This window comes from Daucus carota, chromosome 7 (genome assembly GCF_001625215.2).
Source record: "Daucus carota subsp. sativus chromosome 7, DH1 v3.0, whole genome shotgun sequence".
Taxonomy (NCBI): domain Eukaryota; kingdom Viridiplantae; phylum Streptophyta; class Magnoliopsida; order Apiales; family Apiaceae; genus Daucus; species Daucus carota.
Window position 1 is genome coordinate 20,631,418 of NC_030387.2, and position 72,089 is coordinate 20,703,506.

Here is a 72,089-nt window from a genome sequence, read left to right on the forward strand (position 1 = left end):
GAATTTTGTTCCCTTTAGTTTCAACTTCAGTCTTGACTTTCTTCTGAGGGCAATCCCTTGCTAAATGACCTTGTCGTCCACAGCTAAAACAAGAGGTTACTTTAGGGTTTGGGCATTGAGTTGCTATATGCCCCTTTTCTCCACAATTATAACATAATCCCTCACCTCGATAGCAAAATTCACCACCATGCCTCTTTCCACATTTCTTACACTCAGGTGCTACCGTTCTCCTATCATTTTCCCGGAAATTCTCTTTCTTCATCCCTTGAAATTTCTTATTATCTCTCTTATACCCTGATTTAGGACTTAGTTCTGTCTCCCTTCCCCTTTTCTTATTGTGGAAAAATTGAGTGCGAGCTTCATATTCCCTTTCTGCAATCCTAGCTTTTCCAACCAACTTATCAAATTGCTCTAGTTCCAACAAAGAGACCCTTTCTCTAATTTGAGGTTTCAGTCCCTCCTGAAACCTCTGACATTTCCTAGCTTCAATATTAACCTGATGAGGGGCAAACCTAGAAAGCTCCAAAAACTTTGACAAGTATTCTGACACAGACATTCCTTCTTGCTTCAATCCTAAAAACTTCATCTCCATCTCATTTTCCATACACGTAGGGAAATATTTATCAAAGAACAACTCCTTAAACCTCGTCCAAGTCATCGTTGAACAATCTTCTGTTTGTTTAATAGTGTCCCACCAAAATACTGCTTCCCCCCTTAAAGAGTGTGTTGCGAATTTCACTTTTTGTTCATCCAAGCATTCAGAAATTTCTATCACTTTCTCCATTTCCTTAATCCACATATTCGCAACATGCGGATCCAAATCTCCTTTAAATATCGGAGGATCAGCATCCTTAAAAGTCTTGTAAGTACACCTTCGCTTATTCTCACCTTCTCGCTCCGGATTATTTATACGATCTTGTTCTTCCACACGATCAGTGTTTACCTTAATTGTATTCGTATTTTCTTGATCTCCCCTAATAGTCTTCAACATATTTCTCATTTCCTCCAAAACCAACATCATCTCAGGACTAATTCGAATGCTAGGCCCAGCTCCACTACTATTTTCTTCATTCATCGTTACCTAAAAATCATATAATATATATTAGAACTCTGTTCTAATCCACATATCATACTAGCACTATAGTAAGTACTAAACATATAGTTTATTCCACACATTTACAACTAAGGTCCACATATCCCTTAGACATATTCTCCTAACTTAAAAACACACCAGTCTAGAATCTTAATTCTACTTTCGCCGATACTCCAACCTATAGCTCTGATACCACCTGTGGCACCCCCAGCCTGGGATGACCTCAGCAACCCGACCCGGGGATGTCATTCTACTAAACAAACCAAAATATATCTTCATAATCTCAACTTATCATTTCAGCATAACTTAAAAGTACATTTAACCTTACATCAACAGTCTCACACCATACGCCTCTAATAGTTCAGGTCTATACAAAATACATATTAAAACACTTCTTCCGATTACATATACTTCTGCTAAAGTTTTATTGCTAATTCAACCAAGTCTAGCACTTCAGCTCACCACATTTTTACCCTTTCCGGAATAACCTTCTCCGGAATCCTTTCCTGTAGAGTCAGTACATGAAAAGAAAAGATGAGCTCATAAAGCTCAGCAAGCATATATAGTACAATTCAACTGAGTTTTATTCACAAAACTTTAATTGATCAAATCAATAATTCAACAGAGTCATCAAAACAGTTTCACACATTGATATGAGTATGAGTATTCAAACATGTTCACAAGTTCACACGTTCTACTGTTGGGGATCCCGGCCAGCTAAACAATTGGTTTAGCTTTTCTTCCCGAAGGAAGTATCACACTACTTCACAAAGGAAGCATCACACACAGAACAAATGTAAGAATACTCATTTCCCATCAGAAAATCAACAGTAAAAATATTCACCAAAACATCATAAAATATCACAGTGAAGGGTACAGTATATACTTACCTTAATCACTTCTAAAATTTAGAGCCTTTCTTGATCTCTAACCTCGATATTATTAACCCCGTCCTAATCAATATAAATCACAATTCTCGATTAACAAGTTTTAATTTTAAACCCCAAAACTAAAATTATACTGATTAGAGTCTTCTAAGTTAACTAACTAATGACTACTAAATAACCAATAAACACAATAAAGTAATAATTTTAAATAAATAAACAAATAATAGAAGGACTTACAAATTTAAAGCCTTGAGTTTCCTAATTAGGAAAGCTAATATAGCATAGTGTATTTATACAAGGAAAGTGGGAGAGTTTCCTTATCTTTCTCGGTGTGGTACAAAGTTAAATAGAAAGAAAAATGTTGAAAATAAAAATCCTTTGCATAGGCATGTCACTAGAGCCAATATCAATGAAGTAGCATCTCACTAGCTTAAGTTGTTACAAACAGTAATCTTTTCTTTTTCTATATATACCTAGCAAGTTTCATTCCTGTTATCAATGTGGTAGTGAGTTAATTCTATTTCTCTCTTATGCTTTTACTTGTACCACATTGATAAGGATTGGAGATGAACCTTCCCCCAAAGTCTATATAAGACCACTTGGTTACAAGCTTTAAAGAAATGTGTGAACCCCCCTTGCTCCCACATCGAAGTGGTTTGGAGAGTTCACCTCTCTCGTGCTCTATATAATTGAAGTAGAGTGATGAATATAAGAAAATTTTAATATAAAAGCTGTTGCTTTGGCTCTACTCGGAGCTAGTCACAAATAAAAATTTTGAAGGCATTGCATGTGCAAAACAATCAGTTTAAAATTTTAAAAACGAAGTGCTGAGGCGTTCACCAGCATTTTGGTTGTAAAAACATATAAGTGTTGTCCCACATCGAATTGTTTTTGAGAGTAAACCTCTTCCATGCTCTATAATAGAGGTTTGTGACTAACTAAAACAATCAGAACTCACTAGACTTCTATTAGCTTTTAGTCTATATCCCACATCGAGGAGATTTTGAAGGAATTTCCTTCTCAAGTCTATATAAAGCCAACAAGTACATTTGCTTATGGGATTAAAGGGAACTCACCCCTTACATTATAGAAGTTGAGCATAGAACTCACCAAGTTCTATATAATCAAAATAAGTATATTCCTTCACTAGGCTTTCCTCATAGCCTAATTAAAATAAGAACTTTAAATTTCTAAATAGGACACGGAAGTCTTAAAAATTATTCTTTACAAGAACAGAAGTATAGATGAAAATAAACAAAGTCCCACATTGATAACTTATAAAAGTGTCTATCTCACTTCCTCTATAAAACCTTAAGAGGCTTATTTGCTTGTAAAAACAACTTATCCCACATCGAGAGGATGTGAGTATAGGTCTCATGTCTCAACTATATATTAAGGTTGAGTATGAGCTTATTAACTATAAATTGGGCTTGGTAACTTGACTGAGCCTAATTAATATTTGGCCCGTATAATTATTGGGTTGAATATTGTCCAAAATCTTATTTTGGGATGGAACATAATTTAAGAAGGAAGAAAATATAATAATATTTTTTCAAAATACATATAATTTATGTATTTTTAAATAAAATAATGTCAGGATATTACATCTGGTTATGTATTTTTAAATAAAATAATGTCAGGATATTACATCCTTCCCCCCTTAAAAGAATTTCGTCCTCGAAATTTAAATCATACCTGTCTTATCGAATAAATGAGGATACTTTGTCCTCATCATATCCTCGGGTTCCCAAGTTGCTTCCTCCACATTATGATTCCTCCAAATAACTTCCACTAAAGGTATGATCTTAGTTCTCAACTTTTGCTCGCGACGATCTGCTATTTCAATTGGGAGTTCTTCGTACTGCATATTTTCTTGAATTTCTATTGGTTCGTAATCTATAATATGCGATGGATCCGAGACATACTTTCTCAAATATGACACGTGAAATACGTTATGAATATGTCCAAGACTTGGTGGTAGTGCTAGCTCATATGCGACTTCTCCAATTCTTCTAAGGACCTCAAATGGTCCAATATAACGAGGACTTAATTTTCCTTTCTTCCCGAATCTCATAACACCCTTCCATGGGGAAATTTTAAGAAACACAAAATCTCCTTCCCTAAACACCACATCTCGCCGATCCTTGTCTGCATAACTCTTTTGCCTACTTTGAGCCGTTAAAATCCTTTGTTGTATCAACTTCACCTTCTCTGTAGTTACACGAATTAACTCTGGCCCCAACAACCTTCTTTCTCCAACTTCATCCCAACATAATGGTGTTCTACACCGACGTCCATAAAGTGCTTCATATGGGGCCATCCTAATTGTTGCTTGATAACTATTATTATATGCAAATTCTGCTAAAGGTAAATGTTCTTCCCAACTTCCTTTAAAATCCAACACACAAGCTCTTAACATATCTTCTAAAATTTGAATTGTACGTTCCGATTGACCATCCGTCTGAGGGTGAAATGCCGTGCTCATACTTAGTTTTGTACCCATCTCTTCTTGAAAACTATTCCAAAATCTCGAAGTAAATCTGGGATCTCTGTCAGATACAATTGAAACAGGTACTCCATGTAACCTAACTATTTCTCGTATATACAACTTGGCTAACTTCTCCAAAGGTGATGATTCCGATATAGCTAGAAAATGTGCACTCTTTGTTAGTCTGTCCACGATAACCCAGATGACATCATTTCCTCTTTGTGTCCTTGGCAACCCTAATACAAAATCCATGGTGATGTGTTCCCATTTCCATTCAGGGACAGGTAGTGATTGTAGTAAACCTCCTGGCCTTTGATGCTCCGCTTTTACTTGTTGACAAACTAAACATCTTGCCACCCATTCTGCAATTTCTCTCCTCATCTTAGGCCACCAAAAATGTTGCTTTAAGTCCTTATACATCTTTGTAGATCCAGGATGTACCGAAAAAGATGATGAATGTGCGTCCGACAATATTTCCTTCTTAATCTCTATATCAGATGGTACACATATTCGATCGCGGAACCTCACGATGTCGTCATTTCCTTTCCTAAAATCCTTCTTTCCCGATTCTGAAATAGAATTATTCAAAATTTCCTTTAATCGTTGATCTTGAATCTGACTTGCCTTTATCTTTTCTAATAACATCGGTTTGACCTTAATTTGACACAATAAGCTCTCATCCTTCTTTTGTATACCAAATTCCATTCCAAGTCTTTCTTCTTGAACATCCAATGATTCTACCATGACACTCGCACAATTCCCGACTTCCTTCCTACTTAACGCATCAGCTACAACATTCGCCTTACCAGGGTGATATAAAATTTCACAATCATAATCCTTTAACAACTCCAGCCATCTTCTCTGTCTCATATTTAAATCTTTCTGTGAAAAGAGGTACTTCAAACTTTGATGATCTGTAAAAATTTTACACTTTCCTCCATACAAGTAATGCCTCCAGATTTTAAGCGCAAAAACTACTGCGGCCAATTCTAAATCATGGGTGGGGTAATTCTTCTCATGATTTCTCAATTGTCGAGATGCATAAGCAATTACCTTATCACGTTGCATTAATACACATCCTAATCCTTTTCTTGACGCATCACTATAAATAACAAAATCTTCAGTTCCATCTGGTAATCCGAGTACTGGAGCAGACGTTAGTCTATTCTTTAATTCAATAAAACTTTTCTCACATTCCTCCGACCAAACAAACTTAACGTCTTTCCTTGTGAGATTTGTCAATGGTCCAGCTATCTTAGAGAAATCTTGAACAAACTTCCTATAATACCCGGCCAAACCTAAGAAACTTCGAATCTCTGTCACCGTCTTTGGTCTTTCCCAATTCATGATCACCTCAATCTTCGAAGGATCGACTGAAATTCCTTCTTCTGACACTACATGTCCAAGAAAACTTACTCTCCTTAACCAAAACTCACATTTTGAAAACTTTGCATACAACTGCTCTTTCCTCAAAGTTTTTAAGACTATCCTTAAATGCTCCTCATGTTCCTTCTCAGTCCTCGAGTAAATCAGAATATCATCGATAAACACAATTACAAACTTATCCAGATAATCCCTAAATACTCGATTCATCAAATCCATAAATACCGCAGGTGCATTTGTCACCCCAAACGGCATTACTACAAACTCATAATGACCATATCGAGTCCTAAAAGCCGTCAATGGAATGCTTTCTTTCTTCACTCTCAATTGATGATAACCTGAGCGCAAATCTATCTTTGAAAAGTAAGTGGCTCCTTGTAATTGGTCGAAAAGATCGTCTATTCGTGGAAGTGGGTATTTATTCTTTACAGTCAACTTATTCAGTTCTCTATAATCAATACATAATCGTAGAGAACCATCCTTCTTTTTCACAAATAACACTGGCGCTCCCCAAGAAGAAACACTTGGTCTAATATACTTTTTATCCAACAATTCTTGTAATTGTACCTTGAGTTCCGCTAACTCGGTTGGTGCCATCCTATATGGTGTTTTTGATACTGGTTGAGCCTCAGGAACCAATTCAATACCAAACTCAACCTCTCTTTCAGGTGGTAATCCTGGCAAATCCTCAGGAAAAACATCTAAAAACTCTCTAACCACATGTGTATTCTCAACCTTACTTTTAACTTCCTCCTCACCAATCACATAAGCTAGAAAACCTTCACATCCTTTTCTTAACATCTTATAGGCTTTCAAAACTGATATCATGACACTAGGTTTTTCTAACCTGTCTCCTTTAAAATAAGCTTTCTTTTTATCTGGGCCCCTTAAACATATTCTCTTTTTACTACAATCCAAATTGGCCTTATACTTTGTCAACCAATCCATTCCCAAAATTACTCCGAAATCCTTCAATTCTAAAGGTAACAAGTCTACTAGAAAAGTATGTCCGCTAACAATAAGAGTGCAATCTTTATAAACTTTGTTTACAAACAAATTCCTACCATTAGGGAGTTTTACCAGTAGAACATTATCTAAACTTTGCGCAGAAATATTCAACTTATCCACATACTTCAAATCCACAAAAGAATGAGTTGATCCAGAATCAAATAGAACATGCACGTCTTGAGAACAGAGTTGGAGCGTACCTGACACCACATCATTTGATATTTCAGCATCCTGAGTTGTCATGGCGTAGGTCCTAGCTATTGCCTTAGGTGCCGATTGGTGGGAAGTTCCTGCTGCCGGAATTTTGTTCCCTTTAGTTTCAACTTCAGTCTTGACTTTCTTCTGAGGGCAATCCCTTGCTAAATGACCTTGTCGTCCACAGCTAAAACAAGAGGTTACTTTAGGGTTTGGGCATTGAGTTGCTATATGCCCCTTTTCTCCACAATTATAACATAATCCCTCACCTCGATAGCAAAATTCACCACCATGCCTCTTTCCACATTTCTTACACTTAGGTGCTACCGTTCTCCTATCATTTTCCCGGAAATTCTCTTTCTTCATCCCTTGAAATTTCTTATTATCTCTCTTATACCCTGATTTAGGACTTAGTTCTGTCTCCCTTCCCCTTTTCTTATTGTGGAAAAATTGAGTGCGAGCTTCATATTCCCTTTCTGCAATCCTAGCTTTTCCAACCAACTTATCAAATTGCTCTAGTTCCAACAAAGAGACCCTTTCTCTAATTTGAGGTTTCAGTCCCTCCTGAAATCTCTGACATTTCCTAGCTTCAGTATTAACCTGATGAGGGGCAAACCTAGAAAGCTCCAAAAACTTTGACAAGTATTCTGACACAGACATTCCTTCTTGCTTCAATCCTAAAAACTTCATCTCCATCTCATTTTCCATACACGTAGGGAAATATTTATCAAAGAACAACTCCTTAAACCTCGTCCAAGTCATCGTTGAACAATCTTCTGTTTGTTTAATAGTGTCCCACCAAAATACTGCTTCCCCCCTTAAAGAGTGTGTTGCGAATTTCACTTTTTGTTCATCCAAGCATTCAGAAATTTCTATCACTTTCTCCATTTCCTTAATCCACATATTCGCAACATGCGGATCCAAATCTCCTTTAAATATCGGGGGATCAGCATCCTTAAAAGTCTTGTAAGTACACCTTCGCTTATTCTCACCTTCTCGCTCCGGATTATTTATACGATCTTGTTCTTCCACACGATCAGTGTTTACCTTAATTGTATTCGTATTTTCTTGATCTCCCCTAATAGTCTTCAACATATTTCTCATTTCCTCCAAAACCAACATCATCTCAGGACTAATTTGAATGCTAGGCCCAGCTCCACTACTATTTTCTTCATTCATCGTTACCTAAAAATCATATAATATATATTAGAACTCTGTTCTAATCCACATATCATACTAGCACTATAGTAAGTACTAAACATATAGTTTATTCCACACATTTACAACTAAAGTCCACATATCCCTTAGACATATTCTCCTAACTTAAAAACACACCAGTCTAGAATCTTAATTCTACTTTCGCCGATACTCCAACCTATAGCTCTGATACCACCTGTGGCACCCCCAGCCTGGGATGACCTCAGCAACCCGACCCGGGGATGTCATTCTACTAAACAAACCAAAATATATCTTCATAATCTCAACTTATCATTTCAGCATAACTTAAAAGTACATTTAACCTTACATCAACAGTCTCACACCATACGCCTCTAATAGTTCAGGTCTATACAAAATACATATTAACACACTTCTTCCGATTACATATACTTCTGCTAAAGTTTTATTGCTAATTCAACCAAGTCTAGCACTTCAGCTCACCACATTTTTACCCTTTCCAGAATAACCTTCTCCGGAATCCTTTCCTGTAGAGTCAGTACATGAAAAGAAAAGATGAGCTCATAAAGCTCAGCAAGCATATATAGTACAATTCAACTGAGTTTTATTCACAAAACTTTAATTGATCAAATCAATAATTCAACAGAGTCATCAAAACAGTTTCACACATTGATATGAGTATGAGTATTCAAACATGTTCACAAGTTCACACGTTCTATTGTTGGGGATCCCGGCCAGCTAAACAATTGGTTTAGCTTTTCTTCCCGAAGGAAGTATCACACTACTTCACAAAGGAAGCATCACACACAGAACAAATGTAAGAATACTCATTTCCCATCAGAAAATCAACAGTAAATATATTCACCAAAACATCATAAAATATCACAGTGAAGGGTACAGTATATACTTACCTTAATCACTTCTAAAATTTAGAGCCTTTCTTGATCTCTAACCTCGATATTATTAACCCCGTCCTAATCAATATAAATCACAATTCTCGATTAACAAGTTTTAATTTTAAACCCCAAAACTAAAACTATACTGATTAGAGTCTTCTAAGTTAACTAACTAATGACTACTAAATAACCAATAAACACAATAAAGTAATAATTTTAAATAAATAAACAAATAATAGAAGGACTTACAAATTTAAAGCCTTGAGTTTCCTAATTAGGAAAGCTAATATAGCATAGTGTATTTATACAAGGAAAGTGGGAGAGTTTCCTTATCTTTCTCGGTGTGGTACAAAGTTAAATAGAAAGAAAAATGTTGAAAATAAAAATCCTTTGCATAGGCATGTCACTAGAGCCAATATCAATGAAGTAGCATCTCACTAGCTTAAGTTGTTACAAACAGTAATCTTTTCTTTTTCTATATATACCTAGCAAGTTTCATTCTTGTTATCAATGTGGTAGTGAGTTAATTCTATTTCTCTCTTATGCTTTTACTTGTACCACATTGATAAGGATTGGAGATGAACCTTCCCCCAAAGTCTATATAAGACCACTTGGTTACAAGCTTTAAAGAAATGTGTGAACCCCCCTTGCTCCCACATCGAAGTGGTTTGGAGAGTTCACCTCTCTCGTGCTCTATATAATTGAAGTAGAGTGATGAATATAAGAAAATTTTAATATAAAAGCTGTTGCTTTGGCTCTACTCGGAGCTAGTCACAAATAAAAATTTTGAAGGCATTGCATGTGCAAAACAATCAGTTTAAAATTTTAAAAACGAAGTGCTGAGGCGTTCACCAGCATTTTGGTTGTAAAAACATATAAGTGTTGTCCCACATCGAATTGTTTTTGAGAGTAAACCTCTTCCATGCTCTATAATAGAGGTTTGTGACTAACTAAAACAATCAGAACTCACTAGACTTCTATTAGCTTTTAGTCTATATCCCACATCGAGGAGATTTTGAAGGAATTTCCTTCTCAAGTCTATATAAAGCCAACAAGTACATTTGCTTATGGGATTAAAGGGAACTCACCCCTTACATTATAGAAGTTGAGCATAGAACTCACCAAGTTCTATATAATCAAAATAAGTATATTCCTTCACTAGGCTTTCCTCATAGCCTAATTAAAATAAGAACTTTAAATTTCTAAATAGGACACGGAATTCTTAAAAATTATTCTTTACAAGAACAGAAGTATAGATGAAAATAAACAAAGTCCCACATTGATAACTTATAAAAGTGTCTATCTCACTTCCTCTATAAAACCTTAAGAGGCTTATTTGCTTGTAAAAACAACTTATCCCACGTCGAGAGGATGTGAGTATAGGTCTCATGTCTCAACTATATATTAAGGTTGAGAATGAGCTTATTAACTATAAATTGGGCTTGGTAACTTGACTGAGCATAATTAATATTTGGCCCGTATAATTATTGGGTTGAATATTGTCCAAAATCTTATTTTGGGATGGAACATAATTTAAGAAGGAAGAAAATATAATAATATTTTTTCAAAATACATATAATTTATGTATTTTTAAATAAAATAATGTCAGGATATTACAGCTGTGGTAACCATACATATTTGAGATATAATTTTACTATGCTAACCATACATATTTGAGAAGTGTAAGGCAATTTGTGGAAATGGTAGGGACAAGTCTTCTCTCGACAATTGGTACGTTTTATATTTCCTATTATTGGAAGTTTGGGTACAAGTAATAGGCTTTGAGTTTTTTCAAGCAGTGAAGGTGATGACTTTAAGAGAGAGTTACCACAAATCACAATTAATGTGAACTAGCCATAGAGTAGTTGAGTTGGTTTCAACCAAATTAGATAAGGACTCAGTTTTTGTAGATGGCAAAGATAGGCATTCAGATTTCAACATGGTAATGATGCCTCTGTAAAGTATCAGTAATATCACCCAACTATCTTTCAGACGTCAACCTTCAGTAATATCTATTAATTATCATCTGACTCCTATCAAGACACTCTACGCCATATAATTTCCAGGGTGAAGATACGAACAGATTAGGATTTAGGACGGTATCCAAATCCTACTGTAACCATGTGATAAAAAATTAGACGCAATTTAACAATATTTCTTTATAATTATTGTTAAATAATAATCTAAGTAATGTTGTAATTGACGACATATGGTTGCTCTTACCAGAATTTAATTTGTATTATACTTGAGGACGTTAATATTCAGCGAGTCTACCTACTAAACTCTGAATATTAATTACTATAATGTGTAAAGTGAAAACAAAGTAAACTGCGCGATGGTTTCATATAGGGAAATAAAAAATGTTCACCTCCTTCACAGGAAGGAAATGGCAACTTTTAGTAATCATGTCTAAACGTCTGCATCAGTCATCCATCTTTCACATATCCGTCTGCGTATTTATCTTCAGTAGATGCACTACTACACTACCATGTAGGCATAAATGAACAATCTGAATAAGGCCATGGACAGGATCGAAGTGGAAATCTCCGACTGGCCTATGTTACCCGCCACATTGAGTATATGATCCAGAATTTGATCAGTGAATAATTTTGGATAAACAATAATATCATTTTTTAATTTTGTTAATAGATTGTTAATGTTAATAAGATTGAATTACATGCATGCAAAAACCGTGCAACATGAGCAAACGTAATAAAGAAATTGAAAACTAAGCTGTAGAGCATAAGAACTCTATCTTAAATTCCGTGCAACTAATGAGAAAAAAGTTTGTAACATTAGACGTGAAATATAATTTCCCACCTTCTGTTTCACGTAAAAATTTATTTCAAATTCTAATCAAAGAGGAAAGCAAATATTATAGTTGTGGTGAAGATGATTCTGGTCTATGAGCACTGTTAGTTGCCTATAAATACTCTTCTCATGCAGACTATAAAACACAGTTTTTCTTTCCTCTCATGTCATGGCTTTCATTGAAATTAATAACTTTGCCAACTTACATATCAGCCAGCAATGTGATTGGAAAATCCAAGCTAGGGTATCACGTAAATGGAATCAGATCAACCGGCATACGAGTGAAACATTTGCCATGAATCTTTTACTGGTTGACGAATTTGTAAGGAGTTTTCGTTATCTGTATTAAATTATATCTTTGAGTATTAGTTCATTACCGCTTGAATGAAGTTTGCATTATGCTGCAGGGTGATCGTTGTCATGCATGGATAGCTTCCACAGCTCTGGACAATCTAAAAGACAAGTTCTTTGAGGGATTCGTTTATCAGATAGAGAACTTCTTTGTTCTCCCTTACAAAGATAAGCATAAGAATCGATGTTTTAACAATACTTTCCACCTTTCCTTCACATACTTTACGTATGTTTTTGTTAGGGTTATACTGAAATATTCATTTGAAGTATATAACAATTATTTTAGAATCTTGAATGCATGTTTTCACATTGTCTGTATATTATATATTGTAGACAATCTAGTATCAAATGGGATAGCAGAAGATTAGATTGTCAGACTCCTTATATAATGTAATAAGGGTTCACAGTCGAGGTGGTGTTAGACAAACCACTGGAACGGCTGAAGTATTATTTGGAAATAGTTTATCTTGACTATTGAATAATACTTATATACTTTGTGTATATTGAACGGGATCAAAATAGTAGAATAATTGTTTCTTTAATTCTGACAATAAAGAACTAAGATTCTATGATGTTATTAATGCTTAAGTTCTTAATCCGGATATAGTGATTGACACTTGTATTTAATGCACATGCCTTGACTCATAAATTAAGTAATTTATTTTAAATTACAAATTTATGTATTGGGCAATGACATTATATACAGAGTGGGATATTGACTATAAAAGGAAACCGTGTCCGAAAAATATATTCGGGTGATGATGTCCTCTTGAAAGCTCATAAAGATAATTATGCATTAGTCCTGCAGGCAGATTTGTTCTTGCATAATTATAAGGTTGAGTGGATGATCAAGGATAAAAGATATTAATTAAATTAATTGTCAGAAATTAATTTAATTAATGGACATGCGATATCTTAAACATGGGGAATTTATAAGCAATTAATATGGGAACCGAATTAAATAATTAATTTACGGATTTAGGAAAGGGAGTGCAAATATTAGTTCTTTAGTGGATAGAATTAATATTTAATGACATTGGGCCTGGCCCGGAATGTCATTGGAAGGCCTGACCTAATGGTCCATGATCCCTACTGTAGCCTATATATATTCTCGTTCTCCTAAAGCTGAAAGACACACCAAAAACGAATTGATCCTAGAGTTTGAGAGAGGCAGACGTTTTTCTCAAGGAGACAGCTAGGGTTTTGGTTTTCGGAGCTTTAAGGAGAGGCACACCTTGGGAAATCGAAGGCCACACTTCGTCCAAGGAGAATCAAGGAATACAGTAGAAGACGTGGATTTGAATCGCTTGCGCCGTAGCGATTAAGGTTAATATTCTGTTCGAACTTTTGATTAGTATCATAAAACGCAGGACCAAGGTCCGATTGTTCCTACAATGGTATCAGAGCGAGGTTGCAGTTCTGCGATTTATGATATGTAGTCCATGTCATGATTATATATGCATGTATATAGTGATTCTGTGATGCAGGTCGTTGTCCACTATTATGGCCGTGTTTTAATTATTCTGTTATTTTTGGATTCCACGTGGTTTATCGTGGCTGTTGTAAATCACGAGGGTTGATCGTGATAGTTTTGATCTTGTAATTCAATTTGTAATTGTTTTAGATGATGATCTGATGTAATAGAATAGGCTGGTTCGTCTGTGCAATTAGTATGTAATTGTTTGATCAACGGGGCTGCAAGAAACAAGGATCTTCCGCTGCTGCGATTAGGGTTTCGGGGGGTGCTGCACTGTTTTGGCCGTAACTTTTGCATACGGTGTCCGATTTGGGCGAATGAGCACTTTTCGGAGACGGCAGAACGAGACGAAGCTAGTCACAACCGGGGAAATCTCGGTTGAGGTGATTTCGAAGGTGTTTTTCGGGATTTTTCGAGGCATTCTGAGGCCGTTTAGGCCTCCAAACGGGCTCTCGAAGTTTTCTGGAAGCTGATTTCGAAGCTGATTTTTCCGGGGCCATAATAGTGGATGTGTTTTATTATGATTATTAATTATTGTTATTATGTGTTTCTTGTTTGTGTTGTTATGCCATGTGATACTAACCATTCGCATGGTAGAATGACATGGACATAGTGATGTTTTTAATTAATGCTTTAATCATGCTAGTATGCTGCCATGTTATGTGTTCTTTATGTTGCTATTACCATGATAGTATGCATGTGGACTTCGAAGAAATAACATAGGGCGATGCATCTAGATTAAAATCCTCAAAGTAAATTCTAAGTGGGAGAGGGAGTTAATATGATATTAAATCCCATGGTCTCCATCATTGTTTGTATGTAATTTTACATAAAGACGAATATAAATTATGTATACGTCACCCATCGTGGCATGTAATATATGGTGTCTAGAATGTTATAGATATTACTGGAACAAACTTCTTAAATTAATACGAATAGATACGAATTTTCTTTATCTCTGATTTGGGGCGATTTCTAAGGCTTATGGGTATTAAGTGAGACCGATGTGACTCCTCCACTGCCTAGAAGTCAAACCAGACACGAATATTGAATTGAAGTATTCTATTCAAGAAATATTGGAAGGTATACATGCCGCCCATCGTGGCATACCGAGTTCCATAGGTTTCGGGTAATTTAAGATTTGATGATGGTATACACTTAGCTATGAAAAATAATATAGACCACCCTAACGTGGCTTATTGTTTAGTAATAGGACCGAAGTAACGTTTAAACAAATTTAGGTGGCATACATGTCACCCATCGTGACGTACCAGAAACTTATGGTGTTTAAACGTTAGTGCATTTAATTTTAATAATTGTTAGAGGAACCAATAGGTCTTAATGTTTTATGCACCCTTCTTTATGTGTAATGTGATTTTTTCATGCATGATTCTCAGGATAAAATGGGCTTTAATCCACTGTTCACCATACTTAAGGATAACAAACTTACCGGACCTAACTATATTGAATGGAAACGTAATTTGGACATTGTGTTGACTGCTGAGGAGTACAAGTTTTGCACTTATGAACCCAAGCCTGAGCAGCCTGCTGCTGATGCTCCTGATGAGGAGAAAATGTATTATAAGCGGTGGACAAAGGCTGATGAGATGTCGCGATGTTACATTCTGGCAGAAATGTCGGGTGTTTTGCAGCATCAGCATCAGGCTATGGCCACTGCTTCGGATATGCTCTTTAATCTCAAGGAACTTTTTGGAGATCAGAATAGGGCTGCTAGGCAAGTAGCCATGAAGGATTTAATGAACACTCAGATGGCTGAAGGTACACCTGTAAGGGATCATGTTCTCAAGATGATGTCACATCTGAATGAGATAGAGATCCTTGGTGCAGAGCTTGACGGTGAAACCCAGATTGACATTATCCTTATGAGCTTGCCCAAGAGTTTTGAGCAGTTCCGCTTGAATTACAACATGAACAAGAGGCAGTATAGTCTTGCGGAACTGCTGACAGAACTTCAGGCAGCTGAAGGATTATTTCGCCAGAGTGTTCAAGTGAATGTGGCTGAGAAAGGTTCTTCCACTAAGCCGAAAGGCAATAAGAAGAAGAAAAAGGCTCAGACACAGAAAGCTGTGAAGGCAGTGGGAGTTCAAGGTGGTGTGAAAAAGCCTAAGGGGAAGTGCTACCGGTGCAAGCAGTCGGGTCACTAGAAAAAGGATTGTCCTCTTCCTAAGAAGACAAACGATACTGATATGTCTCTTTCTCTAGTTACAGAAACATTTGTAGCGGCTATATCTACGAGCACTTGGTGTGTAGATACTGGAGCCACTGATCATGTTTGTAACTCTATGCAGGGGTTCCAGCAATCCAGAATGCTTAGAGATGGTGAGATCTACGTGTTCATGGGAGATGCTACGAAAGTAGCAGTAGTTGCAGTAGGAGTTATTCATTTATCTTTTGGTTCTGATAGGATTTTGGTTTTGAACAATTGTCTTTATGTACCTTCTTTTAGAAGGAATTTGATTTCGGTTTCTAAACTTGCTATGGATGGTTATAATGTTTGTTTGGATCGTAATGTTTCTATTATGATGAATAAACGGGTTATATGTTCTGGTACATTGCAAGACAATTTGTATATAATTAATCCTAGTCAGCCCGCACTGCAACTACAACATAGGGTATTGAACAACACATCTTCTACCTCTAATAAAAGAAAGGAACCTTCTAGTTTGAACCAAACATATCTTTGGCACTTGAGATTAGGTCATATTAACTTGAGGAGGATTCAAAGACTGGTAGTAGACGGGCCTTTAGGCTCATTGGCAGTGGATCCATTTCCAGTTTGTGAATCCTGCTTGGAAGGTAAAATGACCAATAGGCCTTTTAAGGCAAAGGGGAATAGAGCCAAAGAAGTGTTAGGATTGGTTCACTCTGATTTATGTGGACCTATGAATATCCAAGCAAGAGGTGGTTATGAGTATTTCGTCACTTTTATTGACGATTATTCTAGATATGGATACGTTTATTTGTTGCACCGTAAGTCTGAGTGCTTTGAGAAATTCAAAGAGTACAAAGCTAAAACGGAAAAGCGGCATAATAAAAGTATAAAGTCACTACGATCTGATCGTGGTGGCGAATACTTGCTTGGGGAATTCAGGGAATATTTATCAGAGAATGGGATAGAATCCCAGTTGACTGCACCAGGCACACCCCAGCAGAACGGTGTAGCAGAGAGAAGGAACCGGACTCTTTTAGAGAGTGTTAGATCGATGATGAGTTATTCGGATTTACCCAAGTCTTTTTGGGGACATGCCTTAGAGACAGCAGCTTATCTTCTGAACTTAGTACCTTCTAAGTCGGTTCCTAAAACCCTTTTAGAATTATGGACCGGGGACAAACCGAGTCTGAGACACATTCGGAGATGGGGTTGTCCAGCACATGTGCTGAACAAGAACGCGACTAAGCTAGAATCTCGTACAGAAGTAAAGCTGTTTGTAGGCTACCCCATGGGAACAAAAGGTTATTTATTTTATAATCCTAAGGATCAGGATGTCACTGTTAGCACAAATGCAAGATTCTTAGAGGAAGACTATATAATGAATCACAAACCCAAGAGTAGTATTGTTTTAGAGGAACTAGTGGGAGGGACGAATAATGAACCTGTAGTACAAGTAGAACAACCACAACAGACTGTGCAACCGGTCACTAATACCGCACCAGTTCCTCGTCGTAGTGGGACGGTTGTTCGACAGCCCGACGGATTCATGTTTTTGGGAGAGTCTTCGGACTTGGTCTCTGGTGAACATGATGATGATCCCCGGACATATGAAGAGGCAATACAGGACAAAGATGCAAGTCTTTGGCAAAAGGCAATGGATTCTGAGATGGAATCAATGTATTCTAATCAGGTCTGGGAGCTCGTGGAACCACCCAAAGGTGTAAAACCTATTGGATGTAAGTGGGTCTACAAGAAAAAGAGGGGATCAGACAAAAAGGTGAAAGCCTGGAAAGCAAGACTTGTTGCGAAAGGGTATACTCAGAAAGAAGGTATCGATTATGAGGAAACCTTTTCGCCAGTAGCCATGCTTAAGTCAATCCGTATTCTTTTATCTATAGCAGCTCATCTCGATTATGAGATTTGGCAAATGGATGTCAAGACAGCTTTCCTTAATGGAAATCTTGAGGAAACCATCTATATGCAGCAACCAGAGGGATTCATTAAAGAAGACCAAGAGCATCTTGTGTGTAAGCTGAAGAGGTCTATTTATGGACTTAAACAAGCTTCTAGGTATTGGAACATTCGCTTTGATCAGGCAGTCCAGTCGTATGGATTTGATCAATGTCCAAGCGAAGCATGCGTGTATAAGAAATGTGAGGGAAATGCAGTGGTTTTTCTAGTGCTTTATGTTGATGACATTTTACTCATTGGAAACAATGTTAAGATGTTGTCTTCAATAAAGGCATGGCTGTTCAAACAATTTGAAATGAAGGACTTAGGTGAAGCAGCATACATCCTTGGGATCAAACTTATAAGGGATCGCAAGAAAAGGATGTTGGCTTTATCTCAGGAGCCCTACATAGATGACGTATTAGCTCGTTTTAACATGCAGGACTCCAAGAAGGGTAATTTACCCTTCAGACATGGAGTTACTCTATCAAAGAGGCAGTGTCCTTCGACACCTAAGGAGATAGAGAACATGAAGGCAGTTCCTTATGCTTCGGCATGTGGGAGCCTAATGTATGCAATGTTATGTACGGGGCCTGATATCTGCTTTGCCGTAGGCATGGTTAGCAGATACCAGTCAAACCCAGGACAGGAACATTGGAGTGCCGTAAAAGCAATACTCAAGTACCTGCGAAGGACTAAGGAGTATATGCTGGTTTACAAGTCCTCTGATTTATTGCCTCTGGGATATACCGATTCGGATTTCCAGACGGATAAGGATAAGAGAAAGTCCACCTCGGGATGTGTTTTTACTTTGGGAGGTGGAGCCGTAATATGGAGGAGTGTGAAGCAGAAATGCATCGCAGACTCAACCATGGAAGCCGAATATGTGGCAGCCTCTGAGGCAGCCAAAGAGGCTATATGGTTCCGAAACTTCCTGCTGGATTTGGGTGTGGTTCCTAATCTGCCACAGCAAATCACGATTTATTGTGATAACACTGGTGCTGTGGCGAATACCAAGGAACCGCGGGCCCATAAGGCAGCGAAACAGATAGAGCGTAAGTATCACCTCATACGACAGTTCGTTAAGCGAGGAGATATCATTGTGGCTGACATAGCATCGAAGGATAACCGGGCAGATCCTTTCACGAAGAGCTTACTAGCTAAGGCTTTTCAGGAGCACGTGGAAGCGATAGGAGTCAGATACTTGGTCACATAGTTATTATAGTTGGTAGTGGATTGCTTGTAATAGACACTGATATACTTAAAGAATATCTTGAGTATAAGTGGGAGATTGTTAGGGTTATACTGAAATATTCATTTGAAGTATATAACAATTATTTGAGAATCTTGAATGCATGTTTTCACATTGTCTGTATATTATATATTGTAGACAATCTAGTATCAAATTGGATAACAGAAGATTAGATTGTCAGACTCCTTATATAATATAATAAGGGTTCACAGTCGAGGTGGTGTTAGACAAACCACTGGAACGGCTGAAGTATTATTTGGAAATAGTTTATCTTGACTATTGAATAATACTTATATACTTTGTGTATATTGAACGGGATCAAAATAGTAGAATAATTGTTTCTTTAATTCTGACAATAAAGAACTAAGATTCTATGATGTTATTAATGCTTAAGTTCTTAATCCGGATATAGTGATTGACACTTGTATTTAATGCACATGCCTTGACTTATAAATTAAGTAATTTATTTTAAATTACGAATTTATGTATTGGGCAATGACATTATATACAGAGTGGGATATTGACTATAAAATGAAACCGTGTCCGAAAAAAATATTCGGGTGATGATGTCCTCTTGAAAGCTCATAAAGATAATTATGCTTTAGTCCTGCAGGCAGATTTGTTCTTGCATAATTATAAGGTCGAGTGGATGATCAAGGATAAAAGATATTAATTAAATTAATTGTCAGAAATTAATTTAATTAATGGACATGCGATATCTTAAACATGGGAAATTTATAAGCAATTAATATGAGAACCGAATTAAATATTTAATTTACGAAATTAGGAAAGGTAGTGCAAATATTAGTTCTTTAGTGGATAGAATTAATATTTAATGACATTGGGCCTGGCCCGAAATGTCATTGGAAGGCCTGACCTAATGGTCCATGATCCCTACTGTAGCCAATATATATTCTCGTTCTCCTAAAGCTGAAAGACACACCAAAAACGAATTGATCCTAGAGTTTGAGAGTGGCAGACGTTTTTCTCAAGGAGACAGCTAGGGTTTTGGTTTTCGGAGCTTTAAGGAGAGGCACACCTTGGGAGATCGAAGGCCACACTTCATCCAAGGAGAATCAAGGAATACAGTAGAAGACGTGGATTTGAATCGCTTGCGCCGTAGCGATTAAGGTTAATATTCTGTTCAAACTTTTAATTAGTATCATAAAACGCAGGACCAAGGTCCGATTGTTCCTACAGTTTTTGTTATGGACTGTAACAATCACATACCTAAACATGTGTTCATACCAATTCCTCTGACACACATTGCACGTCACTTAGATCAAGACGTATATCTTATAGGTTAGTCAATATAATTTACATGACTCCTGCAATTTTTACCTAAAGCCACATACGTTGTTTTATTTTGATAATTTTTGTTTTCTTAGATGTAGTTGGTATTGTTGAAAGAGTTGCTCCACTAGCCACTTTTATCGACAGAGACCGTTCGACTACCTGTTTAGTCAAGTTTAGTCAAGTTTCGAGTTTATGTGATATGTATTCATAGTTATTTACATTATGGTTCCGAATGTGTTATTCAATATATAGATTTTTTGTCTCAGGAAATGTATTAGGGTGACATTCTGGAGTGATTATGCTCGTGCATTTGTGAGGGAAATGGGAAAAGCAGAGACTCCAACGACTATAGTTATCGCAAGTTGTAGAGTACGAACATTTCGAGGTAGTTACAATATATGAAATGAAGAAGTATATTGTGGCTTCTTCGAGTAATTTATTATTTTATTGATTATTGTTTCAGGAAACCCATGTATAGAAAGCTGTGCTCCTACACGTTTCTATCTGAATCTGGAACACCCTTGTGTGAACCATATCAGGGAAGCAAATAGGTATATTTCAAGTGCTCTGTCAGCAAGTCATTATAATATACTTTTATGTTACTATATTGCTCATGTAACAGTACCTACTATACATGGTGGTGACTCTATCAGGGAATTAGGATCTCCGAATGTTCTTTGAGAGGGGATGTAGGGAAGCATCTTTGTTGTTAGTTTCAGTTGTTTTATATGGATGACGTTGATGTAATGAACTTTGTGATTCCTTTTGTTATGGCTTAGTTGATGCCTTATTTTCCATGTGTACGTAATGTAAGTGAATGTGATAATATTTCTATATACCTCACACACTCAATTTATAAATGATGGATATTTTTGTAATGCTATTGTACTATGGAATATGACCACAATATAGATACAATTAAATAAACATTAACTGGAGTTAGTAAATGAGATGAGGAAACTACGGGTAAACCAACGCATAAACGCTTTAAGATCCTTGAAGCACACATTTGTTGAAGTAGTTTAACTGCTCACAGTTGTAGGAAATCAAAACAGTTCATAGGATGAGCAAAGTACAGAGATGCTATGACTCAGGCATTTCTGAAAAGACGTACTACTATTACAAGTTCCCAAAATTGAAATCACTTAGAAGGTACATAAACTTAGCTGAGATTATTAAATTATTCAGACTGTACAATATACACGGCCTTCGCCACCTCAACTATAAACCGTCGATAACATTCATCCTTCCACTTGAAAACACAACGATCTCCCACATCAAGATGTAATCCACTTCGAAACTCAATCCAACCACGTAAAATTGCCGTTCTTTTATTGTTTGAGCGCTTACGTATCTGAAGATTCCATGTTCTGCATCCATCAACAACCGTGATTTCCTCCTTTGTACGCCACATATTGGTGATATTTTTGAATTCGATAGAAATATCCTGTAACGAAAAGCATTAAAAATAAATGAACTTAGTCTCGCTTATAAAGTATGAATATGAACTTAGTTTAAATTGGAAATCAAACTCACCACTCCATGACAATAAGCCAACATGTGAGATGGTTTAACTTCAACAGCAAAATACTTTGGCAAAGTCACTGAAGCGAGCAGGTTTTCTAGGCAAAACAATGCACAAATTCAAAAGGAAAATATATAAGTCGAAAAGTAACATGTATAATATTGAGATTTTCATAAAAAAAATCCAAAGGCGCACCACACCTCTTCCAATAGTTGAATCATTTATTACAACTTCCACATTCCTACTGTCAAAGAAACTGCATTTCATAGACCATGACATGTCATAGGTAAAGACCAAGTAAGAGAACACTCTAAAATCATCCAACCCTATGCCTTGAACCATTGATTGCAACCCATAAAGTTTGCTGTGAAAGTTACTACAGTATCCGAAACTTTCTTTTCCATTGATCAGGACGAATTTAATAACGTTTGGAATGCGTCGTTGTAATTTCATCATGAACGATGTAGGCACCGTCTAACATGCATGAAGGAAAACATGTAAGGGTGTGAAATAAAACTGTTACAAATCCAACTAAAACTAAACACACCAGCCCGAAATTATAAAACACTTACAATGTCATGCACAATTCTCTCTGTTATCTTGACGCATTTAATAAATTTCCAAGTTGTAGGCTCTGTTACACCTTTACCCAAACATGCATCCAATCAAACTAATTATAACACATGCCACCATGAAAGAAGTATAAACGAGAAGCTTAAGTTTCATCTCCGTACCTTGGATGTTTGAAGATTCTCCCGTAGAATGACTAATGCTGGGATAAGAGATTTCACCCCCATCCTTGCCCATGACATGCAGTGAGAAGGTACTTGCGTTGCGATAGTCAAAAAGAAGGATCTCTCCTCCTGTTAATCCCAAATACAAGTATAGATGTTGCATGCCAACGAGCTTTGAAACAGTTCTATTATAACTAACCCGTTTAACATAACCAGTCCTCAGAACAAGTTTCACTATTTCACTTATTGAATGACCATTTGTAACTGTAAATTTCCAAGGCACCGCCTACCGAATAAGAACAAAAAGATGTGATGTTATAAATCAGTTACGGGTGTGAAGACTAACAAATAGAAGGAAGAAACCTACTATTCCTACACACATACTCACCATATCATTACTATTGCAATCTTCTCCATCCAGTAGTTTCAGGAATTGCGGCATGTTCTGTGGAGATTGCATATATGTAGTGAAATATGTAAAACACTTGAAAGTATACATGCAATATTCAGAAGGCAAACCCTAACAACTGCGAAGATTTTCAGCTGCTTACCTCTTCCTGCTACAAATTGCGTCTACCTTTAGAGCTACCTCCACAAATATGACGGGATAGATATATATAAAGTATAGTACATAAATAGATTAGAATATAGAAAAAGTTGGCGTATATGAGGGATAATGTATAATGCAACTCACGTGACCGCCGTTCGAGAGGCATCCTGTAATGACATTATTTTTACAGTTGACTGACCCCTATGCATCTTCTATATAAGCATGAAAAGGACGGTAATTATGTGCACGATGTTCTAAGTAGATGTGACCATTGTATAAACCGCATGTCCCTGATAGTTACAAATTTAAAATCAACATTTGTGAATAATTTTTTGTTAGTGGACATGTTCAAGCACATAGAGACATATGACTGAACGATATGTGTTAAGTAATGAAAATAACATGGAATTGAATGATATTTTTTGTAAGGCGATGTTATTGCATAGTCATAGCACGAGAATTAGTAGATAGTAAATGTCCAATTACTAAAAACATAATAAATATATCTTACAAAAATTATTCAATTAAAATTATATATCAATAAAGAAAGTAATTAATTATAAGTCAAGTCAAATAATACGTGTTAAATAAGGAGAGGCACGGGAAATACAAAGAGATCTAATGTAAGAAAATTTCAAAGCATGGTCGGAACACCGAAGGTTATGTGAGCAAATGTCAAATAATTGAAAATATAGCAAATAAATCTTTTTACAATTATTCAATCTAAATTAAACATTGCCAAGGGAATCAATAAAATGTAATAACTATAGAAGCACCTAAAAAATATGTGATTAAGCACTAACCGTTAAATAATGATAATCACGGGGAATTAACCGTTTAATTTCAATGCATGTACAGACCACCATAAGTTATGTGACTAACTGTGAAATAATAAATAGAAACTTTTGTTTTCCATTATAGTATTATTATAAATTAGAAACTCATCAACATCGAGATTGACGAAAAACTATCAACAAATAACTTCAAACCATAAAAATAAAACCAAAAGTTAATTTATGAGTTGTATTAACTATAAATACTTATTTCAATACTTATTTGTTCTAAAAAAACACATGTAAAACATAAAGTATTAACAAAATGAAGTCCACTGTTGAAAAGGGTCTTGCAAATATATGGATAGATCTTTAGATATTGATTAAAGCTGATGATGGTGGACATAAACTCAATAATAAGGACAAAGAGAAATCTGCTCCATTGTCACAATGGAACGTACAATAATAGACCACTGAAAAGCAGTGAGCTACAGTTTAAAGATGTCATGCCTTCCTTCCAATAATCGCTATCAAACAAGAACACACACAGTCCTAAACAATAATGCATGCAATGAAATAATGCGAAACAGGTCTTTATAGTCCCAACTTCTCAGAATGTAACATTCACAGAACATTATGGATAACATACCACAGGAAATGATATCCAACCTCCGCGCTTCTACTCGAACTAACTGGAGGATTAAGGTGAGAGTAACGAGAATTTGGCGTGGGATTACACACAATGGTGAAGTAGCTGGGATTAACTTAATTGTCGTTGACGCATTGGTAAGATCACTGGTTCCAATCTTGAAATTTTACATCAGTGCAATTTATAAGTTCAGTAACTGTATTAATGTACTCACAGTCAGGACGTATCCATGCATGGATTCCGGCACAAAACATGAATCAGTACGAGAATTTACTTATTGAGGGAGCAACATATGATGTAAACAATTTCTTTGTTAGACGATATCCTACTAGGAATGTACACAGATGCTTCCAAAATGATATCTTTATCCATTTCAACCACATGACTGAAGTTTTTGTGACGGGAGGTGTTAATTATATCCCAAATCATGTGTTCCAATTCTCTGATTTGTCCAGTGTCATGGAACCTGCAAGTCAGAACGAATTTTTAATAGGTGAATTTATTTTTTTATGTGTGTCAAAGACAAGCTCATTGTACGATTTTTAACTATATGTTTTGGTGTGTAGATGTTGGGATAGTGGAACAGTTTCACCCTATATCTACCTTCATAAACAAATACAACCAGCAGAAGGACTGTATTCGTTTCACAATCAATGATATGCAGTTACGAGTTTCATGAACTCACTTCTGTGTGTTTAAGATGCTACATTATTATCTATTGTAAATTACTAACTTTTCTTCAACAGCACCTCAACACAACTGATTTTCTACGATGAATTGGCGGTCGACTTTGATCAAGCCTTGAATGATGCAAACCAACATCCAATTATTGTTATAATATCCAGTTGCAGAGCCCATACTTGGAGAGGTACTACTATTTCATTTAGTAGTTAATATAGTTGTGAACGACAGAGTTAGCGAGATACCTTCAGTTGAAATATATTATTAGACCAGTTACAGGGTACATGTTATGATTGCTACTGTTAATTGAAAAATAGAATAGTCTATACCAGTTTACGAATGTTTTGTGCAACTGCGTTGTAGGCGATGCAGAGTTGACTAACATGCCAGCAACCCGGTTTTTTATTAATCCAATTCATGAAGCAGCTGAAGATCTGAGGGACGCACTAAGGTTAGTCCTTAAACATATACGGTTGAAAGAGAATTTGTGCATTATAGTTGCAGTCGATTTTAATCAGATGCTTTTTACAGACTTGCTGAATGGCGTGAGGATGAATGATGACTTCAAATAAGGCTCAGAAGAGAGAAGGTCCTCCACATCATTGCTCCGCCAGATGAATGTGGTTTCTATTTAATTATCGTTTAATTTCATCACACCCTAAATTTGTATAATGGGTTGTCAAAATCCATTTTTATGTATGTCGAATGTTGTATGGATTTTTATCCATTTTTATGTATGTTGAATGTTGTACGGATTGTATCAGTAACATATGTTTGAGTAATAATAATTTATCAAATCAGATATTAAAATGAGGAAAATATGAGAAAAATAAATCTCCAAGGGAAATAAAGAATATTTTCCAAATAATTGGACTTAGGTGACAATATTCCATTGTGACCTGTATTTATGTTTTCACTGAGTCTTTTAAAGTCTGATTTAGCTCTTCTGTACTGCATGTGATAGTAGGACACAGTCATTTACAATTATTTCTACCACTCCAGTGTATGCTTGAATGAGAAATATTATATCCTAATTAATGTACACGTAATCATAATGAGAGCACATACTGGTTCAGACCAAACTGTGTTCATTGTATTGTCCTATGGCACTGTACAACATACTATTTTGGCAATTGAATGAAGCAGAATAATAAGCATTGTACACAACTTGACAATGACTTCCTACTAAGATCCTCCAAATTTCAATGTTTTTACTGATTGAACAAAAACGTCATAGAACACACACGTCATTAACATAGCACATAAAACTACAGTTACATTTATAAACCTTTACCTAATACGATAAAAGACTCTCAGATTAAATTTGAAGTTTGATCCCAAACTTTCAAAAACACAGGTATCTCCTGCTTTTAATTTCATGTCTTTCCATAACACTTCCCACCCACGGTGCAGTTCTGTCATATTGTTTCTCTTTTTCACCTCAATTTTCCATTTGTTCAATCCATCAGTGACCTCAATGAACTGGAATGCTTGCCAAGATGCTGTGATATTTTGGTATTTTGCAGGAACAAGCTATAACATAAGACACCATTAGAGTTTATAAATTTTGGTCTACGGAGTAATTTTCACAAGTTCATTGAGATTAGTGTTAAAGTACTAACCACGCCTTGAGAGTACTTTTGTAAATGCGACGGTCTCACTGTAATCTCAAAAGTTTTGACTGCCAAATCTGCAGGAACAGAAAGAAGCTTCACATAATTCCACCTATACATAGTATTATGTCATTAGGGATGTTATGGTAAACCTAAAATTTAATAACCTTCATTCATTTCACAGGATGCTGGATTCTTCTCAATACCATCTGTTCCAAAAAGTGTAACGTGGTAGGTTGGATAAATGTCACATGATAGTACAATAGTATCTCCAAACTCAATTTCAATACTTTGTTGAAGCTGCTTAAAGCCTGATATCGCTCGCTTTTCTTTCTCATACTTTGCAACATATTCTACACCGTTCTTCAACCTCAATCTTAATGTATTTGGAATGTGACTTTTGAATTGGGCCAATACTGAGGGAGGCAGAACCTACAATCACAACAATAACCATCTCACCAAAGTTGAGAACTCCATATATATGAACCTACGTGTCAAACTGAAATGCAATTTAAAGAGGTGCATAAGCAAAGATTACAACTAACCACGTCATCAAAATTATGACCGTTGGACGTTACTATCTTCATTATATATCTCCCTTGGAAATCAACCTCAACTGTATGTTGGGTGAGAAATAGCAATGAGAATGAATGAGCAATGTATTATACTGTGCAAATATGTAGTCATTCATTTACCTGTCTCCTGTGGTGATCCTCTTATGAGTGGGAAGACATCACACATGAATTGCCCTCCACCTTTATATTGCATAAAGAAGAATGCTCCTTTATTACATTCAAAGAACTTCAGAATTGGCTTCAACCCCAGCACAGACTTCCTTTCTTTACAAATTGTAATTTCCCACTCATGTCCATCCCTCAAGACAAACTTCCCCCTGGACGGAATTTGATTGAGATAGTTCGAGAACCTTCTGGGGAAAGTCTATTGATGCAATAATGAAATTTAATTAGGCAACTGGAGTCAAATTCCTTTTTTTTACTTAATTAAGATTGCGTGGAAGAAGTATTGTTTATACCATTTCACCCGTCATGAATGTCGATGGCATCGCAACCTTGAAAAACTTCAGACCTTGAAAATCTTCGATTGTCATGACTGAAATATAATAACAATGAATTATTAATTCTGAGATGGTACACCTAAATGGACATCTGATTACATAAAGTTTAAAATGAAAACCCTAATTCCTACTATCGTCCTACAAATTTAAACGCATGTATCAATTAACACTTTAGGTGCCTCTGTAAGCTATAATCTAGAAACTATGATGGAAAATACACGAAATTGAAAGTTTAAGCTGTGAGTATATCTTACCTTTGGAAACTGCTGTCGGAAATGGTTGTGTACGGCGTACTCTTGACTCCCTACCTCCGATATCGCCCTCTTTCAGAATCTCTTCGCTTTACCTTTTTTATGGACTTAGCAGGCTGTAAATGGGTACACTACTCATGCGGAGAAGCCCAGTCCACTGTCAGACTTACTCCATTCAGCCTGTAACAGAGCAGTACAAAATTTAAATATAGATTTTATTATGTTAAACTACAATCACAATTGAAATAAGCTTATATATTATTTGTCATACATGTAGAAAGTTTAAAAGTGTCATCTTGTGAAATACCTCTTCATGAGAAAATATTTTTTATTTCATGTTCTCCAATGGGAATAATATAATTACAAGGGAATAACTTTAACTTCAAAATATAAAAAACTTATTATTCAATTAAAGGACTAATGTAGACCATGTCTTAATATATTCGTAACCAAGCAAAAATATAAAAAAAAAAATTAGTTCTGAGATAACGTGTCAGTATATACTTTATAGTCGCATTTACAAATCAGGTAAATTTTGATAAGAATAAATATTTCTACATGGAAAACAATTTATGGAAAGGCAAAGAATTATAACCGTCTTATGAGGTTAACTGATAAATAAGAGGTCTTAGGCTTTACAGAAAATACATAAGAAAACCTCTCAAAAGTACTGAGTATTCTTTACACCAAACATCATATTCATACTGCATGTCTTAAGGTAGAATTATTTTCATAAATTACATTTTACAAATTATATTAAAAAAACAGTCGAGCGCACAGAGTATTCGTAACTTGGTAAATGCAGAAGCTGTTCACTTAAGAAAACCGTATTAGGGAAATTAATAATTTCCCAAATGCAACTTCGTAAACACTGGTTTGACCCATGATACCATCGCATCCAGTTAATGTCAACATAAACATAGCATGGAACACTATAACAACTAATGTGAGGCCTTCTCATATGCCAACAGAAAACAGCTTCAGTTCTTAACTATGATCATTTTAATACTGCGTTCAGAAAAGAAAGAGCAAAATGTTTTAGGCTCAACCATTCATCATAACCTATTTCACATGATAACTTCTCACAATATCAGACATACTTAACACAATCTACCACTAGCGTCTAACACTGAAACCTGTGTCTCCGGACAACAGTTAGGCAAAAGAACACCACATTCAACAACAGTCACTGTCCAGATTTCACAACACGAACGCTGAAATGACAAAATGAGTCCACTGGGCACTCAAATATGCAAGTATCGCCAACTTCGAGAGCCATATCCTTTCGAAAAGCAACCCAACCATCATGAATTGTTGTGCACTTCCAGTCTGTGCGGTGCCTGATCTTGCGTTTCCATGCTGCAGTCCCAGAATACACAGTAATGTACTCGCTCCTAGACCACATGTTCCACAAATCTCTGTGCTGTGCAGGGATGTCCTTTCAAATGACAGAAAGACATGTCAAGAAACAAATTTAGTGTAATAATAAATGATGAAATCTGGAGATAGAAAGATACCACGCCATGGCAATATTTCAGAAGCATGTAGGGTTGAACCTTAATCCGAAAACTACTCTCTACAACTGGTGCCAGCAAAGAAGGAACTACAAATTAAAAAAAATAAAAGCTTAGAATAGAAAAACAAACAGTACAAGTGCATTAACGGACAATTTGCTTCAAAGAGTGATTATGTAATACCAGTAGATAGAGGGCTGCCAGGGAAGAAAACCTCAACAAAGTTGTCATCAAAGATACTTATTGTCAAGTGAGCACCTTCCGTATAACTCAACAACAACATGTTAAAAGAGTTCAAATCAGCATTGCCTAATAACTCTGGTATTGTTTGTAATCCAGAGAATTTGTATGTTAATTCATCATACAACCCATTAATCTTTTTCCCATTGGGCAGTACATATCTAACAAAGCATTTCAAGGACAGTGGATGAATACAACGTTCAGCAAAGGAAATTGGTGCAACCTAACAATTGAATGCATCATCATCAACAAACAATCAAAAATATCAATCATAAACCAAACTAATTTATGATTACAAATTCAAATTTTACCATATAATCCACTATAGGTTCAGACTCAGTTACAAACTTCACAAACTTCAGCCCTCCCTTCACAAGAGACACTGAAAAATATAGATACGTGAACCAGCTTAAAAAGTACAGTGTGACATCAATAGTTGTTAAACTTTTGTAGTAATACCTTTTCGGGGACCAATTTCCTGTAGTGCATGAACAACATTTGGATACTCGACCTCACAAAAATCCCTCCCAATTATATATACGTTGAAATTACCGTCACCTGCAAACTCAAATACCAACAGCTCCCCGCCTTCTAAATGAAAATCAGAGTACAGAGCTTCAACACCAATCATTTTCCCCAAACCCTTATTATATGTTACTTCTGAAAGGACATCTTCGATAAAAAGATTATTTTGATATTTGCATAACTTACATAAAATTTAAATTCACTTAGAATCCTCTCCAATAGGACATTTTATTTAATTGATTCCGTCAAAAGTCAAATGGTCAAACTAGCACAAAAAGATTCTTCAAAATTATATTTATATCATATAAATATAAATGATACTCCTTGTTTACAAAAAGATTTTCAATATATTTCTAAGGAGTATTCAAAGTTTTTACACCGCAATTTATCAGACGAGAAATATCGATTAATGGTATATTCTTGTTTTACAATTGCAAAAGCAAAATGCAAAAGAATCTTGAAGAAGGAATATACATCCATTATATTCTTTAGAACACTCTTTTGACACTTATTTGAAAAGACAAAAATTTATTATTCAAGTCTTATATTTTTAAAGTAATTTATTCCCAACTATTCAATTTATTATTTTACGGAATAAATTATTTTAAACTCTCAAAATAATTACTTCAAAATTCAAAATATTTTATCTTCAAGGAAATATATTTCAAAGTGTTTACTCAAGTCAAAATATTAGCCAAAGTTCTGTTCAAACTCGCAAATGGCTAATCGTATTTTATTCAAACCCGGAGACCGGTTTTTATCGTTTTAAATCCAAATAAAATACTTCTACTTGCTAGAATGACTTGAAACTTGAGATGGATCATTTGAATAATGTTTTTGGTGCATAGTAAAATTTTCGTAATTTTCTGAGAAGTTTGGTCCGGACGCTATTTTTTAGGGGCTGACTGGGATCTTTGACTGGACGTTTGACCAAGTCAACATTGACCATAATTGACCAAAATTTCCAGATCACCATTTTCCAATATTCTATGATTTATCATATTTTTGGTGTAATTTATTGGAGGTTTCGAAAAATCGTCACATTTAATAACGATACAAAGTTACGTTATTAATCAAATTCTCGGGAAGCGTGCTTGTCTTTTAGTGACACAACTCAGCTGAGATTTCTCCCATAAAGTTGTTTGTCTTATTATGCAAGTGGCAAACAAACACAACAAAACCACAATCCACACCTTTTCAATCTCCACCCTTTATTTTCCTTTCATCTCAACCATTCACTCCACCCACTTCCCTCTATAAATACCCACCTCCCACACACCAAATACTCCTAAGCTAAGAGCCAAGAAAGTGCTGAGATTTTTTGGAGTGTTCAAGATTTTCAAGTTTATACTCTCTCTCTTTAATACTTCATCTCCAAAACCTTCTCTTTCCTAAATATATATTCATATATACAAGGTTTTGATTCTCAAGCTCTAACCCACCAAGTTAGCTCACCCACAACCACTCCCAAGCCTCCATAGGGGCTGCCCAAGTTCGTCCAAGTGCCCAAAATCCGGCCGAACCTCCGGCGAATTTTTCCGGCGAACTTTTCCGGTCATCTCCCGTAAGTGGTTTCTTCTTAGCTTCTTATTTGTGTCTTAACCGACCATTTTGTTGCAGGACTTTGTACTTAAACTCTCTTCATCTTACAAGTTCTTCAACAAGGTTCTCTAAAAGAGACCAAAAGATCCGGATTTGTTCAAGATATAAAAGATATATATATCTCTCTCTTTTTAAAGAGAACAAAGAAAGAACATCCGAGCAAGTACTCGATCTCTTCAAAGAGACAAAAGATTTGAACATAGTTTCAAGAGTACTTAATCTCTACAAGAGATTTGTGATAAAAGCATCGTCGTCCTTCCATCTATCACCTTAGTGTTGTGTGGAAGAAAGATTTACGACAAAAGAGCTTTTAATCACTATAGCTTCAAAAGCAAAGTTTAGCAACTTATTTGTTGTTATTATCTTGGCTAAACTTTGAGAAGCTAAAGAAAGCATATTCGATCCCGCACTAACTTAACTTTATTATCTCGGGAAAATATCGAATATTCCGAACTATTGTTCGAGGAAGCTTTCTATATCCTAAACTTCAAAGAGCACAACTCAAAGAGGCTAGCCACCCACATTTTATTTATCTTGGCTTTATCAAGTTGTGCAAGAAGTTAAAGAAAGGATATTTTACAATCTCCGAGATCTCTCATTATATCTCTAAACGGAGTTTTGTAAACCAAATATTCTTTGATCAACTTTTTGAATCAAAAGAAAAGAATACTTGTGTAGCCTTAAGCATATTTTGCTTAAAAGAAAAGGCTTGAATAATTACTCCCAACTCAACTATACTTGGAGTAATTAAACGTATACTTGATCTTATATTATAGATCCAAAGAAAGTATACTATACTTGACTATAATATTTATAACTTGAATATTATTGTCATCTTCGAGCTAGTACAGTAACATACTAGTTCAAAACTCATCTTTTATAACTTGTTTGTTTCGTAGATATTGTGTTCTAACTTTTGCAGTGAGGTGAAGTGAAGTGAGGTGATTCTTGTTCTAAGACCCAAGTCTTAGACGAACTAACGGGGAGTTAGTCGTCTTCGCACCGTGAAGAAAAGAAAAGACCCAAGATCTAAGACCTAAGATCCAAGACCCGCAAAAGCTTAGGAATACAAAGACTACACCAAGGTTCTACACCGACTTTGAAGAAGTAACGGGGAGTTACGTTCTAAGATAAGTCAAGTAGAGTTTTTACATTTATTGTGAGGTTGTAACGGGTAGTTACGAACCAAGATAAATATTTGTAAGTTTAGATTGTAAAGGCTTCTCCGCCGGCTATAAGGAGTACATCTTTCTTATAGTGAAAAATCTCGAGTCCGGAGAGGAGCTCGGGGACTGGACTAGGGGTGAGAGAATCTATTAGAGGTTGCTCCATCGCGAACCAGGATAAAATCGACCGTGTGATATTTGCTCTTTACTTCCGCACATATAATTGCTAAACAACACGGTAAAAATATTTAAAACTTGGAAAATATTTTTAAAAGGCAATTATAATTTTTAAATTGGATATTAAGCTATTCAACCCCCCTTCTAGCTTAATTTACGCCTTATTCAGGACCTAACAATTGGTATCAGAGCTGTGCTGCTTAACGTGTTTGTCAAGTGATTTTCAGATCTACAGGCACAACAAGCAGTGATCCTAAATGGCGTATTTAAATACCATCGGTTGCGGTGAAGGTCTATCTAGCTCTCGACCACCTCTATTTGATGGCACGAACTTTGCAACATGGAAAACGAGATTCCGCATCTATGCTCGATCTCAAGGCGTCAAAGTTTGGATGGCTATAGAAGATGGAATTATCATTCCAACCAAAATTATTGATGATGTCATCTACGAGAAGAAAGTGAGTGAATATACTCACGAAGAGGAGGATAGAATGAACATCGCTGCCAAAGCTGAAATGGTTCTCACAAGTGCACTTGCTGAAAAAGAATACAAGCGTGTGAACAACTGCAAGTCTGCACAAGAAATGTGGAACAAACTTGTGGTCACCTACGAAGGAACCACCGATATCAAAGATTCTCGAATGGATACTCTAATCATGGAGTACGAGAACTTCAAACTCCAAGAAGGAGAGAATATCATCGACATGGAAACGAGATTCACTCGTATCGTCGATGAGCTTGCTCAACTCGGGAAGAACTACACGCAAAATGAAAAGAATCGGCGAGTTCTTAAATCTCTTCCTCCGAGTTGGAAAGTCAAAGTTACTACAATCAAAGAGATGCACAATCTTAATGATTATCACATCGACAACCTCTTCGGAAATCTTCGTGCTTACGAGGAAGACAATGTTCCGGATATCGTCGTTCCGAAAGTGGAAGAAAAGAAGAAAAATATGGCACTCAAGGCCATATTAATCGATGATGATGACAACGACGAAGAGTTGAACGAGGAACTCAAAAATCTTGATGAAGGCGAAATCGCTTTATTAACAAGACAACTTCGTCGTGTGCTTCAAAGCAAAGCTCAAAGATATGGAAAAGGCTTCCTAAAATCAAACAATCAACAAAGAGTTTTCAACTCTAATGGGAGGCCAAATTACTCTCAAAATTACGCTCCTAACTACAAGAGTAATTTTCCTACTTCGGGCTACAACAAAGGCAAAGGAATTCAAAATTCAAATTCGAATTCCTACAACAATGCAAACAACAACAACATCAACAACAACAACAACTATACTCCTCCTAAGCCTAAAGAACATGTTCCAGAGGAGACACAAGATGTTTGTTTTGAATGCAAACAACCGGGTCACTACAAAAGGGAATGTCCTAAGCTAGCCAAAGGACGTGTTCTCGTAGCAGAAAACGGTTGGGATCTAAGTGAGGATGAAGAAGCCTCCGAAGCAAGCGAAGAAATGGTTAATCTATGCTTAATGGCTTCGGATTATGCATCTACTTCTACGGAAGATTCCACTACGAACCAAGAAGTAAGTGGTCCCTCACGAATATTAGACAATATGCATCTATTTATTGATTCTAGCTTAAATCTGCTTGACATGTCTAAAAGTGATTTAATTGATTTGCTAGTTCATATAAATAGTAAATATTGTGATGCTGACCAACGGTTCCTATCAATATGGTCGGAACATGAAAAGCTCAAAAATTCGAGTAAAGATCAACAAAAGGAGTTGACTCGAATAAAGGAATCAATGATCAAAAGTGAGGACGAGATAAATTCCCTCAACGATCAAAATGATTTCCTAAAGCTTGAAAACAACAAGTACAAGGATAACATCACAAATCTCGAAGTAGAGAATGTTTCCTTGTTACTTCAAGCTGAAGAGTTGGAAAATGAGAAGTTACAATTAAATGAAAATAATTGTAAGCTTCACGTTGATGCGTTAAACTTGAAGATTCTAAATGAATCATTGACTCAAGAAAGGTCAACTCCGAGTCATCAAAAGAGCTCTCTTGAAATTGAAAAAGAGATGATCCTAGTCTTAAAAGAAAATGAAAAGTTTCAATTGGAAACACAAAGACTAAAGGATGAGAATATTAAGCTCTTATCTCAAGTTAAGGATCAGGAGATATCTTTAAATCAAAAGATTAATTCTTTGATTAAAGAAAAAGAAAATCTTGAGATAGTGGTTCAAAGATTCACACATGGTAATGAGATACTAAACAAAATGGTATACTCAAAGAATTCCTTTAACCGTGAAGGTTTAGGATATGATATAAACACTCAAAGTAAACGAGTGAAACCATGTGTGGAACCACCAAAAGATGCTCCCAAACCACCAACTCTAAAGTGCTCATATTGCAACAAAATTGGACATTCTGTCTCATTTTGTAAATATAAGAGTGGTGAAATTAAGGGGAAGCATGTATGGATTCCAAAGGAATCAAAATCATACACTCGGGTTGACAAAGCTATACCAAAGAAAAATGGTGCCAATAAAAATCAAAGGCAACCAAGGTTTAGCTATCATCAACAACCAATTGCGTTTCAAAGTAGAAACGAAAGGAAGAATACAAACTCTAGAGGCAATATTCCCAGAAGTCATAATGTGCCTAAACAGAGTTTCTATCATCACCCAACTCCTTATCATAGTTATGATAGAAACTATGTGCATCCTAGAAATGATTTAAGGCAAAATGTTTATTATGCTAGGAATCATGCATCTAGATTATTGTATGTGCCTCAAAGTGATTATCCCATGCCTAAATTCCATTATGCAAACTCTAGAACTGCTTATGTTGGACTAACCCCTGGACCCTCAAGACAAAAGGGTACCAACAAGTTTTATTGATTGTGTTTGTAGGTGTGCCTTGCTGCCAAAACAGACATGTGGTACCTTGATAGTGGTTGTTCGAGGCATATGACTGGAAACAAGTCACTCTTAAACAACATTAAAAAGGTTGCTGCTGGAGATGTCACATTTGGAGATAGTAGCAAAGGTCGCATCATTGGAATTGGGGACATTGGAAATGATCGAGTCAAAATATCAAATGTTCAACTAGTCACCGGGCTGAAATACAATCTTCTTTCAATCAGTCAACTTTGTGACAATGAATACAAAGTAATCTTCTATCCTACTCACTGTTCTATTTTGAACAAGGATGGAAAGTTGGTTCTTACTTGCCCTCGCAACAAAAATGTCTACACTTGTGACATGGGCAAAATCAAGAATGTGTGCCTAATCACTACAAATGATGATCCATGGCTATGGCATCGAAGATTGGGGCATGCAAACATGAAGCTGATTAAGAATCTTTCCGCAAAAGATCATGTTCGAGGGATACCAAAGCTAAACTATCAAAAAGATCACATCTGTGATGCTTGTGAAATTGGAAAGCAAATTCGGGCGACTCACAAAGCAAAATCTATGATATCTACTTCAAGGCCTCTCGAGCTTCTACACATGGACTTAGTTGGACCCGTTCCGGTTCAAAGTCTCGGAGGGAATTCTTATACGCTGGTGATAGTTGATGATTATTCAAGATATACGTGGACGGAATTTCTCAAAGCTAAAAGTGATGCCTTTGAATCTTTCTCCGCTCTATGCAAAAAGATTCAAAATCAACAAAAAAATACCATTGTCTATATACGGATAGACCATGGTAAGGAATTTGAGAATTCTAGCTTCAAAACTTTCTGTGATGAAAATGGAATCACTCATAACTTTTCGGCTCCCTATACTCCTCAATCAAATGGAGTTGTCGAAAGGAAGAATCGGACGCTGCAAGAAATGGCGAATACAATGCTAAATGAGTATCGTCGGCCTAAGTACTTTTGGGCCGAAGCAATGTCAACTGCTTGCCATATTCTAAATCGGGTGTTACTCCGACCAATAAAGCTGCAAACTCCATACGAGCTTTATTTTGGCAAGGCTCCGAAGCTAAGCTACTTCAAAGTATCTGGAAGCAAATGCTATATTTTGAATACCAAGGATTATCTCACAAAGTTCGATCCAAAGTCAAGTGAAGGCATCTTTCTTGGTTATTCGAAAAACAGCAAATCTTATCGAGTATTCAATCTCAAGACTCTTGTGGTGGAAGAGTCGATGAATGTGGCATTTGATGAGTCAAAGCCATCTTCTAAATACATTGATCTTGTCGATGAAGATGATGATGGACAAGATAATGTGGAAGAAGTTATTCGTCAATTTGAGAATATGGATTTTGGTACATCTACACCAAATCATCCATTGGAATTAGCTAATGTTGAAGATGATCTTCCGAAGGAAATTCCTGTTGTTCGAAGTCATCCCCTGGACAATGTTTTGGGTGACTTAAACAAAGGAGTTCAAACGCGCTCACAAGTTCAGAACGTTGTTAATCATCTTAGTTTTCTATCTCAAATTGAGCCCAAAACTGCTAAAGATGCATTACTAGACGAGGATTGGATCTCTGCTATGCAAGATGAATTGCTCCAATTCACTCGAAGTAAAGTTTGGGAACTTGTTCCAAAACCTGAGGATACTTCTATCATTGGAACAAAGTGGGTGTTTCGCAACAAACTTGATGAAAATGGAACAGTTGTTCGTAACAAAGCAAGGTTAGTTGCTCAGGGATACACTCAAATGGAGGGTATTGACTTTGATGAAACTTATGCACCCGTAGCTCGAATTGAATCTATTTGAATGCTATTAGCTTACGCGTGTCATAAAGACTTCAAAGTGTACCAAATGGATGTGAAATCTGCATTCTTAAACGGGATACTCGAGGAAGAAGTTTATGTCAAACAACCTCCCGGTTTTGAAGATGCAACACATCCGGCGCATGTGTATAAATTGCACAAAGCTCTATACGGATTAAAACAAGCTCCAAGAGCTTGGTATGAAAGGTTAAGCAAGTTCCTGTTCGACAACAACTTCAAAATAAGAACTGCTGATAAAACCTTGTTTACACGACAGGAAAAAGATGATATTCTGCTTGTGCAAATATATGTAGACGACATCGTATTTGGCTCTACAAATGGTACATTGTGTAAAGAATTCTCGGATAGCATGAGCAAAGAATTCGAGATGAGTATGATGGGAGAATTGAACTTTTTCTTGGGATTGCAAATAAGGCAATCTGACGAAGGCATCCACATCTCTCAATCGAAGAACTGTAAAGAGATGTTAAAGAAATTTGAAATGGATGATGCCAGACCCATCTCTACTCCTATGTCTACATCCAACAAATTAACGGAAGATCCAAAGGGGATTCCTGTAGACATAAAGAAATATCGGGGAATGATTGGAAGCTTGCTCTACATCACTGCAAGTAGACCCGATATCCAATACAGTGTTTGTAAGTGCGCACGATTTCAAGTGGCACCGAAGGAATCTCACTTATCCGCTGTCAAAAGGATATTGAGATATTTGAAAGGAACCACTGATCTTGGTCTATGGTATCCTAAAGGGCTATCTTTCGACTTAGTGTGTTTTTCTGATTCTGACTATGCTGGGCATCTAGTTGACAGAAAAAGCACTAGTGGTACATGTCAGTTTCTTGGTGGATGTCTTGTCTCGTGGTTTTCAAAGAAACAGAATTCCGTATCGATATCCACTACGGAAGCTGAGTATATAGCAGCCGCAAAATGTTGTGCTCAAATTCTATGGATGAAGCAAACATTGGCTGACTATAATGAGAAATTTGATGTGGTCTCTATTTTGTGTGATAACACAAGTGCTATTGATTTGAGCAAGAATCCCGTGTTACACTCGAGATCAAAACACATCGACGTGAGACATCATTTCCTACGTGATCATGTGAACAAAGGAGATATAAAGACGACTCACATTGATACGGAGAACAATGTTGCTGACATTTTCACCAAGCCACTGCACTCGGAACGATATGCAAAATTGCGCTTGGATCTCGGAATGCTGGAATACACTAAATAATTTAGTGTACAGGTTTGCATATATTTATATTTATATAAATATATTTATTTTGGGTAAGGATAATTTACATAATATTTAGTTATCTTACGAGCAAATAAACTTTTCGATCGAACGTTTCAATATCTCAGAAATTCAGATTCATTGATGAAGAAATTTGTCAATCGGATTTTATGAGGTATTCGAGAAATTCGAAGTAATCGATCAAATTGTTTGCTCGAGCGGGTATCATTCAATATCTCTAAGATACTAAAATTATGCATTTTATTTTTCCAATATTGGTTAAATATTTCTTAATGTTTATTATCTTTGATATATATCTATATTTTCACAAATTCCCGAGAAAATTCTAAAATTCAGATTTATTGATAAAAGCAATTTTATCAATCGGGTTTACTAAACTACTCGGTAGTTTGAGCTTATTTTGTTAAATTGATATATTTCTTATATCCTTATTAATTATATTTTTAGTAATAATTATTACTTAATTATTTTCATGAAGATTTTAATATATGTATTTTTGCGTGTGTAACCCGAATCAGCCAACCAATTCGACCACTTTTAGTTTATTTCTTAAATCTTAACCGTTAATATCTACCAGACTTAATCTGGACCTTTAATTTATAAAAATACATATATGTATTCTTTTTGTGTTTTATGCGTATTGCGTAGTGAAGCCCTCTTCTCTTCTCTCTCGAATTCTCGCAATACAACTGCATCAATCTTCATCGATTGAATCCTAAATTCTATGGGGATTCTCTTTGCAGTTTGTGCTGTTTGGATTTTCTACAAACGCACAATTTCATTCTTGAATTCGTGTGTTTAATGGCTGGTTTGGTAAAAGCAAATTGATTTCAATTAACTGGAACCCAAATCTCTTCAATAGATTTGAGGATTTTGATTGGAATCAACATATATAAATTTTATAGCTGATTCTATCTCTGCTCTTATAGGCATGTAGCTTCTGTGGTTTGTATCATTTTGCAGATTCAATCAAAGGAGCTGTATTGATTCAATCTTCGGTGTATCACTAGTCTGAACTGTGAAAAAGAAATGGAGGATATCAGTTTCTTTAATTTAGCAGAGTTGTAACCCCTGCAAGAGCTGATAAAAACAGAGTTGTTCTCAACAGTCTAGGCATGTCCTGTGTGCATTGACTCCACAGGACAAGGTGATTATACAAAATCTTATTTTATAATTATATCGATGTTAAATGAAGATTTGTGGTGATAATTAGATTTTTCTAGCACTGATTCGAGTTGTTTGATGAAATAACTAAGTGAAGTTCAACTATATGCTCATATGTTGATTGATAGCTAAGTGGATTGTGTGATAAAATGACTTGATAATCATTTGAGACTGACAGCAGTAACATGCTTAAATGAGTTAAGGTTTTGTCATATAATGGAAAGTGTTGGTTAAACTGTTATATGCTTTATCTATACTAAATAATTGAAATAATCTTATGGATAACTCATTCTCTGCCTAGCTGCATCTGCATGACTTATAATAAGATATACATTTGTGATGATATGGTATAGCTAAATTATGTGATACATTGATGTTGTGACAATTTGATCAGTATAATGAAGCATACTTGCAAACATTCAGTTTTCTTTGTCTTTTGAATGAGTCTCAGTGGTCACATGTGTTTTGATAACTAAAGGAATGATAATATGATTAATTAAGCCACAACAATACTCATAATCAGTTCATAGTGATTAATCTCCTGCTGCCTATATAAGATTAGCAGCTAACTTGGTTAATCTGTTAAATTAAATATTTGCTGGAATAGTAGTTCTAATTACTTGTGGTTAGTTTGATTACTTGCTTCTAGGTACGATATCCTACAAATCTTATATAACTATGTGTTTGATGCCAGCTGAGACCTGCTTTTATATCTGTCATTGTCATATCATGTCTGCAGAAAGCATGTTATAGAGTTACAAATATATTCCTAAATGCTATGTATTTGCTGCATGTCTTAAATGCTTGAAAAACTATGGTGTGCAGTGTGCTAGCTGATTTGCCTTGCTCAGAATGTCTTTGTAGAGTCAGCCATGTGTCAAGTCTGAATGTTGTACTTGTTGCACTGTTGACTGCTATTCTTTAGAGATATATTAAAATCTGCTGTCCTTGCTACACTGTTGTTGTAGTCTCACTTATCTTTATACTCTATGACTGTTGCTAGTTTTAAGAAAATGAAAATAGTTGATTTGATCTGTCAAGATTTTTTTGCCAAAATCAGCTAAGTGTTCAGTCTAAATATGTATTTGGTGTACTTGCTACACATTTTCCTGCTGACTATAAGAAAGCACTGCATAATTTATTGTCCTTGCTTAACTGTTGCTGCAGATTTTATAATCTTTATGTTACCAACTGTCCTTGGCATGCATGTTTTCTCCAAAAGTTTGTCAGTAGCTACTATTCTGTGTATATGACTCTATGTACTTATTTAATTGCTTTCCACTGCCATGCATGAACTATAAGCTATTGTTCTCTGCTGCAGCTATTTATATAGGCTACTTAGGTGTGCATCTTTTGTTTTAACCATCTGTTACTCTTGCTTGAGTGTTAAACTCAATGAAATGTATGTTAAGCCATGACATTCTCTGTAATCTCTAGCTACAACTGCATTTTCACTATGCATTGCTTGCACTTCTCTGTAACCTAAAACAGGAATTGGATTTAGTTCAAAGTAATCAGTGTTCAACAGTGATTATTATGAACTCTTTTGACTTGTAATATATTACCCTGATTTCCTTAAAGTTAAATGCCTACTTATGCTCTAGAAATATAGTTGCCTATTCAAGTTTGCAGGGGAAGCAAGAGACATCAGAATGTACGCTGTTTACCAGTTAGTTGCTGCAAAGTTTTGTAACTTTCTCATCCTGATCCACATGTTCTGTTAAATCATTATAGTTGCAATGATCTAACTGCTTTAGTGTCTATCTGAGTCATACTTGAAATTAGCTCAACTAGACTTTATGCCTCTACTGACTAGCATGACTGTATTCTGGCATATGCAAGTTGTTAATTCCTAATACACTTACTCCACATCACACACATAACTAATCATAGTATTAGTCAAATTCTTGAAGGATGTTTGAAGCACATAGAATATATGCACTTGTAATTTTCTAAAATTGATACTCTGATTGCTTAAGACAATGCTGATAAGATGACACTTCCTTGATGAGTTTTGTGAACTTTATCTTATTGATGATCTTTGGTAACTCTCTGTAATAAATCTCTATACCTTGCTCGATATTTGTCAATTGCATTAGGAACAATGTTTTAATGCATGCTGTGTTAGTACATTCCTCAAAAAGAAACAGGAAGTATATAACAAAGATGGCTGCACTAGATATTTTTTCTATTGCTTGTTTCTTAGCTAACTGTTTTTCAGGAGAATCACAACTCGTTTGCTCAAGGAGCAACGGACTTGCCCAACAATATGAACTCTGTTTCATAATTTTTTTTAAACTGAATATGCCATGATTTCTGTACCCAACTAAAATCAAATTGTTATTCATAACTCTTGCCATGCTTAGGCTAATTCAGAACTCTTGATTTAGTTAAATATTTTATGCCTTCTGAAAATAATCTGCTTGGAATATCTATTTCATCTCTCTAAATTCTATTCCTGACATATGAAATTAATTGAAAGGATGATTTATTGTATATTTAGATCACAAATGACTGATCCTATAGCATAGTGTTTCTGCTCATTAACATGAGACTCATTTATATCAGTTATATAGCTTGCACTTCACATGAATTATATACTGTTTAGTGTCAAAATCTGTTAAGCTATATTTCCATGAATCCACTAGATGAACACTAGACTGTATATGTCATATTTGCATGACTGAGCTATAAGACTTCTGTCTGCTTACTATGCATTGACTATTATTAGTATAAGTTTGCACCCTACTATGCTGCCTGATTTCTGGTTAGTTATCATAATTTTTGATACAGAACCATGATTTTATATCTGCTCTGCACACATATATATCTTTTAGTTAACTCATTTTGCAGGACTGGATTATGGTGTATTGATATCTAAAAGAAATAACAAGCCTACAAATTTTGTCTGTTTGCTTAATCTGTAGTCCCTGGAGATACTCTCTAGCTAATTTGGCTTGCAGGAAGATCAATTTTCTGCTGCTACAGAAAACCAATGTTCTTGGTCGAATGGCATTGATATGCAATCTTAAGTCATTGATAAATACATTATGCTCTTGTAGTATAACCAATTAACTTGCCATAATTACTGAGTTATTAACATACATCATTCATGACAGTGGCATAGCATGATTCAATTTTTTTGATATATTAGAAATGATCTGATTTAGGACTTATCATTGCTTTCTAGTAAATAAGCAATTCTCAAATTACTGGTGCCAGCACAAAATCTGTTGGTCATTCTCAAACACTAAGCTTTTGAAAATTATGATTTTATATGTGTGTCAAAAATAGTTTTTCCGTATATCACACTTTGTTCCTTACGTGGCCAACTCAAGTTTATTTATGTGCCCTTGACTTTTTGAACAAAATTTCTTGGATTTCTCGCTAAAGTTATATCATCTTTTAGCCAATTACTAAATTGTATCCAGATCTGTGCTTAGTTATACCTTGATTAAATGCCATTTTTTTTCCACTTCATGACTTCAAATGTTACTTTTTGGCATTTTTCCAAACAAAAGGGGAAGAAGAAATTAGACTCCAATTTTAAAATTTTAAATTTCTTCAATAATTGTATTCTTTTTGAGCTTATACTGACAAATTAAAATTGCCTTGTGCAGGAATCAATCAAGAGGATTTGGCTTGTGTGCTCCTAAATTTTATGTGCAAAAATAATTTTCTAAAAACCCATGCATACACGTAGGGGAAGCACACACCTAAAAATTTACATTTTATGTTTGTTTGGCAAATACCAAAAAGGGGAAGATTGAAAGGACATCTTCGATAAAAAGATTATTTTGATATTTGCATAACTTACATAAAATTTAAATTCACTTAGAATCCTCTCCAATAGGACATTTTATTTAATTGATTCCGTCAAAAGTCAAATGGTCAAACTAGCACAAAAAGATTCTTCAAAATTATATTTATATCATATAAATATAAATGATACTCCTTGTTTACAAAAAGATTTTCAATATTTTTCTAAGGAGTATTCAAAGTTTTTACACCGCAATTTATCGGACGAGAAATATCGATTAATGGTATATTCTTGTTTTACAATTGCAAAAGCAAAATGCAAAAGAAGCTTGAAGAAGGAATATACATCCATTATATTCTTTAGAACACTCTTTTGACACTTATTTGAAAAGACAAAAATTTATTATTCAAGTCTTATATTTTTAAAGTAATTTATTCCCAACTATTCAATTTATTATTTTACGGAATAAATTATTTTAAACTCTCAAAATATTTCCTTCAAAATTCAAAATATTTTATCTTCAAGGATATATATTTCAAAGTGTTTACTCAAGTCAAAATATTAGCCAAAGTTCTGTTCAAACTCGCAAATGGCTAATCGTATTTTATTCAAACCTGGAGACCGGTTTTTATCGTTTTAAATCCAAAAAAATACTTCTACTTGCTAGAATGACTTGAAACTTGAGATGGATCATTTGAATAATGTTTTTGTGCATAGTAAAATTTTCGTAATTTTCTGAGAAGTTTGGTCCGGACACTATTTTTTAGGGGCTGACTGGGATCTTTGACTGGACGTTTGACCAAGTCAACATTGACCATAATTGACCAAAATTTCCAGATCACCATTTTCCAATATTCTATGATTTATCATATTTTTGGTGTAATTTATTGGAGGTTTCGAAAAATCGTCGCATTTAATAACGATACAAAGTTACGTTATTAATCAAATTCTCGGGAAGCGTGCTTGTCTTTTAGTGACACAACTCAGCTGAGATTTCTCCCATAAAGTTGTTTGTCTTATTATGCAAGTGGCAAACAAACACAACAAAACCACAATCCACACCTTTTCAATCTCCACCCTTTATTTTCCTTTCATCTCAACCATTCACTCCACCCACTTCCCTCTATAAATACCCACCTCCCACACACCAAATACTCCTAAGCTAAGAGCCAAGAAAGTGCTGAGATTTTTTGGAGTGTTCAAGATTTTCAAGTTTATACTCTCTCTCTTTAATACTTCATCTCCAAAACCTTCTCTTTCCTAAATATATATTCATATATACAAGGTTTTGATTCTCAAGCTCTAACCCACCAAGTTAGCTCACCCACAACCACTCCCAAGCCTCCATAGGGGCTGCCCAAGTTCGTCCAAGTGCCCAAAATCCGGCCGAACCTCCGGCGAATTTTTCCGGCGAACTTTTCCGGTCATCTCCCGTAAGTGGTTTCTTCTTAGCTTCTTATTTGTGTCTTAACCGACCATTTTGTTGCAGGACTTTGTACTTAAACTCTCTTCATCTTACAAGTTCTTCAACAAGGTTCTCTAAAAGAGACCAAAAGATCCGGATTTGTTCAAGATATATCCGGGCTCAAACGAGTCAAGAATGAAACTACAAGTTGATTCTAATTTTAAACAACCGAAAAAAGCTACAAATTGTTTTCCACTTCAAACGAGTCTAGAATGAAGCACACAGTTGTTTCCAACTTCAATCTAACCGATAATGAAGCAACAAGTTGTTTTACAGGCTCAAAAGAGTCAAGAATGAAACTACAAGTGTGATTCTAATTTTAAACAACCGAAAATGAAGTTACAGTTGTGTTCAACTTCAAACGAGTCTGGAATGAAGCTACAAGTCGTTTCCAACTTCAATCCAGCCAATAATGAAACAACAAGTTGTTTCTCCGGGCTCAAAAGAGTCAAGAATGAAATACAAATTGTTTTCAACTTCAAACGAGTCTGGAATGAAGCTACAAGTCGTTTCCAACTTCAATCTAGCCAATATGAAAACAACAAGTTGTTTCCAGAGGCTCAAACGAGTCAAGAATGAACTACAAGTGATTCTAATTTTAAACAACCGAAAGCCTTCCTGCTGTTCCTTCTACATCTCAGAGATTGCATGAGCAAATTCTATGTGACAATCTGAACAAAGCTTTGAGCATTGAAGAAAGTTGCTACAACGGAAATCTAGAATTAATTGGCTCAAACGGGGAGATGGTAATAACAAGTTCTTTTTCAATTCTTGTAGAGGGCACTGGAACTCGATAAGATTGTTAAGCTTGTGGATGATGATGGTGTATCTTTACTACTCATGAAAACATGTAACTGGAACTCCTGGTGCTCTGCTCTTTTTCCAATTTTAAACAACCGAAAATGAAGCTACAAGTTGTGTTCAACTTCGAACGAGTCTGGAATGAAGCTACAAGTCGTTTCCAACTTCAATCAATCCAATAATGAAGCAACAAGTTGTTTCCCGGCTCAAACGAGTCAAGAATGAAACTACAAATTGTTTTCAACTTCAAACGAGTCTGGAATGAAGCTACAAGTCGTTTCCAACTTCAATCCATCCAATAATGAAGCAACAAGTTGTTTCCGGGCTCAAACGAGTCAAGAATGAAGGCTACAAGTTGTTTCCAACTTCGAACGAGTCTGGAATGAAGCTACATGTTGTTTCCAACTTCAATCCAGCCAATAATGAAGCAACAAGTTGTTTCCGGGCTCAAACGAGTCAAGAATGAAACTACAAATTGTTTTCAACTTCAAACGAGTCTAGAATGAAGCTACAAGTTGTTTCCAACTTCGATCTAGCCAATAATGAAGCAACATGTTGTTTACAGGCTCAAACGAGTCAAGAATGAAACTGCAAGTTGATTCTAATTTTAAACAACTGAAAATGAAGCTACAAGTTGTTTTCAACTTCAAACGAGTCTGGAATGAAGCTACATGTTGTTTCCAACTTCAAGCCAGCAATAATGAAGCAACAAGTTGTTTCCGGGCTCAAACGAGTCAAGAATGAAACTACAAGTTGATTCTAATTTTAAACAACCGAAATGAAGCTACAAATTGTTTTCCACTTCAAACGAGTCTAGAATGAAGCTACAAGTTGTTTCCAACTTCAATCTAACCAATAATGAAGCAACAAGTTGTTTACAGGCTCAAACGAGTCAAGAATGAAACTACAAGTTGATTCTAATTTAAACAACCGAAAATGAAGTTACAAGTTGTGTTCAACTTCAAACGAGTCTGGAATGAAGCTACAAGTCGTTTCCAACTTCAATCATCCAATAATGAAGCACAACAAAGTTGTTTCCGGGCTCAAACGAGTCAAGAATGAAACTACAAATTGTTTTCAACTTCAAACGAGTCTGGAATGAAGCCTACAAGTCGTTTTCCAACTTCAATCTAGCCATAATGAAACAACAAGTTGTTTCCAGAGGCTCAAACGAGTCAAGAATGAAACTACAAGTTGATTCTAATTTTAAACAACCGAAAGCCTTCCTGCTGTTCCTTCTACATCTCAGAGATTGCATGAGAATCATTCTATGTGACAATCTGAACAAAGCTTTGAGCATTGAAGAAAAGTTGCTACAACGGAAATCTAGAATTAATGGCTCAAACGGGGAGATGGTAATAACAAGTTTTTTTCAATTCTTGTAGAGCACTGGAACTCGAATAAGATTGTTAAGCTTGTGGATGATGATGGTGTATCTTATACTACTCATGAAAACATGTAACTGGAACTCCTGTTGCTCTGCTCTTTTTCCAATTTTAAACAACCGAAAATGAAGCTACAAGTTGTGTTCAACTTCGAACGAGTCTGGAATGAAGCTACAAGTCGTTTCCAACTTCAATCAAGCAATCCAATAATGAAGCAACAAGTTGTTTCCCGGCTCAAACGAGTCAAGAATGAAACTACAAATTGTTTTCAACTTCAAACGAGTCTGGAATGAAGCTACAAGTCGTTTCCAACTTCAATCCATCCAATAATGAAGCAACAAGTTGTTTCCCGGCTCAAACGAGTCAAGAATGAAGCTACAAGTTGTTTTCAACTTCGAACGAGTCTGGAATGAAGCTACATGTTGTTTCCAACTTCAATCCAGCCAATAATGAAGCAACAAGTTGTTTCCGGGCTCAAACGAGTCAAGAATGAAACTACAAATTGTTTTCAACTTCAAACGAGTCTAGAATGAAGCTACAAGTTGTTTCCAACTTCGATCTAGCCAATAATGAAGCAACATGTTGTTTACAGGCTCAAACGAGTCAAGAATGAAACTGCAAGTTGATTCTAATTTTAAACAACTGAAAATGAAGCTACAAGTTGTTTTCAACTTCAAACGAGTCTGGAATGAAGCTACATGTTGTTTCCAACTTCAAGCCAGCCAATAATGAAGCAACAAGTTGTTTCCGGGCTCAAACGAGTCAAGAATGAAACTACAAGTTGATTCTAATTTTAAAACAACCGAAAATGAAGCTACAAATTTTTTTTCCACTTCAAACGAGTCTAGAATGAAGCTACAAGTTGTTTCCAACTTCAATCTAACCAATAATGAAGCAACAAGTTGTTTACAGGCTCAAACGAGTCAAGAATGAAACTACAAGTTGATTCTAATTTTAAACAACCGAAAATGAAGTTACAAGTTGTGTTCAACTTCAAACGAGTCTGGAATGAAGCTACAAGTCGTTTCCAACTTCAATCAATCCAATAATGAAGCAACAAGTTGTTTCCGGGCTCAAACGAGTCAAGAATGAAACTACAAATTGTTTTCAACTTCAAACGAGTCTGGAATGAAGCTACAAGTCGTTTCCAACTTCAATCCATCCAATAATGAAGCAACAAGTTGTTTCCGGGCTCAAACGAGTCAAGAATGAAGCTACAAGTTGTTTTCAACTTCAAACGAGTCTGGAATAAAGCTACATGTTGTTTCCAACTTCAATCCAGCCAATAATGAAGCAACAAGTTGTTTCCGGGCTCAAAAGAGTCAAGAATGAAACTACAAATTGTTTTCAACTTCAAACGAGTCTAGAATGAAGCTACAAGTTGTTTCCAACTTCGATCTAGCCAATAATGAAGCAACATGTTGTTTACAGGCTCAAACGAGTCAAGAATGAAACTGCAAGTTGATTCTAATTTTAAACAACTGAAAATGAAGCTACAAGTTGTTTTCAACTTCAAACGAGTCTGGAATGAAGCTACATGTTGTTTCCAACTTCAATCCAGCCAATAATGAAGCAACAAGTTGTTTCCGGGCTCAAACGAGTCAAGAATGAAACTACAAGTTGATTCTAATTTTAAACAACCGAAAATGAAGCTACAAATTGTTTTCCACTTCAAACGAGTCTAGAATGAAGCTACAAGTTGTTTCCAACTTCAATCTAACCAATAATGAAGCAACAAGTTGTTTACAGGCTCAAACGAGTCAAGAATGAAACTACAAGTTGATTCTAATTTTAAAAAACCGAAAATGAAGTTACAAGTTGTGTTCAACTTCAAACGAGTCTGGAATGAAGCTACAAGTCGTTTCCAACTTCAATTTAGCCAATAATGAAACAACAAGTTGTTTCCGGGCTCAAACGAGTCAAGAATTAAACTACAAATTGTTTTTAACTTCAAACGAGTCTGGAATGAAGCTACAGTCGTTTCCAACTTCAATCCATCCAATAATGAAGCAACAAGTTGTTTCCGGGCTCAAACGAGTCAAGAATGAAGCTACAAGTTGTTTTCAACTTCAAACGAGTCTGGAATGAAGCTACATGTTGTTTCCAACATCAATCCAGCCAATAATGAAGCAACAAGTTGTTTCCGAGCTCAAACGAGTCAAGAATGAAACTACAATTGTTTTCAACTTCAAACGAGTCTAGAATGAAGCTACAAGTTGTTTCCAACTTCGATCGAGCCAATAATGAAGCAACATGTTGTTTACAGGCTCAAACGAGTCAAGAATGAAACTGCAAGTTGATTCTAATTTTAAACAACTGAAAATGAAGCTACAAGTTGTTTTTCAACTTCAAACGAGTCTGGAATGAAGCTACATGTTGTTTCCAACTTCAATCCAGCCAATAATGAAGCAACAAGTTGTTTCCGGGCTCAAACGAGTCAAGAATGAAACTACAAGTTGATTCTAATTTTAACAACAACCGAAAATGAAGCTACAAATTGTTTTCCACTTCAAACGAGTCTAGAATGAAGCTACAAGTTGTTTCCCAACTTCAATCTAACCAATAATGAAGCAACAAGTTGTTTACAGGCTCAAACGAGTCAAGAATGAAACTACAAGTTGATTCTAATTTTAAAACAACTGAAAATGAAGATACAAATTGTTTTCAACTTCAAACGAGTCTGGAATGAAGCTAAATGTTGTTTCCAACTTTAATCCAGCCAATAATGAAGCAAAAAGTTGTTTCCGTTCCGGGCTCAAACGAGTCAAGAATGAAACTACAAGTTGATTCTAATTTTAAACAACCGAAAATGAAGCTACAAATTGTTTTCCACTTCAAACGAGTCTAGAATGAAGCTACAAGTTGTTTCCAACTTCAATCTAACCAATAATGAAGGCAACAAGTTGTTTACAGGCTCAAACGAGTCAAGAATGAAACTACAGTTGATTCTAATTTTAACAACCGAAAATGAAGCTACAAGTTGTGTTCAACTTTGAACGAGTCTGGAATGAAGCTACAAGTCGTTTCCAACTTCAATCAATCCAATAATGAAGCAACAAGTTGTTTCCGGGCTCAAACGAGTCAAGAATGAAACTACAAATTGTTTTCAACTTCAAACGAGTCTGGAATGAAGCTACAAGTCGTTTCCAACTTCAATCCATCCAAATAATGAAGCAACAAGTTGTTTCCGGGCTCAAACGAGTCAAGAATGAGCTACAAGTTGTTTTCAACTTCAAACGAGTCTGGAATGAAGCTACATGTTGTTTCCAACTTCAATCCAGCCAATAATGAAGCAACAAGTTGTTTCCCGGGCTCAAAAGAGTCAGAATGAAACTACAAATTGTTTTCAACTTCAACGAGTCTCGAATGAAGCTACAAGGTGTTTCCAACTTCGATCTAGCCAATAATGAAGCAACATGTGTTTACAGCTCAAAACGAGTCAAGAATGAAACTGCAAGTTGATTCTAATTTTAAACAACTGAAAATGAAGCTACAAGTTGTTTTCAACTTCAAACGAGTCTGGAATGAAGCTACATGTTGTTTCCAACTTCAATCCAGCCAATAATGAAGCAACAAGTTTGTTTTTCCGGGCTCAAACGAGTCAAGAATGAAACTACAAGTTGATTCTAATTTTAAACAACCGAAAAATGAAGCTACAAATTGTTTTCCACTTCAAACGAGTCTAGAATGAAGCTACAAGTTGTTTCCAACTTCAATCTAACCAAATATGAAGCAACAAGTTGTTTACAGGCTCAAACGAGTCAAGAATGAAACTACAAGTTGATTCTAATTTTAAACAACCAAAAATGAAGTTACAAGTTGTGTTCAACTTCAACGAGTCTGGAATGAAGCTACAAGTCGTTTCCACTTCAATCCAGCCAATAATGAAACAAAAAGTTGTTTCCGGGCTCAAACGAGTCAAGAATGAAACTACAATTGTTTTCAACTTCAAACGAGTCTGGATGAAGCTACAAGTCGTTTCCAACTTCAATCCTCCAATATGAAGCAACAAGTTGTTTCCTGGCTCAAACGAGTCAAGAATGAAGCTACAAGTTGTTTTCAACTTCAAACGAGTCTGGAATGAAGCTACTTGTTGTTTTCCAACATCAATCCAGCCAATAATGAAGCAACAAGTTGTTTCCGGGCTCAAACGAGTCAAGAATGAAACTACAAATTGTTTTCAACTTCAAACGAGTCTAGAATGAAGCTACAAGTTGTTTTCCAACTTCGATCGAGCCAATAATGAAGCAACATGTTGTTTACAGGCTCAAAACGAGTCAAGAATGAAACTGCAAGTTGATTCTAATTTGAAACAACTGAAAATGAAGCTACAAGTGTTTTTCAACTTCAAACGATTTTGAATGAAGCTACAAGTTGGTTCCAACTTCAATCTAGCCAATAATGAAACAACAAGTTGTTTCCAGAGGCTCAACGAGTCAAGAATGAAACTACAAGTTGATTCTAATTTAAACAACCGAAGCCTTCCTGCTGTTCCTTCTACATCTCAGAGATTGCATGAGAGCATTCTATGTGACAATCTGAACAAAGCTTTGAGCATTGAAGAAAAGTTGCTACAACGGAAATCTAGAATTAATTGGCGTCAAACGGGGAAGATGGTAATAACAAGTTCTTTTCAATTCTTGTAGAGGGGCACTGGAACTCGAATAAGATTGTTAAGCTTGTGGATGATGATGGTGTATCTTATACTACTCATGAAAACATGTAACTGGAACTCCTGTTGCTCTGCTCGTTTTCCAATTTTAAACAACCGAAAATGAAGCTACAAGTTGTGTTCAACTTCGAACGAGTCTGGAATGAAGCTACAAGTCGTTTCCAACTTCAATCAATCCAATAATGAAGCAACAAGTTGTTTCGGGCTCAAACGAGTCAAAGAATGAAACTACAAATTGTTTTCAACTCAAACGAGTCTGGAATGAAGCTACAAGTCGTTCCACTTCAATCCATCCAATAATGAAGCAACAAGTTGTTTCCGGGCTAAAACGAGTCAAGATGAAGCTACAAGTTGTTTTCAACTTCAAACGAGTCTGGAATGAAGCTACATGTTGTTTTCCAACTATCAATCCAGCCAATAAGGAAGCAACAAGTTTGTTTCCGGGCTCAACGAGTCAAGAATGAAACTACAAATGTTTTCAACTTCAAACGAGTCTAGAATGAAGCTACAAGTTGTTTCCAACTTCGATCTAGCCAATATGAAGCAACATGTTGTTTACAGGCTCAAACGAGTCAAGAATGAAACTGCAAGTTGATTCTAATTTTAAACAACTGAAAATGAAGCTACAAGTTGTTTTCAACTTCAAACGAGTCTGGAATGAAGCTACATGTTGTTTCCAACTTCAATCCAGCCAATAATGAAGCAACAAGTTGTTTCCGGGCTCAAACGAGTCAAGAATGAAACTACAAGTTGATTCTAATTTTACACAACCGAAAATGAAGCTACAATTGTTTTCCACTTCAAACGAGTCTAGAATGAAGCTACAAGTTGTTTCCAACTTCAATCTAACCAATAATGAAGCAACAAGTTGTTTACAGGCTCAAACGAGTCAAGAATGAAACTACAAGTTGATTCTAATTTTAAACAACCGAAAATGAAGTTACAAGTTGTGTTCAACTTCAAACGAGTCTGAATGAAGCTACAAGTCGTTTCCAACTTCAATCCAGCCAATAATGAAACAACAAGTTGTTTCCGGGCTCAAACGAGTCAAGAATGAACTACAAATTGTTTTCAACTTCAAACGAGTCTGGAATGAAGCTACAAGTCGTTTCCAACTTCAATCCATCCAATAATGAAGCACAAGTTGTTTCCGGGCTCAAACGAGTCAAGAATGAAGCTACAAGTTGTTTTCAACTTCAACGAGTCTGGAATGAAGCTACTTGTTGTTTCCAACATCAATCCAGCCAATAATGAAGCAACAAGTTGTTTCCGGGCTCAAACGAGTCAAGAATGAAACTACAAATTGTTTTCAACTTCAAACGAGTCTAGAATGAAGCTACAAGTTTGTTTCCAACTTCGATCTAGCCAATAATGAAGCAACATGTTGTTTACAGGCTCAAACGAGTCAGAATGAAACTGCAAGTTGATTCTAATTTTAAACAACTGAAAATGAAGCTACAAGTTGTTTTCAACTTCAAACGAGTCTGGAATGAAGCTACATGTTGTTTCCAACTTCAATCCAGCAATAATGAAGCAACAAGTTGTTTCCGGGCTCAAACGAGTCAAGAATGAAACTACAAGTTGATTCTAATTTTAAACAACCGAAAATGAAGCTACAAATTGTTTTCCACTTCAAACGAGTCTAGAATGAAGCTACAAGTTGTTTCCAACTTCAATCTAACAATAATGAAGCAACAAGTTGTTTACAGGCTCAAACGAGTCAAGAATGAAACTACAAGTTGATTCTAATTTTAAACAACCGAAAATGAAGTTACAAGTTGTGTTCAACTTCAAACGAGTCTGGAATGAAGCTACAAGTCGTTTCCAACTTCAATCCAGCAATAATGAAACAACAAGTTGTTTCCGGGCTCAAACGAGTCAAGAATGAAACTACAAATTGTTTTCAACTTCAAACGAGTCTGGAATGAAGCTACAAGTCGTTTCCAACTCAATCCATCCAATAATGAAGCAACAAGTTGTTTCCGGGCTCAAACGAGTCAAGAATGAAGCTACAAGTTGTTTTCACTTCAAACGAGTCTGGAATGAGCTACTTGTTGTTTCCAACATCAATCCAACCAATAATGAAGCAACAAGTTGTTTCCGGGCTCAAACGAGTCAAGAATGAAACTACAAATTGTTTTCAACTTCAAAGGAGTCTAGAATGAAGCTACAAGTTGTTTCCAACTTCGATCGAGCCAATAATGAAGCAACATGTTGTTTACAGGCTCAAACGAGTCAAGAATGAAACTGCAAGTTGATTCTAATTTGAAACAACTGAAAATGAAGCCACAAGTTGTTTTCAACTTCAAACGAGTTTGGAATGAAGCTACAAGTTGGTTCCAACTTCAATCTAGCCAATAATGAAACAACAAGTTGTTTCCAGAGGCTCAAACGAGTCAAGAATGAAACTACAAGTTGATTCTAATTTTAAACAACCGAAAGCCTTCCTGCTGTTCCTTCTACATCTCAGAGATTGCATGAGAGCATTCTATGTGACAATCTGAACAAAGCTTTGAGCATTGAAGAAAAGTTGCTACAACGGAAATCTAGAATTAATTGGCTCAAACGGGGAGATGGTAATAACAAGTTCTTTTTCAATTCTTGTAGAGGGCACTGGAACTCGAATAAGATTGTTAAGCTTGTGGATGATGATGGTGTATCTTATACTACTCATGAAAACATGTAACTGGAACTCCTGTTGCTCTGCTCTTTTTCCAATTTTAAACAACCGAAAATGAAGCTACAAGTTGTGTTCAACTTCGAACGAGTCTGGAATGAAGCTACAAGTCGTTTCCAACTTCAATCAATCCAATAATGAAGCAACAAGTTGTTTCCGGGCTCAAACGAGTCAAGAATGAAACTACAAATTGTTTTCAACTTCAAACGAGTCTGGAATGAAGCTACAAGTCGTTTCCAACTTCAATCCATCCAATAATGAAGCAACAAGTTGTTTCCGGGCTAAAACGAGTCAAGAATGAAGCTACAGTTGTTTTCAACTTCAAACGAGTCTGGTATGAAGCTACATGTTGTTTCCAACTTCAATCCAGCCAATAATGAAGCAACAAGTTGTTTCCGGGCTCAAACGAGTCAAGAATGAAACTACAAATTGTTTTCAACTTCAAACGAGTCTAGAATGAAGCTACAAGTTGTTTCCAACTTCGATCTAGCCAATAATGAAGCAACATGTTGTTTACAGGCTCAAACGAGTCAAGAATGAAACTGCAAGTTGATTCTAATTTTAAACAACTGAAAATGAAGCTACAAGTTGTTTTCAACTTCAAACGAGTCTGGAATGAAGCTACATGTTGTTTCCAACTTCAATCCAGCCAATAATGAAGCAACAAGTTGTTTCCGGGCTCAAACGAGTCAAGAATGAAACTACAAGTTAATTCTAATTTTACACAACCGAAATGAAGCTACAAATTGTTTTCCACTTCAAACGAGTCTAGAATGAAGCTACAAGTTGTTTCCAACTTCAATCTAACCAATAATGAAGCAACAAGTTGTTACAGGCTCAAACGAGTCAAGAATGAAACTACAAGTTGATTCTAATTTTAAACAACCGAAATGAAGTTACAAGTTGTGTTCAACTTCAAACGAGTCTGGAATGAAGCTACAAGTCGTTTCCAACTTCAATCCAGCCAATAATGAAACAACAAGTTGTTTCCGGGCTCAAACGAGTCAAGAATGAAACTACAAATTGTTTTCAACTTCAAACGAGTCTGGAATGAAGCTACAAGTCGTTTCCAACTTCAATCCATCCAATAATGAAGCAACAAGTTGTTTCCGGGCTCAAACGAGTCAAGAATGAAGCTACAAGTTGTTTTCAACTTCAAACGAGTCTGGAATGAAGCTACATGTTGTTTCCAACATCAATCCAGCCAATAATGAAGCAATAAGTTGTTTCCGGGCTCAAACGAGTCAAGAATGAAACTACAAATTGTTTTCAACTTCAAACGAGTCTAGAATGAAGCTACAAGTTGTTTCCAACTTCGATCGAGCCAATAATGAAGCAACATGTTGTTTACAGGCTCAAACGAGTCAAGAATGAAACTGCAAGTTGATTCTAATTTGAAACAACTGAAAATGAAGCTACAAGTTGTTTTCAACTTCAAACGAGTTTGGAATGAAGCTACAAGTTGGTTCCAACTTCAATCTAGCCAATAATGAAACAACAAGTTGTTTCCAGAGGCTCAAACGAGTCAAGAATGAAACTACAAGTTGATTCTAATTTTAAACAACCGAAAGCCTTCCTGCTGTTCCTTCTACATCTCAGAGATTGCATGAGAGCATTCTATGTGACAATCTGAACAAAGCTTTGAGCATTGAAGAAAAGTTGCTACAACGGAAATCTAGAATTAATTGGCTCAAACGGGGAGATGGTAATAACAAGTTCTTTTTCAATTCTTGTAGAGGGCACTGGAACTCGAATAAGATTGTTAAGCTTGTGGATGATGATGGTGTATCTTATACTACTCATGAAAACATGTAACTGGAACTCCTGTTGCTCTGCTCTTTTTCCAATTTTAAACAACCGAAAATGAAGCTACAAGTTGTGTTCAACTTCGAACGAGTCTGGAATGAAGCTACAAGTCGTTTCCAACTTCAATCAATCCAATAATGAAGCAACAAGTTGTTTCCGGGCTCAAACGAGTCAAGAATCAAACTACAAATTGTTTTCAACTTCAAACGAGTCTGGAATGAAGCTACAAGTCGTTTCCAACTTCAATCCATCCAATAATGAAGCAACAAGTTGTTTCCGGGCTAAAACGAGTCAAGAATGAAGCTACAAGTTGTTTTCAACTTCAAACGAGTCTGGAATGAAGCTACATGTTGTTTCCAACTTCAATCCAGCCAATAATGAAGCAACAAGTTGTTTCCGGCCTCAAACGAGTCAAGAATGAAGCTACAAGTTGTTTTCAACTTCAAACGAGTCTGGAATGAAGCTACATGTTGTTTCCAACTTCAATCCAGCCAATAATGAAGCAACAAGTTGTTTCCGGGCTCAAACGAGTCAAGAATGAAACTGCAAGTTGATTCTAATTTTAAACAACTGAAAATGAAGCTACAAGTTGTTTTCAACTTCAAACGAGTCTGGAATGAAGCTACATGTTGTTTCCAACTTCAATCCAGCCAATAATGAAGCAACAAGTTGTTTCCGGGCTCAAACGAGTCAAGAATGAAACTACAAGTTGATTCTAATTTTAAACAACCGAAAATGAAGCTACAAATTGTTTTCCACTTCAAACGAGTCTAGAATGAAGCTACAAGTTGTTTCCAACTTCAATCTAACCAATAATGAAGCAACAAGTTGTTTACAGGCTCAAACGAGTCAAGAATGAAACTACAAGTTGATTCTAATTTTAAACAACTGAAAATGAAGCTACAAGTTGTTTTCAACTTCAAACGAGTCTGGAATGAAGCTACATGTTGTTTCCAACTTCAATCCAGCCAATAATGAAGCAACAAGTTGTTTCCGGGCTCAAACGAGTCAAGAATGAAACTACAAATTGTTTTCAACTTCAAACGAGTCTAGAATGAAGCTACAAGTTGTTTCCAACTTCGATCTAGCCAATAATGAAGCAACATGTTGTTTACAGGCTCAAACGAGTCAAGAATGAAACAGCAAGTTGATTCTAATTTTAAACAACCGAAAATGAAGCTACAAATTGTTTTCCACTTCAAACGAGTCTAGAATGAAGCTACAAGTTGTTTCCAACTTCAATCTAACCAATAATGAAGCAACAAGTTGTTTACAGGCTCAAACGAGTCAAGAATGAAACTACAAGTTGATTCTAATTTTAAACAACCGAAAATGAAGTTACAAGTTGTGTTCAACTTCAAACGAGTCTGGAATGAAGCTACAAGTCGTTTCCAACTTCAATCCAGCCAATAATGAAACAACAAGTTGTTTCCGGGCTCAAACGAGTCAAGAATGAAACTACAAATTGTTTTCAACTTCAAACGAGTCTGGAATGAAGCTACAAGTCGTTTCCATCTTCAATCCATCCAATAATGAAGCAACAAGTTGTTTCCGGGCTCAAACGAGTCAAGAATGAAGTTACAAGTTGTTTTCAACTTCAAACGAGTATGGAATGAAGCTACATGTTGTTTCCAACATCAATCCAGCCAATAATGAAGCAACAAGTTGTTTCCGGGCTCAAACGAGTCAAGAATGAAACTACAAATTGTTTTCAACTTCAAACGAGTCTAGAATGAAGCTACAAGTTGTTTCCAACTTCGATCGAGCCAATAATGAAGCAACATGTTGTTTACAGGCTCAAACGAGTCAAGAATGAAACTGCAAGTTGATTCTAATTTGAAACAACTGAAAATGAAGCTACAAGTTGTTTTCAACTTCAAACGAGTTTGGAATGAAGCTACAAGTTGTTTCCAACTTCGATCTAGCCAATAATGAAGCAACAGTTTAGGCCTATCTCGTGTTGCAATACTCTTTACAAGTGTATTGCTAAAATACTTGCGTCTAGAATGAGGCCTGTGATGGCTGTTTTAACTGCTCAAAACCAAGGAGCTTTTGTCCCTGGTAGATCAATTGGTGACAATGTTCAGCTTGCTCAATCTCTCTGCAAAGACTACCATCTTAAAGTTGGGCCGTCGAAATTCGCATGTAAGCTTGATCTTAAGAAAGCATTTGATTCTATCAGTTGGACTTTTATCTTACAAACGCTCAAAAAAATGAATTTTCCTCTTGAATTTATCTACTGGATACGTACTTGCATTTGTGATTGTATGCATTCAGTGAAAATTAATGGTGCTATTGAGGGATATTTCAGCGCAGGCTCTGGCCTTAGGCAAGGCTGTCCACTTTCTCCTTACTTATTCGTTCTTGCTATGGAGGTTCTAAATGCTTGCATCCTTAAAGCTATTAGTTGTGGCAACTTTCAATACCACTGGCGGACTAAAGAACTCAACCTCACCCATCTTGTTTTTGCGGATGATCTCTTGCTTTTTTGCAAAGGTGAATGTGACTCCATAAAGCTGCTCTTTGATGGTATTCAACTCTTCTCGGACATATCTGGTATGAAACCCAATCCGTCAAAATGCACTTGCTTCTTTGGAAATGTGGACAATTTTACTAAGTTATATGCTCTTCACATCACTCGTTTCTCTGAAAGATCTCTCCCATTGACTTATTTGGGTCTTCCTCTCATCACTGGAGCTCTAAAAGCTAGACATTGCAACTTGTTGTTCCTGAAAATCACTAGGAAAATTAATCTGTGGACTTGTAAATTCATCAGCCAGGCTGGCAGAATGCAATTAATTCGTTCTGTTTTATTTGGCATTCAGAGCTATTGGGCAATGTATATCTTTCTTCCACCAGCTGTTTTAAAGAAAATACAAAGTCTGCCTGCGAAGTTTCTTTGGAAGGGATCTGTTTCTGGGAAATGTCTCCACAAAATTGCTTGGGTTAACTGCTGTTTTGATAAATCTGAGGGTGGCCTTGGCTTCAAAAATGGAACGATGCTGCTGTAATTTTCCAGCTATGGAGGCTTATTACCAAGGCTGATTCTTTATGGGTCAAGTGGATTCATACCTTCGAGTTAAAGCACAAACACTTCTGGACTACTCCCATTCCTAGTAAATGCTCTTGGGGATGGAAACGTATTCTTTCTCTTCGCCCCCTTGCACTCCAGAAAATTACTTACAAGGTTGGTCGGCTTTCCTACTTCTCGCTTTGGCACGATCCTTGGTGTAATAACAAACCTTTGGAAGCACAATTTGATAGAAGTCTTCTGTCTGCTTTGGAATCTTCGACTAATGACCCTGTTAACGTTATCCAAGCTCATGGTCAATGGGACCTTGGATCGAGTAACTACCATCATGTCAGAACTCTTCGAGAGCTTTGTCAATCTATACATTCCAGTGGTGTTGATGAGATTCTCTGGAACAATGCTCATATTCAAAAAATGTCGATCTCTGTTATTTATAACGATATTGCCCTTCATAGAACCCCTCCCCCTTGGCTTGATTTTGCATGGAACTCTTTCTCTGTACCTAAATATGCGATGACTGCTTGGCTTATTATGCAACAACGGCTACTGACTAGAGATCGTATGCTTCGATTTGGCATGAGCACAAGTCCTGCCTGTGTTCTTTGTGCTACTGGGATGGAATCTCACCCTCATATGTTTAATGAATGCACATATACACGTATTGTTTTGTCTGCATGTCCTGTTCGAGTTAGTACACGATGGAGTGATTTTTCTAGAGGTCAATTTCTGGTCAACAACTGCACTCAAATTGAAAAAAAGACAGCCTTCCTCTATATTGCTGCTGCTTTCTTTGCTATTTGGAAGGAGAGGAACAACAGAATATTCCAGAACTTACGATGCAACCCAACTGGTCTTATTGCTCAGATTAAAACTAAAGTTCGTGATAAACTTTACACGTGTAGTGATTTTAGAAGAAGAGCTCGAGCTGATTATTCCATCATTTCCAATTTATTCTGAGTATTAGGATTGTTACTCTACGTATGTAATAGTTTAGCTTATGGCTTGTTGACTTTGGTCATTGTTGATTTCCTTTTTCGCGGGGTATGCCCCTAGATTTGTACTCTTTTTCTTTTTTATAAAATCCCATTTAGCAAAAAAAAAAAAAAATTGTTCTCAACTTCAAACGAGTCTAGAATGAAGCTACAAGTTGTATCCAACTTCAATCTAGCCAATAATGAAGCAACAAGTTGTTTACAGGCTCAAACGAGTCAACAATGAAACTACAAGTTGATTTTAATTTTAAACAACTGAAAATGAAGCTACAAGTTGTTTTCAACTTCAAACGAGTCTGGAATGAAGCTAGATGTTGTTTCCAACTTCAATCCAGCAAATAATGAAGCAACAAGTTGTTTACAGGCTCAAACGAGTCAAGAATGAAACTACAAGTTTATTCTAATTTTAAACAACTGAAAATGAAGCTACAAATTGTTTTCAACTTCAAACGAGTCTTGAATGAAGCTACAAGTTGCATCCAACTTCAATCTAGCCAATAATGAAGCAACAAGTTGTTTACAGGCTCAAACGAGTCAAGAATGAAACTACAAGTTGATTCTAATTTTAAACAACTGAAAATGAAGATACAAATTGTTTTCAACTTCAAACGAGTCTGGAATGAAGCTAAATGTTGTTTCCAACTTTAATCCAGCCAATAATGAAGCAACAAGTTGTTTCCGGGCTCAAACGAGTCAAGAATGAAACTACAAGTTGATTCTAATTTTAAACAACCGAAAATGAAGCTACAAATTGTTTTCCACTTCAAACGAGTCTAGAATGAAGCTACAAGTTGTTTCCAACTTCAATCTAACCAATAATGAAGCAACAAGTTGTTTACAGGCTCAAACGAGTCAAGAATGAAACTACAAGTTGATTGTAATTTTAAACAACCGAAAATGAAGCTACAAGTTGTGTTCAACTTCAAACGAGTCTGGAATGAAGCTACAAGTCGTTCCCAACTTCAATCCATCCAATAATGAAGCAACAAGTTGTTTCCGGGCTCAAACGAGTCAAGAATGAAACTACAAATTGTTTTCAACTTCAAACGAGTCTGGAATGAAGCTACAAGTCGTTTCCAACTTCAATCCATCCAATAATGAAGCAACAAGTTGTTTCCGGGCTCAAACGAGTCAAGAATGAAGCTACAAGTTGTTTTCAACTTCAAACGAGTCTGGAATGACGCTACATGTTGTTTCCAACTTCAATCCAGCCAATAATGAAGCAACAAGTTGTTTCCGGGCTCGAACGAGTCAAGAATGAAACTACAAATTGTTTTCAACTTCAAACGAGTCTAGAATGAAGCTACAAGTTGTTTCCAACTTCGATCTAGCCAATAATGAAGCAACATGTTGTTTACAGGCTCAAACGAGTCAAGAATGAAACTGCAAGTTGATTCTAATTTTAAACAACTGAAAATGAAGCTACAAGTTGTTTTCAACTTCAAACGAGTCTGGAATGAAGCTACATGTTGTTTCCAACTTCAATCCAGCCAATAATGAAGCAACAAGTTGTTTCCAGAGGCTCAAACGAGTCAAGAATGAAACTACAAGTTGATTCTAATTTTAAACATCCGAAAGCCTTCCTGCTGTTCCTTCTACATCTCAGAGATTGCATGAGAGCATTCTATGTGACAATCTGAACAAAGCTTTGAGCATTGAAGAAAAGTTGCTACAACAGAAATCTAGAATTAATTGGCTCAAACGGGGAGATGGTAATAACAAGTTCTTTTTCAATTCTTGTAGAGGGCACTGGAACTCGAATAAGATTGTTAAGCTTGTGGATGATGATGGTGTATCTTATACTACTCATGGAGACATTGCCAATGTGGCCATCAACTACTTTAAAGATCTTATTGGCACTCAACATCAAGTCACTGACCTCCCTCATGATCTGACTCTTCCCCACCTTACTGATGAACTAAGGCAAGACCTGATTACGCAATTTGATGCCACTGATGTTCTGAATACTTTGAAATCCTTGGGGAAAAATAAAAGCCCAGGGCCAAGTGGATTTACTCCTGAGTTCTACATCAAAGCATGGTCGATTGTTGGTCCTGAGGTAACAAAAGCTGTGTTGCACTTTTTTAAAAATGGGAAGCTTCCCAAGGCCATAAACTCCTCTGCCATCACCTTGGTTCCTAAGCAGGAAAATGCTTCCTCCATGCAACAGTTTAGGCCTATCTCGTGCTGCAATACTCTTTACAAGTGTATTGCTAAAATGCTTGCGTCTAGAATGAGGCCTGTGATGGCTGTTTTAACTGCTCAAAACCAAGGAGCTTTTGTCCCTGGTAGATCAATTGGTGACAATGTTCAGATTGCTCAATCTCTCTGCAAAGACTACCATCTTAAAGTTGGGCCGTCGAAATTCGCATGTAAGCTTGATCTTAAGAAAGCATTTGATTCTATCAGTTGGACTTTTATCTTACAAACGCTCAAAAAAATGAATTTTCCTCTTGAATTTATCTACTGGATACGTACTTGCATTTGTGATTGTATGCATTCAGTGAAAATTAATGGTGCTATTGAGGGATATTTCAGCGCAGGCTCTGGCCTTAGGCAAGGCTGTCCACTTTCTCCTTACTTATTCGTTCTTGCTATGGAGGTTCTAAATGCTTGCATCCTTAAAGCTATTAGTTGTGGCAACTTTCAATACCACTGGCGGACTAAAGAACTCAACCTCACCCATCTTGTTTTTGCGGATGATCTCTTGCTTTTTTGCAAAGGTGAATGTGACTCCATAAAGCTGCTCTTTGATGGTATTCAACTCTTCTCGGACATATCTGGTATGAAACCCAATCCGTCAAAATGCACTTGCTTCTTTGGAAATGTGGACAATTTTACTAAGTTATATGCTCTTCACATCACTCGTTTCTCTGAAGGATCTCTCCCATTGACTTATTTGGGTCTTCCTCTCATCACTGGAGCTCTAAAAGCTAGACATTGCAACTTGTTGTTCCTGAAAATCACTAGGAAAATTAATCTGTGGACTTGTAAATTCATCAGCCAGGCTGGCAGAATGCAATTAATTCGTTCTGTTTTATTTGGCATTCAGAGCTATTGGGCAATGTATATCTTTCTTCCACCAGCTGTTTTAAAGAAAATACAAAGTCTGCTTGCGAAGTTTCTTTGGAAGGGATCTGTTTCTGGGAAATGTCTCCACAAAATTGCTTGGGTTAACTGCTGTTTTGATAAATCTGAGGGTGGCCTTGGCTTCAAAAATGGAACGATGCTGCTGTAATTTTCCAGCTATGGAGGCTTATTACCAAGGCTGATTCTTTATGGGTCAAGTGGATTCATACCTTCGAGTTAAAGCACAAACACTTCTGGACTACTCCCATTCCTAGTAAATGCTCTTGGGGATGGAAACGTATTCTTTCTCTTCGCCCCCTTGCACTCCAGAAAATTACTTACAAGGTTGGTCGGCTTTCCTACTTCTCGCTTTGGCACGATCCTTGGTGTAATAACAAACCTTTGGAAGCACAATTTGATAGAAGTCTTCTGTCTGCTTTGGAATCTTCGACTAATGACCCTGTTAACGTTATCCAAGCTCATGGTCAATGGGACCTTGGATCGAGTAACTACCATCATGTCAGAACTCTTCGAGAGCTTTGTCAATCTATACATTCCAGTGGTGTTGATGAGATTCTCTGGAACAATGCTCATATTCAAAAAATGTCGATCTCTGTTATTTATAACGATATTGCCCTTCATAGAACCCCTCCCCCTTGGCTTGATTTTGCATGGAACTCTTTCTCTGTACCTAAATATGCGATGACTGCTTGGCTTATTATGCAACAACGGCTACTGACTAGAGATCGTATGCTTCGATTTGGCATGAGCACAAGTCCTGCCTGTGTTCTTTGTGCTACTGGGATGGAATCTCACCCTCATATGTTTAATGAATGCACATATACACGTATTGTTTTGTCTGCATGTCCTGTTCGAGTTAGTACACGACGGAGTGATTTTTCTAGAGGTCAATTTCTGGTCAACAACTGCACTCAAATTGAAAAAAAGACAGCCTTCCTCTATATTGCTGCTGCTTTCTTTGCTATTTGGAAGGAGAGGAACAACAGAATATTCCAGAACTTACGATGCAACCCAACTGGTCTTATTGCTCAGATTAAAACTAAAGTTCGTGATAAACTTTACACGTGTAGTGATTTTAGAAGAAGAGCTCGAGCTGATTATTCCATCATTTCCAATTTATTCTGAGTATTAGGATTGTTACTCTACGTATGTAATAGTTTAGCTTATGGCTTGTTGACTTTTGTCATTGTTGATTTCCTTTTTCGCGGGGTATGCCCCTAGATTTGTACTCTTTTTCTTTTTTATAAAATCCCATTTAGCAAAAAAAAAAAAATTGTTTTCAATTTCAAACGAGTCTAGAATGAAGCTACAAGTTGTATCCAACTTCAATCTAGCCAATAATGAAGCAACAAGTTGTTTACAGGCTCTAACGAGTCAACAATGAAACTACAAGTTGATTCTAATTTTAAACAACTGAAAATGAAGCTACAAGTTGTTTTCAACTTCAAACGAGTCTGGAATGAAGCTAGATGTTGTTTCCAGCTTCAATCCAGCCAATAATGAAGCAACAAGTTGTTTACAGGCTCAAACGAGTCAAGAATGAAACTACAAGTTTATTCTAATTTTAAACAACTGAAAATGAAGCTACAAATTATTTTCAACTTCAAACGAGTCTTGAATGAAGCTACAAGTTGCATCCAACTTCAATCTAGCCAATAATGAAGCAACAAGTTGTTTACAGGCTCAAACGAGTCAAGAATGAAACTACAAGTTGATTCTAATTTTAAACAACTGAAAATGAAGATACAAATTGTTTTCAACTTCAAACGAGTCTGGAATGAAGCTAAATGTTGTTTCCAACTTTAATCCAGCCAATAATAAAGCAACAAGTTGTTTCCGGGCTCAAGCGAGTCAAGAATGAAACTACAAGTTGATTCTAATTTTAAACAACCGAAAATGAAGCTACAAATTGTTTTCCACTTCAAACGAGTCTAGAATGAAGCTACAAGTTGTTTCCAACTTCAATCTAACCAATAATGAAGCAACAAGTTGTTTACAGGCTCAAACGAGTAAAGAATGAAACTACAAGTTGATTCTAATTTTAAACAACCGAAAATGAAGCTACAAGTTGTGTTCAACTTCAAACGAGTCTGGAATGAAGCTACAAGTCGTTTCCAACTTCAATCCATCCAATAATGAAGCAACAAGTTGTTTCCGGGCTCAAACGAGTCAAGAATGAAACTACAAATTGTTTTCAACTTCAAACGAGTCTGGAATGAAGCTACAAGTCGTTTCCAACTTCAATCCATCCAATAATGAAGCAACAAGTTGTTTCCGGGCTCAAACGAGTCAAGAATGAAGCTACAAGTTGTTTTCAACTTCAAACGAGTCTGGAATGAAGCTACATGTTGTTTCCAACTCCAATCCAGCCAATAATGAAGCAACAAGTTGTTTCCGGGCTCAAACGAGTCAAGAATGAAGCTACAAATTGTTTTCAACTTCAAACGAGTCTAGAATGAAGCTACAAGTTGTTTCCAACTTCGATCCAGCCAATAATGAAGCAACAAGTTGTTTCCGGGCTCAAACGAGTCAAGAATGAAACTACAAGTTGATTCTAATTTTAAACAGCCGAAAATGAAGCTACAAATTGTTTTCCACTTCAAACGAGTCTAGAATGAAGCTACAAGTTGTTTCCAACTTCAATCTAACCAATAATGAAGCAACAAGTTGTTTACAGGCTCAAACGAGTCAAGAATGAAACTACAAGTTGATTCTAATTTTAAACAACCGAAAATGAAGTTACAAGTTGTGTTCAACTTCAAACGAGTCTGGAATGAAGCTACAAGTCGTTACCAACTTCAATCCAACCAATAATGAAACAACAAGTTGTTTCCGGGCTCAAACGAGTCAAGAATGAAACTACAAATTGTTTTCAACTTCAAACGAGTCTGGAATGAAGCTACAAGTCGTTCCCAACTTCAATCCATCCAATAATGAAGCAACAAGTTGTTTCCGGGCTCAAACGAGTCAAGAATGAAACTACAAATTGTTTTCAACTTCAAACGAGTCTGGAATGAAGCTACAAGTCGTTTCCAACTTCAATCCATCCAATAATGAAGCAACAAGTTGTTTCCGGGCTCAAACGAGTCAAGAATGAAGCTACAAGTTGTTTTCAACTTCAAACGAGTCTGGAATGAAGCTACATGTTGTTTCCAACTTCAATCCAGCCAATAATGAAGCAACAAGTTGTTTCCGGGCTCGAACGAGTCAAGAATGAAACTACAAATTGTTTTCAACTTCAAACGAGTCTAGAATGAAGCTACAAGTTGTTTCCAACTTCGATCTAGCCAATAATGAAGCAACATGTTGTTTACAGGCTCAAACGAGTCAAGAATGAAACTGCAAGTTGATTCTAATTTTAAACAACTGAAAATGAAGCTACAAGTTGTTTTCAACTTCAAACGAGTCTGGAATGAAGCTACATGTTGTTTCCAACTACAATCCAGCCAATAATGAAGCAACAAGTTGTTTCCAGAGGCTCAAACGAGTCAAGAATGAAACTACAAGTTGATTCTAATTTTAAACATCCGAAAGCCTTCCTGCTGTTCCTTCTACATCTCAGAGATTGCATGAGAGCATTCTATGTGACAATCTGAACAAAGCTTTGAGCATTGAAGAAAAGTTGCTACAACAGAAATCTAGAATTAATTGGCTCAAACGGGGAGATGGTAATAACAAGTTCTTTTTCAATTCTTGTAGAGGGCACTGGAACTCGAATAAGATTGTTAAGCTTGTGGATGATGATGGTGTATCTTATACTACTCATGGAGACATTGCCAATGTGGCCATCAACTACTTTAAAGATCTTATTGGCACTCAACATCAAGTCACTGACCTCCCTCATGATCTGACTCTTCCTCACCTTACTGATGAACTAAGGCAGGACCTGATTACGCAATTTGATGCCACTGATGTTCTGAATACTTTGAAATCCTTGGGGAAAAATAAAAGCCCAGGGCCAAGTGGATTTACTCCTGAGTTCTACATCAAAGCATGGTCGATTGTTGGTCCTGAGGTAACAAAAGCTGTGTTGCACTTTTTTAAAAATGGGAAGCTTCCCAAGGCCATAAACTCCTCTGCCATCACCTTGGTTCCTAAGCAGGAAAATGCTTCCTCCATGCAACAGTTTAGGCCTATCTCGTGCTGCAATACTCCTTACAAGTGTATTGCTAAAATGCTTGCGTCTAGAATGAGGCCTGTGATGGCTGTTTTAACTGCTCAAAACCAAGGAGCTTTTGTCCCTGGTAGATCAATTGGTGACAATGTTCAGATTGCTCAATCTCTCTGCAAAGACTACCATCTTAAAGTTGGGCCGTCGAAATTCGCATGTAAGCTTGATCTTAAGAAAGCATTTGATTCTATCAGTTGGACTTTTATCTTACAAACGCTCAAAAAAATGAATTTTCCTCTTGAATTTATCTACTGGATACGTACTTGCATTTGTGATTGTATGCATTCAGTGAAAATTAATGGTGCTATTGAGGGATATTTCAGCGCAGGCTCTGGCCTTAGGCAAGGCTGTCCACTTTCTCCTTACTTATTCGTTCTTGCTATGGAGGTTCTAAATGCTTGCATCCTTAAAGCTATTAGTTGTGGCAACTTTCCATACCACTGGCGGACTAAAGAACTCAACCTCACCCATCTTGTTTTTGCGGATGATCTCTTGCTTTTTTGCAAAGGTGAATGTGACTCCATAAAGCTGCTCTTTGATGGTATTCAACTCTTCTCGGACATATCTGGTATGAAACCCAATCCGTCAAAATGCACTTGCTTCTTTGGAAATGTGGACAATTTTACTAAGTTATATGCTCTTCACATCACTCGTTTCTCTGAAGGATCTCTCCCATTGACTTATTTGGGTCTTCCTCTCATCACTGGAGCTCTAAAAGCTAGACATTGCAACTTGTTGTTCCTGAAAATCACTAGGAAAATTAATCTGTGGACTTGTAAATTCATCAGCCAGGCTGGCAGAATGCAATTAATTCGTTCTGTTTTATTTGGCATTCAGAGCTATTGGGCAATGTATATCTTTCTTCCACCAGCTGTTTTAAAGAAAATACAAAGTCTGCTTGCGAAGTTTCTTTGGAAGGGATCTATTTCTGGGAAATGTCTCCACAAAATTGCTTGGGTTAACTGCTGTTTTGATAAATCTGAGGGTGGCCTTGGCTTCAAAAATGGAACGATGCTGCTGTAATTTTCCAGCTATGGAGGCTTATTACCAAGGCTGATTCTTTATGGGTCAAGTGGATTCATACCTTCGAGTTAAAGCACAAACACTTCTGGACTACTCCCATTCCTAGTAAATGCTCTTGGGGATGGAAACGTATTCTTTCTCTTCGCCCCCTTGCACTCCAGAAAATTACTTACAAGGTTGGTCGGCTTTCCTACTTCTCGCTTTGGCACGATCCTTGGTGTAATAACAAACCTTTGGAAGCACAATTTGATAGAAGTCTTCTGTCTGCTTTGGAATCTTCGACTAATGACCCTGTTAACGTTATCCAAGCTCATGGTCAATGGGACCTTGGATCGAGTAACTACCATCATGTCAGAACTCTTCGAGAGCTTTGTCAATCTATACATTCCAGTGGTGTTGATGAGATTCTCTGGAACAATGCTCATATTCAAAAAATGTCGATCTCTGTTATTTATAACGATATTGCCCTTCATAGAACCCCTCCCCCTTGGCTTGATTTTGCATGGAACTCTTTCTCTGTACCTAAATATGCGATGACTGCTTGGCTTATTATGCAACAACGGCTACTGACTAGAGATCGTATGCTTCGATTTGGCATGAGCACAAGTCCTGCCTGTGTTCTTTGTGCTACTGGGATGGAATCTCACCCTCATATGTTTAATGAATGCACATATACACGTATTGTTTTGTCTGCATGTCCTGTTCGAGTTAGTACACGACGGAGTGATTTTTCTAGAGGTCAATTTCTGGTCAACAACTGCACTCAAATTGAAAAAAAGACAGCCTTCCTCTATATTGCTGCTGCTTTCTTTGCTATTTGGAAGGAGAGGAACAACAGAATATTCCAGAACTTACGATGCAACCCAACTGGTCTTATTGCTCAGATTAAAACTAAAGTTCGTGATAAACTTTACACGTGTAGCGATTTTAGAAGAAGAGCTCGAGCTGATTATTCCATCATTTCCAATTTATTCTGAGTATTAGGATTGTTACTCTACGTATGTAATAGTTTAGCTTATGGCTTGTTGACTTTTGTCATTGTTGATTTCCTTTTTCGCGGGGTATGCCCCTAGATTTGTACTCTTTTTCTTTTTTATAAAATCCCATTTAGCAAAAAAAAAAAAAAATTGTTTTCAATTTCAAACGAGTCTAGAATGAAGCTACAAGTTGTATCCAACTTCAATCTAGCCAATAATGAAGCAACAAGTTGTTTACAGGCTCTAACGAGTCAACAATGAAACTACAAGTTGATTCTAATTTTAAACAACTGAAAATGAAGCTACAAGTTGTTTTCAACTTCAAACGAGTCTGGAATGAAGCTAGATGTTGTTTCCAGCTTCAATCCAGCCAATAATGAAGCAACAAGTTGTTTACAGGCTCAAACGAGTCAAGAATGAAACTACAAGTTTATTCTAATTTTAAACAACTGAAAATGAAGCTACAAATTATTTTCAACTTCAAACGAGTCTTGAATGAAGCTACAAGTTGCATCCAACTTCAATCTAGCCAATAATGAAGCAACAAGTTGTTTACAGGCTCAAACGAGTCAAGAATGAAACTACAAGTTGATTCTAATTTTAAACAACTGAAAATGAAGATACAAATTGTTTTCAACTTCAAACGAGTCTGGAATGAAGCTAAATGTTGTTTCCAACTTTAATCCAGCCAATAATGAAGCAACAAGTTGTTTCCGGGCTCAAGCGAGTCAAGAATGAAACTACAAGTTGATTCTAATTTTAAACAACCGAAAATGAAGCTACAAATTGTTTTCCACTTCAAACGAGTCTAGAATGAAGCTACAAGTTGTTTCCAACTTCAATCTAACCAATAATGAAGCAACAAGTTGTTTACAGGCTCAAACGAGTCAAGAATGAAACTACAAGTTGATTCTAATTTTAAACAACCGAAAATGAAGCTACAAGTTGTGTTCAACTTCAAACGAGTCTGGAATGAAGCTACAAGTCGTTTCCAACTTCAATCCATCCAATAATGAAGCAACAAGTTGTTTCCGGGCTCAAACGAGTCAAGAATGAAACTACAAATTGTTTTCAACTTCAAACGAGTCTGGAATGAAGCTACAAGTCGTTTCCAACTTCAATCCATCCAATAATGAAGCAACAAGTTGTTTCCGGGCTCAAACGAGTCAAGAATGAAGCTACAAGTTGTTTTCAACTTCAAACGAGTCTGGAATGAAGCTACATGTTGTTTCCAACTCCAATCCAGCCAATAATGAAGCAACAAGTTGTTTCCGGGCTCAAACGAGTCAAGAATGAAGCTACAAATTGTTTTCAACTTCAAACGAGTCTAGAATGAAGCTACAAGTTGTTTCCAACTTCGATCCAGCCAATAATGAAGCAACAAGTTGTTTCCGGGCTCAAACGAGTCAAGAATGAAACTACAAGTTGATTCTAATTTTAAACAGCCGAAAATGAAGCTACAAATTGTTTTCCACTTCAAACGAGTCTAGAATGAAGCTACAAGTTGTTTCCAACTTCAATCTAACCAATAATGAAGCAACAAGTTGTTTACAGGCTCAAACGAGTCAAGAATGAAACTACAAGTTGATTCT

At 36.3% G+C, this 72,089-nt stretch overlaps 2 protein-coding genes across 2 annotated transcripts; both read right to left on the reverse strand.

The window, feature by feature from the left end:
- Positions 1 to 7,218: 7,218 nt before the first annotated feature.
- On the reverse strand, positions 7,219 to 8,233 carry LOC108194656 (uncharacterized). Its single transcript, XM_064081984.1, has 2 exons — positions 7,324 to 8,233; positions 7,219 to 7,241 (listed from the first exon to the last, which is right to left on the reverse strand). The coding sequence occupies exons 1-2, from the start codon at positions 8,231 to 8,233 to the stop codon at positions 7,219 to 7,221; spliced, it is 933 nt and encodes a 310-aa protein (XP_063938054.1).
- A 21,090-nt stretch (positions 8,234 to 29,323) lies between these two features.
- LOC135147654 (uncharacterized) lies at positions 29,324 to 30,693 on the reverse strand. Its single transcript, XM_064080846.1, has 5 exons — positions 30,501 to 30,693; positions 30,353 to 30,423; positions 29,985 to 30,264; positions 29,805 to 29,890; positions 29,324 to 29,725 (listed from the first exon to the last, which is right to left on the reverse strand). The coding sequence occupies exons 1-5, from the start codon at positions 30,670 to 30,672 to the stop codon at positions 29,474 to 29,476; spliced, it is 861 nt and encodes a 286-aa protein (XP_063936916.1). The 5' UTR covers positions 30,673 to 30,693; the 3' UTR covers positions 29,324 to 29,473.
- Positions 30,694 to 72,089: the final 41,396 nt, after the last annotated feature.

Coding starts and splice junctions, on each gene's coding strand:
- LOC108194656 (XM_064081984.1), bottom strand. CDS start 8,233: ATGAATGAAGAAAATAGTAGTGGAGCTGGGCCTAGCATTCAAATTAGT. Junction 7,242..7,323: donor TGGTGAATTTTGCTATCGAG/GTGAGGGATTAT, acceptor CTCTTGTTTTAG/CTGTGGACGACAAGGTCATT.
- LOC135147654 (XM_064080846.1), bottom strand. CDS start 30,672: ATGATTGGTGTTGAAGCTCTGTACTCTGATTTTCATTTAGAAGGCGGG. Junction 30,265..30,352: donor AACCTATAGTGGATTATATG/GTAAAATTTGAA, acceptor TTCAATTGTTAG/GTTGCACCAATTTCCTTTGC. Junction 29,726..29,804: donor TGAAATATTGCCATGGCGTG/GTATCTTTCTAT, acceptor GTCATTTGAAAG/GACATCCCTGCACAGCACAG.